This window comes from Haliotis rubra, unplaced genomic scaffold, assembly GCF_003918875.1.
Source record: "Haliotis rubra isolate DU_JTF1 unplaced genomic scaffold, ASM391887v1 Scf1615, whole genome shotgun sequence".
NCBI classification, from domain to species: domain Eukaryota; kingdom Metazoa; phylum Mollusca; class Gastropoda; order Lepetellida; family Haliotidae; genus Haliotis; species Haliotis rubra.
In genome coordinates, this window is record NW_025765576.1 from 2929 (window position 1) to 75017 (window position 72089).

The following is a 72089-nucleotide window of genomic DNA, read 5'->3' on the forward strand; positions in this document are numbered from 1 at the left end:
GTACGTTCGTCATGCACTGGGAAGGAGGAGCCTGTGGTGTATGAGGAGATAGACTTCACCATCACCCCGGGCCGCAGCTGCCGGACAAACTCTGGGGAGGTTGAGGAAGGGCGGAACTTCTGCGAATGAAGATCCACTCAGAGGCTTAAGAGCGGGTTTTGGTTTTCCGGGGTTAGGATGTGCACAGATGATATTTGCATTTGGCTTTGAAAAGAAGTAAGTTGAATGAAACAAGGCTAGGCGCGTAAAAGATGTTACATTTCAGACAGTGGAGGTCGGACGAGAGTTTTCCTGGCTGGAATGGCGTCAGGCTGGAGGCGGTTGTATCTAACGTTGTCATGTGTGGAAGACAAACAGGCACATGTGCGTCATCAAGCTGGTTCCCATGCGCGGCTAAGGTTGGAGTGAGGACCTGCTGGGTAAAGATTGGCAAGGCCACAAGGTTTAAGTAGTTCGGACTGCGAGATCATCTAGGACTCTGTACTGGTTTGGTATTGTCATTTTGGTTGGTACGTTTGTGTACTACGGGTACCACGGTTTGCAGGTGCTACTACAGGCATGGAGGATTCCAGGAAGTTTGTCTTTCTCTACTGCTGTGAGGGCGGTATTCACACGCATTATCGGGGGACAAGCTGTAAAATCTTCATCTGCCAGCGTTATGTGGAAAGGTATCCACAAATATTATCTCTAATATATATGATCATTTTATAAATGGAAATATATATATATATCAACTGCGCCTTCAGCTGGCACGATTGCCGTTGGTGCTTTCACTGTCATAGAGTACTACCAGTCAAAGAGCAGGGTCCCACAACACTGGGTTCCACTGTATTCAAAGAGTTGGCCATTCGTACTGCCCTATCTATACTACTTAGAAGAGCAAAGTTACATTTTATAATTTAAATGGCTGCTTATTCTCCAGCAGAAACACAATGTATTTTGACTCACAGCTGTTAGCGTTATGAATTCCGTCAAAAGTAAAATATAGTTGTAGAATAAAACATAAAACCAAGTGTTTTTAGTAGTGAAAGGACCCTTACTAAAAGATGTACACATGTAGTTTTATACGGGATTCAATCTCTGTCCATCCATGAAATCAAATTTAGGAGTGCCGGGGCTAAGAAGTCATTTTGAAGGTTTCTAAACGGATTATCATATGTTCAACCACATAAAAGCTTGATTCTTGTTGAATTGAACTGCAAAATAGTCGACGAACATCATTTGTCAATGCGACAAACTAGCATGTACAGCATCTACCGTAGACATCTATTTTGTGATTATGCTTTCTATTCCATGCATTGGTGATAAAATACACAAATTCTCCGGACTCCACCAAAAGATTCTTTAGAAACTATCATTAAAATTTTGACGGATTCACTATTTGTTACACACGAGGGAGGGTGCAGAGAAAGGGACAGCCAGGTGTGCGAGAAAGGATGGAGACGGCACAGCACAGGCTAATGAATCAATAACTTGGTGGGCACTTGTGCACGTGCTTCTCTAAAACCTGTCTGTCCCTTTCTCTGCACTCCTCCCTCTTTATAACAAATAGTGAACTGTGTCAAAATTTTAATGATAGTTTCTTAAAGAACTTTTTCGGTGGAGTCCGGAAAATTTTCAAATATAAAGAAGCTGTTGGGTATTAGTAAATGATAAACATGTACTATTTATATTTATGTGGCGATTTTGTACAATGATAAAATTTGCAATTCATCGGTCCGTTTCTGACACAAACGGACTGTACGTGTGATGAGCTACATGTAAACATGGTGAATTTGATCATGCTGATGCTAAATGCATCCAGATTTGATCATGCTAAATGCATCCACATTTGATGATGATAAATGCTACGTGGACTTTATTTTTTATGTTGGTGGAAATGCATTTACATTTTACAGATGATCATCTTGATGCTGTGTGACTTACATTCGATAATAGTTGGCTCTAAATGCACAATATATATCTCTTGGACGTTGAGGTCAAATGTATTAACGTGGTCGTATGCTTGTGTTGGAAATATATTTGCACTTCATTACAATCATAAAAATGTAATTACATTAATCATCATTCTAAATGCTATTAATTTCATCACATCGGGAAATGAATTAACATTTCATCAATGCTACCATATGCGTTTTGTAAAAATCCATCGGCATTCGATCATGTTCATGGTGAGATTCAGACGTTTTATCGTGTCTTTTCTTTGGTTAAGTTGACGTTGAATGCAAATCGATTCAATGATATTTGGTTTGCGTACGTATGTTTAGTTTTGTCATCGTATAGCACAGTGTTAAAGGCAATTCGTTTAGATCTGGGCTGGTGGCGGATGCGTCTCAATTTGATCATATTGGTCATTGGAAGCATTTACATTAAATCCAAGCTGAAGGAAATCTATACATATTTATCGATCATGTGACCCGGTAACCATATGTACATTTTGATCGTGTTGAGGTAACCATACATGTACATTTGATCGATGTTGAGGAGTAACCATATGAGACATTTGATCATGTTGACGAATAATCATATGAACATTTGATCGTGTTGATCGGAAACCATATGAACATTTGATCATGTTGAGGGTAACCATATGCACATTTTGATCGTGTTGAGGGTAACCATATGTACATTTGATCATGTAGAGGGTAACCATCCGCAGTACATTCGAGTAGTGTTGAGGGTAACTACATGTACATTTGATCGTCTTGAGGGGTAACCATGTGTATATTTGATCGTGTTCAGGGTAACCTTATGTACATTTGATCATGTTGAGGAGTAACCATATGTACATTTGATCGTGTTGAGGGTAACCATATGTACATTTGATTGTGTTGAGGTAACCATGTGAACATTTGATCGTGTTAGAGGGAAACCATATGAACATTTGATCGTGTTGAGGTATATAATCCATATGTACATTTACATCATGTTGAGGGGTAACCATATGTACATTTGATCGTGTTGAGGAGTAACCATATGTACATTTGATCGTGTTGAGGGTAACCATATGAACATTTGATCATGTTGAAGGGGTAACCATATGAACATTTGATCGTGTTGAGGGTAATCATATGTACATTTGATCATGTTGAGGGTAACCATATGTACGGTTTTGATCGTGTTGAGGTAATCATGAATATGTACATTTGATCGTGTTGACGAGGTAATCATATGTACATTTGATCGTATTTGAGAGGTAACCATATGTACATTTGATCGTGTTGAGGGTAATCATATGTACATTTTGATCGTGTTGAGGGTAACCATATGTACATTTTGATCGTGTTGGGGAATATAACCATATGAACATTTGATCGTGTTAGAAGGAAACCATATGTACATTTGATCGTGTTGAGGGGTAACCTTATGTACATTTGATCGTGTTGAAGGAAATCATATGTACATTTCATCGTGTTGAGGAATTATAACCATATTTACATTTGATCGTGTTGAGGGTAATCATATGTACATTTGATCATGTTGAGGGTAACCATATTTACATTTGATCGTGTTGAGGGAGTAACCATATGAACATTTGATCATGTTGTAGGAAACCGTCTGTACATTTGATCATGTTGTTGGGTAACCATATGCACAATTGATGCGTCTTGAGGGTAACCATATGTACATTTGATCGTGTTGAGGGGTAACCATATGTACATTTGATCATGTTGAGGGGTAACCATATGTACATTTGATGCGTGTTGAGGGGAAAACATATGTAATTTTCATGTGAGGGAAATCATATGTACATTCGATCGTGTTGAGATATAATCATATGTACATTTGATTTGTGTTGGGGGTAACCATATGTACATTTGATCATTATTGGTGCCTAGTGTATGTACATTTTGAGTCGGTTGATTCCCACATGGGGTAAGCCCATGGTGTACATTTGATCACGTTCGAATAAGCGATATGAACATTTGATCGTGATGAAGGAAACCATATGAACGTTTTGATCATGTTGAGGGTAACCATATGAACATTTGATCGTGTTGAGGGTAACCATATGAAACATTTGATCTTGTTGAGGGTAACCATATGTACATTTGATCGTGTTGAGGGTAACCATGTGTACATTTGATCATGTTGTCGGTGACCATATGAACATTTGATCGTGTTGAGGAGGAAACCATATGCTGACATTTGATCGTGTTGAGGGGTAACCATATGAACATTTGATCGTGTTGATGGGTAACCATATAAACATTTGATCGTGTTGAAGGGTAACCATATGTACATTTGATCATGTTGAGGGTAACCATATGTACATTCGATCGTGTTGAGGGTAACCATATGTACATTTGATCGTGTTGAGGGGTACCCATATGTACATTTGATCATGTTGAGGGTAACCATAAGTACATTTGATCGTGTTGAGGGGTAACCATGTGTACATTTGATCATGTTGAGGGTAACCATATGTACATTTGATCATATTGAGGGTAACCATATGAACATTTGATCATGTTGAGGAGTAACCATATATTGTACATTTTGATCGTGTTGAGGAGTAACCATATGTACATTTGATCGTGTTGAGGGTAACCATATCTACATTAGATCATGTTGAGGGTTGCCATGTTCATTATGAACATTTGATCATTTAAGATATAAAATGCATTCACATTTAATCATCTAGGACTGCTTTACACTACAATGTCATCCTAGCACTACGACCCCAGAAGTCCACGTCATGGGATGGGAGTTAATCCTAGAATGCTAAAGACGGCTTTGTGCAAAACAGACCCAGGACGTAAAATGCATTTACATTTGATCATTTTGATGCCAAATCCATCTATATTTCATTGTGTTGATGGTCAATGAATTTACATTTGATCATGCTGTTCCTGGTCCTAAATGACAGTAATTTTTTAATGTGGCTAAGTTAGTGATACTTGCATCTTATATGCATCTTTATATTATAAATACTTTCTTTAAAATACATCAACAAAGGAAGCGACGCTGAAACTCCTGACTATCCACACTAGAGTTATTGTGCTGTGTGATGATGTTATCCAGCATTCATCTACAGCCATTTTGTCCCCAACAGTTTAACTGGATTGTATATGTTGATTGTCAGGAATGTTCCAGTGGATTGTATATGTTGATAGGATTGTCAGGAAATGTTCCAGTGGATTGTATATGTTGATTGTCAGGAATGTTCCAGTGGATTGTATATGTTGATTGTCAGGAATGTTCAGTGGATTGTATATGTTGATTGTCAGAAATGTTCCAGTCCGATGTAGTGTCGTACTAATAGTTATTTGGCCAACTTCAGATATCATTTGTAATTTGAACCAGTGGAACAACCACCTCAAGAAAATATTCAAGCTGCACAATATCTCAATTAAATGCATTTTATCTTGTTTTGTATTTCATGCATTGGTTTTGAAGTGAATTTTATGTTTTACTTCATATTTGCTAATATGCAATTGTTTTCATACGAAATAAATGAAATGTTTGTGCTACATGTGCTCTATGTCTTTATGGCTGTTACACCTGACAAATGGGGTAACCACAATTGGTTTTAAAGCGTTTTGCTTGTCTACAGAAAACCCAGGTTCAATTCCCAACATGGGGACAATGTGTAAAACCCATATTCTGCCCACATAAGTCAACAGGCTGTGATGTAACTGGAGATATTGTTGAACGTGGTGTCATCACTCAAGCTTGCAATGAGCATGGGGCCGGTGCTGGTTGTACATAATCATCCGATGATCACTTCACGCTCATCATCCCTTGCAGAAATGGGAGATACAAGTACAGGTGAGCCTGAACATCATAAGCTGTGTACATTTGTAACCACAGGTTTTGTCACAGAGAACTTACTGAAGATGAGCTGGTTGTCATGACTGAGAACCTTTGGCCATGACTCATGAAGTGAGCTCATGATATTTTGGTCACTGTTCTTCTGTGTGTTCCAGGGTCTTGATTATTGGAAGAATTAGTGTATTTTCCATAATAAAGAGAAGCTTAGTTCCACCATCAATGACAAATCATGTAATATGGACTGTGATTTACATTTTCAGTCCTTGTACAAGAGGCGAGCTTATATAAATTACCAACAATTTGGTAAAAAGTTGGTCAGAGGATGTTTTATTCGAAAAATGAATGTTGTAGGGATGTACATAAAAATATTGCTGAATGCGACAATAAACAAAATTCACAGCTATCAAACACTTGACACCCAATTTGAGCACTACACAAGCAGTCAGACAGACAGACAGACAGACAGACAGTCAGACAGACAGACAGACACAGACAGACAGACAGACAGACAGACAGACCGGTTTATTCGTAATATGGGCCTTGTGGCCTATAATACAGTTGCAATGTGAATATATTAACAGTGGTCAATATCAGTATACAAACGTTGATCTAAGTTTGAGCGTGAGTTGGGTTTTACGCCCCTTTTAGCAATATTCAACAATATCATGGCAGGGACAACAGAAATGGGTTTCACACATTTTACCCATGTGGGAATCGAACCCAGGTCTTCAGTGTGACGAGCGAACGCTTTGACAACAAGGCTACCCACTGCCCCAATCTAAGTTAGAAGATATGGTGAAGAAATAAAGCCGTTATATGGATTACATGGAGGTTTATAGACCTAAAATAGCTGGAACGTCTGTTGCTGACTGGCTGAGTATGGTTTTACGCCGTTTTAGCAATATTCTAGCAATATCACGGCGGAGGACGCCAGAAACAGGCTTCACAAGTTGTAATACCCATGTGGGGAATCGAACCCGGGCCTTCGGCGTGACGAGCGAACGCTTTAACCCTAGGCTACCCACCGCCCAACAAGTCTGTTGTCTATTATTTATAAACATTGTAGCTGTGAGAAGTATTCATCTCGCATACCCTGGTATTTCTTTCAAGTGTCAGAAATACGCAAGCCGTGCTTCTGCATGACTCCTTCAACATTGTATACCATAGCTATGTGTTGACATGCTGAGCCGGCAGTAGATCGATAACAACCAGGCATGTACTGTGTAGTGTTGTCTCAATGTGTGTGTGCACGTACTCTAATGCCACACATTATTCCAGCTATATCATGACATAACGTCTGTAATCAAATTTTGACCAGACAATCCAGTGATTGAAACAATGTACAATATCATAATGTATTTTACAATTCTGGGGTAGGATGTTGAGGACTGCCATGAATATTGACACAAGTTCATGTTACTCAGTAAACCTGTGATATAACGGGGCAAATGAGTTGTATCAGAATATCTATTTCCTGTCCCAGGTCAGTGTGACCCAGGCTGCCAGCAGGAAATATTTCAACTATAACTTTATGACCTGTTGCTATCAAACACCTCCAAATTGAAACTGACCCTTTTGAATATTCTTTTGTTTAGATGAAACCTTTGACAGGATTTCTTCCTGATATAATGTCAATAAATCTTGTGTCTACCCTTCGCCAAGTACAACCTGTACTGGGTAGTCATGGCAACTGTCACATGACAAGAACATGTGTGGTGGCAGATACTTGGCTATGCAATGGCAGAAATATGATAATGTTGTACATTTTGGGTGTCCAAGGCATAAAAACAAGTGTGCCAAGCTGTCATTATATGTAACTTTTATAAAAGAATATTACAGATAATAAGAATTCTATAGATAAGGGTGTCACTGCACATACTCAGAAGCGTTATCCCTACTATAGATAAGGGTGTCACTGCACATACTTAGAAGTGTTATCCCTACTATAGATAAGGGTGTCACTGCACATACTCAGAAGCGTTATCCCTACTTTAGATAAGGGTGTCACTGCACATACTTAGAAGTGTTATCCCTACTATAGATAAGGGTGTCACTGCACATACTTAGAAGTATTATCCCTACTATAGATAAGGGTGTCACTGCACATACTTAGAAGCGTTATCCCTACTATAGATAAGGGTGTCACTGCACATACTTAGAAGTGTTATCCCTACTATAGGTAAGGGTGTCACTGCACATACTTAGAAGCGTTATCCCTACTATGGATAAGGGTGTCACTGCACATACTTAGAAGTGTTATCCCTACTATAGATAAGGGTGTCACTGCACATACTCAGAAGCGTTATCCCTACTATAGATAAGGGTGTCACTGCACATACTCAGAAGCGTTATCCCTACTTTAGATAAGGGTGTCACTGCACATACTTAGAAGCGTTATCCCTACTATAGATAAGGGTGTCACTGCACATACTCAGAAGCGTTATCCCTACTTTAGGGTTACAACCTTACAACATAACATGTATTGTACAAACTTCACCTTTCGACGTTTCCGTATAGATACTTATGCAGTAGTTTTCATGCTTGAAAACAGTATCTATAACGAAATGTCGCTATTGCACAACAAAGACGTTGCTCATCCTTAAAGACTTGTCATTCCTCCTACTAGTGTGTTTGTTGATGTTTAAGTCATTGTTTCAATCACTGATGTAACTTGGGACCCTGTGTGTGAAGTTGATCATCTATTAAGTTTTGTCATCAACTTCTAGAATGCCTCTTAAACAGTTCTACAAACACTTTTCTGGAAAAATAGCGTATGATATAACCCTCCTGTTTTCACATTGTAAAAGGCTTAAAACTAATAGAGTTCCATAACAAATTGATAACTCAGCTACTATTGCCATGCATCTGTTGGGAGGCCGTCTCATCTCAACTGGCTACTCAGCTACTATTGCCATGCATCTGTTGGGAGGGAGTCTCACTACAACTGATTACTCAGCTACTATTGCCATGCATCTGTTGGGAGGCCGTCTCACTACAACTGATTACTCAGCTACTATTGCCATGCATCTACTGGGAGAACTATCTCACTACAACTGATTACTCAGCTACTATTGCCATTCATGTGTTGGGAGGCCGTCTCAATACAACTGATTACACAACTACTATTGCCATGCGTCTACTGGGAGGACTGTCTCACTACAACTGATTACTCAGCTACTATTGCCATGCATCTACTGGGAGGCCTATCTCACTACAACTGATTACTCAGCCACTATTGCCATGCATCTACTGGGAGGTCTATCTCACTACAACTGATTACTCAGCTACTATTACCATACATCTGTTGGGAGGCCGTCCAACTACAACTGGTTACTCAGCTACTATTGCCATACATCTTCTGGGAGGCCTATCTCAATACAACTGATAACACAACTATTATTGCCATGCATCTACTGGGAGGTCTACCTCACTACAACTGATTACTCAGCCACTATTGCCATGCATCTATTGGGAGGCCTATCTCACTACAACTGATTACTCAGCTACTATTGCAATGCATCTGTTGGGAGGCCGTCTCAATACAACTGGTTACTCAGCTACTATTGCCATGCAACTGCTGGGAAGCCTGTCTCACTACAACTGATTACTCAGCTACTATCGCCATGCATCTGTTGGGAGGCCTGTCTCACTACAACTGATTACTCAGCTACTATTGCCATGCATCTGTTGGGAGGCCGTCTCAATACAACTGGTTACTCAGCTACTATTGCCATGCATCTGTTGGGAGGCCTGTCTCACTACAACTGATTACTCAGCTACTATTGCCATGCATCTGTTGGGAGGCCGTCTCAATACAACTGGTTACTCAGCTACTATTGCGATGCATCTGTTGGGAGGACTGTCTCACTACAACTGATTACTCAGCTACTATTCCCAGGCATCTGTTGGGAGGTCGACTCACTACAACTGATTACTCAGCTACTATTGTCATTCATGTGTTGGGAGGCCTGTCTCACTACAACTGATTACCCAGCTACTATTGCCATGCATCTGTTGGGAGGCCTGTCTCACTACAACTGATTACTCAGCTACTATTGCCATACATCTGTTGGGAGGCCTGTCTCACTAAAACTGATTACTCAGCTACTGTTGTCATGCATCTACTGGAAGGACTGTCTCACTACAACTGATTACTCAGCTACTATTGCCATGCATCTATTGGGAGGCCTGTCTCACTACAACTGATTACTCAGATAATATTGCCATGCATCCATTTGGAGGCCGTCTCACTACAACTGATTACTCAGCTAATATTGCCATTCATGTGTTGGGAGGCCTGTCTCACTACAACTGATTACTCAGCTACTATTGCCATGCATCTGTTTGGAGGGCGTCTCACTACAACTGATTACTGAGCTACTATTGCCATGCATCTGTTGGGAGGTCGTCTCACTACAACTGATTACTCAGCTACTATTGCCATGCATCTACTGGGAGGTCGTCTCACTACAACTGATTACTCAGCTACTATTGCCATGCATCTACTGGGAGGCTTGTCTCACTACAACTGATTACTCAGCTGCTATTGCCATACATCTGTTGGGAGGGCGTCTCACTACAACTGATTACTCAGCTACTATTCCCATGCATCTGTTGGGAGGCCTGTCTCACCACAACTGATTACTCAGCTACTATTGCCATGCATCTACTGGGGGCCTGTCTCACTACAACTGAATACTCAGCTACTATTGCCATGCATCTACTGGGAGGTCTGTCTCACTACAACTGAATACTCAGCTACTATTGCCATGCATCTACTGGGAGGCCGTCTCACTACAACTGATTACTCAGCTGCTATTGCCATGCATCTACTGGGAGGCCGTCTCACTACAACTGATTACTCAGCTGCTATTGCCATGCATCTACTGGGAGGCCTGTCTCACTACAACTGATTACTCAGCTACTATTGCCATGTATCTACTGGGAGGGCGTCTCACTACAACTGATTACTCAGCTACTATTGCCATGCATCTACTGGGAGGCCGTCTCACTACAACTGATTACTCAGCTGCTATTGCCATGCATCCATTCGGAGGCCGTCTAATTACAACTGGTTACTCAGCTACTATTGCCATTCATGTGTTGGGAGGCCTGTCTCACTACAACTGATTACTCAGCTACTATTGCCATGCATCTACTGGGAGGCCTGTCTCACTACAACTGAATACTCAGCTACTATTGCCATGCATCTACTGGGAGGGCGTCTCACTACAACTGATTACTCAGCTACTATTGCCATGCATCTACTGGGAGGCTTGTCTCACTACAACTGATTACTCAGCTGCTATTACCATACATCTGTTGGGAGGGCGTCTCACTACAACTGATTACTCAGCTACTATTCCCATGCATCTGTTGGGAGGCCTGTCTCACCACAACTGATTACTCAGCTACTATTGCCATGCATCTACTGGGGGCCTGTCTCACTACAACTGAATACTCAGCTACTATTGCCATGCATCTACTGGGAGGCCTGTCTCACTACAACTGAATACTCAGCTACTATTGCCATGCATCTACTGGGAGGCCGTCTCACTACAACTGATTACTCAGCTGCTATTGCCATGCATCTACTGGGAGGCCGTCTCACTACAACTGATTACTCAGCTGCTATTGCCATGCATCTACTGGGAGGCCTGTCTCACTACAACTGATTACTCAGCTACTATTGCCATGTATCTACTGGGAGGGCGTCTCACTACAACTGATTACTCAGCTACTATTGCCATGCATCTACTGGGAGGCCGTCTCACTACAACTGATTACTCAGCTGCTATTGCCATGCATCCATTCGGAGGCCGTCTAATTACAACTGGTTACTCAGCTACTATTGCCATTCATGTGTTGGGAGGCCTGTCTCACTACAACTGATTACTCAGCTACTATTGCCATGCATCTACTGGGAGGCCTGTCTCACTACAACTGAATACTCAGCTACTATTGCCATGCATCTACTGGGAGGGCGTCTCACTACAACTGATTACTCAGCTACTATTGCCATGCATCTACTGGGAGGCCGTCTCACTACAACTGATTACTCAGCTGCTATTGCCATGCATCCATTCGGAGGACGTCTCACTACAACTGATTACTCAGCTACTATTGCCATGCATCTGTTGGGAGGCCTGTCTCACTACAACTGATTACTCAGCTACTATTGCCATGCATCTACTGGGAGGACTGTCTCACTACAACTGATTACTCAGCCACTATTGCCATGCATCTGTTGGGAGGCCGTCTCACTACAACTGATTACCCAGCTACTGTTGCCATGCATCTGTTTGGAGGCCGTCTCACTACAACTGATTACTCAGCTACTATTGCCATACATCTGTTGGGAGGCCGTCTCACTACAACTGGTTACCCAGCTGCTATTGCCATACATCTGTTGGGAGGCCTGTCTCACTACAACTGATTACTCAGCTACTATTGCCATGTATCTGTTGGGAGGCCGTCTCACTACAACTGATTACCCAGCTACTGTTGCCATACATCTGTTGGGAGGCCGTCTCACTACAACTGGTTACTCAGCTACTATTGCCATACATCTGTTGGGAGGCCGTCTCAATAGAACTGATTACTCAGCTACTATTGCCATGCATCTACTGGGAGGCCGTCTCACTACAACTGATTACTCAGCTACTATTGCCATGCATCTGTTGGGAGGCCTGTCTCACTACAACTGATTACTCAGTTACTATTGCCATGCGTCTGTTGGGAGGCCGTCTCAATAGAACTGATTACTCAGCTACTATTGCCGTGCATCTGTTGGGAGGCCTGTCTCACTACAACTGATTACTCAGCTACTATTGCCATGCATCTGTTTGGAGGCCGTCTCACTACAACTGATTACTCAGTTACTATTGCCATGCGTCTGTTGGGAGGCCGTCTCAATAGAACTGATTACTCAGCTACTATTGCCGTGCATCTGTTGGGAGGCCTGTCTCACTACAACTGATTACTCCGCTACTATTGCCATGCATCTACTGGGAAGCCGTCTCACTACAACTGATTACTCAGCTACTATTGCCATGCGTCTGTTGGGAGGCCGTCTCACTACAACTGACAATGAGTCATAAGAAAATTGAACATTGACTTCAGAATCCATCAACAAAGCGCCTAATCCCCCTCACTATACTGCCACAACTCCAGTCTCCCTCAATATAACGCTACATTCATGCCACCAATAATGTAACAGATATGACTATATACACAAAGATCTGTACGTCTGTGTCACACCTCCATAACTTGCCCCGTCCTATACAGTATCACAGGTATATATCACATCAGCACTGGGAAACACGTTAACAATAAAGCAACATAACCCTTCCCAACTCATACAAAGCATACCATGTACTGTATATGAGTCTTACTTTCCCTTTAACAGTCAGTGACTAAACCAACTATTTATAGACAGCAGGCTGATGAGTCCAGGTGAAATGAGGTCTTACAGGACCTGACACAAACAGTCAGAGAAAGTCCTCGCTGTGACTGTATACTACCTGATACATAGCGTACCGTGGTAAGAGCGTACCGTTTCACCCCTATTAAGTTCTCTCACTCTTACATTCCCCACCTGCTACACCATGAGATAGTTAGATCCCCAGCTCAGACTACCTGGGGATATGGGATGGTTAGACCCCTAGCTCAGACTGTACCTGGGAATATGGGATGGTTAGACCCCTAGCTCAGACTGTACATGGGGACATGGGATGGTTAGATAAACAGTTCAGACTGTACATGGGGATATGGGATGGTTAGATCCCCAGCTCAGACTGTACCTGGGGATATGGGATGGTTAGATCCCCAGTTCAGGCTGCACATGGGGATATGGGATGGTTAGATCCCCAGCTCAGACTGTAAATGGGGATATGGGATGGTTAGATCCCCAGCTCAGACTGTACCTGGGGATATGGGATGGTTAGATCCCCAGTTCAGGCTGTACATGGGGATATGGGATGGTTAGATCCCCAGCTCAGACTGTACATGGGGATATGGGATGGTTAGATCCCCAGTTCAGGCTGTACATGGGGATATGGGATAGTTACATCCCCAGTTCAGGCTGTACCTGGGGATATTGGATGGTTAGATCCCCAGCTCAGACTGTACCTGGGGATTTGGGATGGTTAGATCCCCAGCTCAGACTGTTAATGGGGATATGGGATGGTTAGATCCCAAGTTCAGGCTGTACATGGGGATATGGGATGGTTAGATCCCCAGTTCAGACTGTACCTGGGGATATGGGATGGTTAGATCCCCAGCTCAGACTGTACCTGGGGATATGGGATGGTTAGATCCCCAGTTCAGGCTGTACATGGGGATATGGGATGGTTAGATCCCCAGTTCAGGCTGTACATGGGGATATGGGATAGTTACATCCCCAGTTCAGGCTGTACCTGAGGATATTGGATGGTTAGATCCCCAGCTCAGACTGTAAATGGGGATATGGGATGATTAGATCCCCAGCTAAAACTGTACCTGGGGATATGAGATGGTTACATCCCCAGCTTAGACTGTACCAGGGGAAATGGGATGGTTAGATCCCCAGCTCAGACTGTACATGGGGATATGGGATGGTTAGATCCCCAGTTCAGACTGTACCTGGGGATATGGGATGGTTAGATCCCCAGTTCAGACTGTAAATGGGGATATGGGATGATTAGATCCCCAGCTCAGACTGTACCTGGGGATATGGGATGGTTAGATCCCCAGCTCAGACTGTACATGGGGATATGAGATGGTTAGATCCCCAGTTCAGGCTGCACATGGGGATATGAGATGGTTAGATCCCCAGCTCAGACTGTACCTGGGGATATGGGATGGTTAGATCCCCAGCTCAGACTGTACCTGGGGATATGGGATGGTTAGATCCCCAGTTCAGACTGTACATGGGGATATGAGATGGTTAGATCCCCAGCTCAGACTGTACCTGTGGATATGGGGTGCCTAGGTCCCCAGTTCAGACTGTACATGGGGATATGGGATGGTTAGATCCCCAGCTCAGACTGTACCTGGGGATATGGGATGGTCAGATCCCCAGTTCAGACTGTACCTGGGGATATGGGATTGTTAGATCCCCAGCTCAGACTGTAAATGGGGATACGGGATGATTAGATCCCCAGCTCAGACTGTACCTGGGGATATGGGATGCCTAGGTCCCCAGTTCAGACTGCACATGGGGATATGGGATGGTCAGATCCCCAGTTCAGGCTGTACATGGGGAAATGGGATGGTTAGATCCCCAGCTCAGACTGTACCTGGGGGTATGGGATGGTTAGATCCCCAGCTCAGACTGTACATGGTGATATGGGATGGTTAGATCCCCAGTTCAGACTGTACATGGGGATATGGGATGGTTAGATCCCCAGTTCAGACTGCACATGGGGATATGGGATGGTTAGATCCCCAGCTCAGACTGTACCTGGGGATATGGGATGGTTAGATCCCCAACTCAGGCTGTACATGGGGATATGAGATGGTTAGATCCCCAGTTCAGGCTTCACATGGGGATATGGAATGGTTAGATCCCCAGCTCAGACTGTACCTGGGGATATGAGATGGTTAGATCCCCAGTTCAGACTGTACCTGGGGATATGGGATGGTTAGATCCCCAGTTCAGACTGTACCTGGGGATATGGGATGGTTAGATCCCCAGCTCAGACTGTACCTGGGGATATGGGATGGTTAGATCCCCAGCTCAGGCTGTACATGGGGATATGGGATGGTTAGATCCCCAGTTCAGGCTGCACATGGGGATATGGGATGGTTAGATCCCCAGCTCAGACTGTACCTGGGGATATGGGATGGTTAGATCACCAGTTCAGACTGTAGCTGGGGATATGGGATGATTAGATCCCAGCTCAGACTGTACATGGGGATATGGGATGGTTAGATCCCCAGTTCAGACTGTACCTGGGGATATGGGATGGTTAGATCCCCAGCTCAGATTGTACATGGGGATATGAGATGGTTAGATACCCAGCTCTCAGATCCCCAGCTCAGACTGTACATGGGGATATGGGATGGTTAGATCCCCAGTTCAGACTGTACCTGGGGATATGGGATGGTTAGATCCCCAGCTCAGACTGTACCTGGGGATATGGGATGGTTAGATCCCCAGCTCAGGCTGTACCTGGGGATATGGGATGGTTAGATCCCCAGTTCAGGCTGCACATGGGGATATGGGATGGTTAGATCCCCAGCTCAGACTGTACATGGGGATATGGGATGGTTAGATCACCAGTTCAGACTGTACCTGGGGATATGGGATGGTTAGATCACCAGCTCAGATTGTACATGGGGATATGGGATGGTTACATCCCCGGCTCAGACTGTACCTGGGGATATGGGATGGTTAGATCACCAGCTCAGACTGTACATGGGGATATGAGATGGTTAGATCCCCAGTTCAGACTGTACCTGGGGATATGGGATGGTTAGATCCCCAGCTCAGACTGTACATGGGTATATTGGATGGTTACATCCCCGGTTCAGACTGTACATGGGGATATGGGGTGCCTAGGTCCCCAGTTCAGACTGTACATGGGGATATGGGATGGTTAGATCCCCAGCTCAGACTGTACCTGGGGATATGGGGTGCCTAGGTCCCCAGTTCAGACTGTACATGGGGATATGGGATGGTTAGATCCCCAGCACAGACTGTACCTGGGGATATGGGATGGTCAGATCCCCAGTTCAGACTGTACCTGGGGATATGGGATTGTTAGATCCCCAGCTCAGACTGTAAATGGGGATATGGGATGATTAGATCCCCAGCTCAGACTGTACATGGGGATATGGGATGCCTAGGTCCCCAGTTCAGACTGCACATGGGGATATGGGAAGGTCAGATCCCCAGTTCAGGCTGTACATGGGGAAATGGGATGGTTAGATCCCCAGCTCAGACTGTACCTGGGGATATGGGATGGTTAGATCCCCAGCTCAGGCTGTACATGGTGATATGGGATGGTTAGATCCCCAGTTCAGACTGTACATGGGGATATGGGATGGTTAGATCCCCAGTTCAGACTGTACCTGGGGATATGGGATGGTTAGATCCCCAGCTCAGAGTGTACCTGGGGATATGGGATGGTTAGATCCCCAACTCAGGCTGTACATGGGGATATGGGATGGTTAGATCCCCAGTTCAGGCTTCACATGGGGATATGGAATGGTTAGATCCCCAGCTCAGACTGTACCTGGGGATATGGGATGGTTAGATCCCCAGTTCAGACTGTACCTGGGGATATGGGATGGTTAGATCCCCAGTTCAGACTGTACCTGGGGATATGGGATGGTTAGATCCCCAGCTCAGACTGTACCTGGGGATATGGGATGGTTAGATCCCCAGCTCAGACTGTACCTGGGGATATGGGATGGTTAGATCCCCAGTTCAGGCTGCACATGGGGATATGGGATGGTTAGATCCCCAGCTCAGACTGTACATGGGGATATGGGATGGTTAGATCACCAGTTCAGACTGTAGCTGGGGATATGGGATGATCAGATCCCAGCTCAGACTGTACATGGGGATATGGGATGGTTAGATCCCCAGTTCAGACTGTACCTGGGGATATGGGATGGTTAGATCCCCAGCTCAGATTGTACATGGGGATATGAGATGGTTAGATACCCAGCTCTCAGATCCCCAGCTCAGACTGTACATGGGGATATGGGATGGTTAGATCCCCAGTTCAGACTGTACCTGGGGATATGGGATGGTTAGATCCCCAGCTCAGACTGTACCTGGGGATATGGGATGGTTAGATCCCCAGCTCAGGCTGCACATGGGGATATGGGATGGTTAGATCCCCAGCTCAGACTGTACATGGGGATATGGGATGGTTAGATCACCAGTTCAGACTGTACCTGGGGATATGGGATGGTTAGATCACCAGCTCAGATTGTACATGGGGATATGGGATGGTTACATCCCCGGCTCAGACTGTACCTGGGGATATGGGATGGTTAGATCACCAGCTCAGACTGTACATGGGGATATGAGATGGTTAGATCCCCAGTTCAGACTGTACCTGGGGATATGGGATGGTTAGATCCCCAGCTCAGACTGTACATGGGTATATTGGATGGTTACATCCCCGGTTCAGACTGTACATGGGGATATGGGATGGTTAGATCACCAGCTCACACTGTACCTGGGGATATGAGATGGTTAGATCCCCAGTTCAGACTGTACATGGGGATATGGGATGATTAGATCCCAGTTCAGACTGTACCTGGGGATATTGGATGATTAGATCCCAGCTCAGACTGTACATGGGGATATGGGATGGTTAGATCCCCAGTTCAGACTGTACCTGGGGATATGGGATGGTTAGATCCCCAGCTCAGATTGTACATGGGGATATGAGATGGTTAGATACCCAGCTCTCAGATCCCCAGCTCAGACTGTACATGGGGATATGGGATGATTAGATCCCCAGGTCAGACTGTACCTGGGGATATGGGATGATTAGATCCCAGCTCAGACTGTACATGGGGATATGGGATGGTTAGATCCCCAGCTCAGACTGTACATGGGGATATGGGATGGTTAGATCCCCAGCTCTCAGATCCCCAGCTCAGACTGTACATGGGGATATGGGGGGAAAAAGTACAAAAATTTGTACTTTACTAAGAAAGTGTAATCCCAAATATAACATATGTTACATTTGATCACTTTCTAAATGGCATTGTGTAATCATAGCTTTCGGCCGTGGGAGCCGTGCCAATTAACACTTACCAGAGGGGTACACAAAACCCGCAAACTAGACTACCAGTTGTCCAACTTCCATTTTTGTGGAAGTCGCGGTAGCTGAGTGGGTTAGGCGGCTGACTTTGTGTGCTGGCGATTAGGTGCCTGACTCTTAGGGTGTGAGTTCGAATCCCGGATGGGGCTCAACTAAAAAAGTACTAGAGTTTGTACTTTAATAAGAGTGTGTACTCCCAAATATAACATATGTTATAAGATACAGATTGTTTCTAAACGCCATAGATTCCCTGATATGCTCACCCGGGCTTGTAGGCTTGTAGGTTACCATCCTGGATCTCGAACCAAGATATCCCCACGTTCATGGAGATAAGACCAACACTGGTCACAAGGGACTAAGTCTACGCCAAAGCTTAGTACTTCTAAACTCTTCAAGTCAGCATTACATACTGAGCCGTATGTACAACGTCCACGTTACTCAAGAATCATACTAGCATCCTTAAGATGTGGTTCCTTGAAGCTTGAGGTAGAAACGGGCCGCTATAGTAACACACCAATCCCATCAAATCAACCATTTTGTATATTCTGTTTGAACTGCCTTGAAGATGAAACCAATCCGGGTTCGAACCAACACCCTCAGAGTCAGGCACCTAATAACCAGCACACAAAGTCAGCTGTCTCACCACTCAGGCATGTACCACTTTCTATATGGCATTGTGTATTCATGGTTTTCATGTAGCCAAATATAATCGTGGTCAGTAGCATGTTAAAGTAGTGAGTCAACAATCAGTTTTTACTTTTCTCCTGGTATTACATTTTTGACATTTAAATGGTGAAGGACGAAGTGATGAAAGAAAAAACGTTAGTGCTTCACAGGAACTCATGAAGAAAACTGTGTTCTCCAGTGATACAGAACCAAACCTTATACTTGATCAAAGTATGTCTTCTGGAGACCCATGCATCCATGTATATACAGTGTATTAAATATGCCAAAAGCACAGCCAGATATCAAGGCTGGTCACTTCAAAATATATGCTGAATTTACTCAGATGTATGGAACATCTAAAACGTTTTACCAGACCATCAGGCTGGCTAGCTGTAAATTTAGTCAGTCTGTCGGAAATCTAGACCGTCTCGGGGCTGTCGGACGGGCCTTATTTCATACGTTGATATATACAGTGCTGATAGTCTTGGTTTGGCTATAACTGGATGCGATGAAATAGGACTGCACGGTATTACCCGTATACCAGTATCGCAATACGCTTTTCAAACAATACGCATTGCAATATATTTTCTGAGAACCGGTATATTGGGTAAAGAACATACATGTATATGAAGTTTTATGATTATCGTCATGGTATAAATCAAAATCTACACATACTTTCATTAACAATAAATGTTCTCCTTCGTTATTCAATGACAAAACGGCATACTGTGATACTATAAATTGTATAAAAATGGAAATAGAATCCATGAATATGCCACCCAGTTTTGAGATTTTCAGAACGATAGCATATATGTTAAGGGGCTTATAATGTAGTAAATATGATTGACATGCACACTTAGTGTCACCCACTGTCAAACACTTAAGCTCCCAATATACCGCAATAAATATCGCAATATGGGTACCTGAATCGCAATATATTGCAATATATTATTTACCCAATACACAGCCCGACCATGCAATGATGATAATGATGATGATGATGATGATGATGATGATGATGATGATGATGATGATGATGATGATGATGATGAAGATGACGATGAAGATGATGATGACAAACTGAATGTAATTGTTTCGGGTAATTTTTCAGTTCATGCTGAGTTGTAAGTAATACAAAAAGTAACAGACTTAATGTAAATACAGTGAGACCCCGGGTGCCCGGACCCCAGATATCCGGATGTGTCCGGGCATCCCCATGTACATGTCAAGATACAGTTACCACTGAGTAACACACTTCACAAGCCCCACTGTCAGAAATAAGGGACATTAGCAAACTCCAATAGGAACCTTTTATCTAATGGACTTCAAAGTAGGTGTCAATGTGCCAAACTTTATGAAAACCAGTTTTGAAAGCTTATGGAAAATACTGATTTTTTAAAACAAAAATATGATATCTGATAACTCAGATTGCCACAAACAGGCTCAACAGACAGGTCTGGCCACTAGTGCAGCACTGGGAACAGCTCTAATGCCTGGCCAAAATACAGGTAAACAGGGGTATCTCAACCTTTCCATGGAACAAAATGTTTTCACAGTGGCATTATAGGGTGCATGCCATCTCTGTCTCCTGTCAAGTTGGTCTGAGGTGTCTGGAGATGTCGGACATGGACCGTAGTTCACAATAGCCCACCCACTGTAGAGCTACAATACTGACGTTGATCAAATTTGCAAACTAGCATTATGTTTCTATGCGTTATCATATCTTCTTCACGAGATTAAAATATATCAAAAAGTTAATACACTGATATGATACAATTTGTCACCACTCAACAGAACATAGCTTGTAAAACACTCCTACCACAACACTCGCCGGCCGCCCCCTGTCTGTGTCAGGTAAACAGGAGATAGTGACAGTCAAGTCAGGTGACGCTACCTGAGCAGGTAAGCTGACAGGTAACAAAGAGCAAATCACTGTGGCCCATATGCAACAATCACTACAACCTGTGTGGGTACACGCTAGATTTTGTCACATTTCTTGTCCATTTTGATTCTTGTGTAGCTCATCAACAAATTTTCAAAGCCAGCAATTCAACCTTATACATTTTGTGGGTTAATGATTTGATATTTTTATCAATTTTCATAACCATTTGGGTCCTGACTGTGGTCAATCTGAGCTTGACCAGTATGGTCAGTTGCCATAGTAACTTTAATAAAACATTGAAAAGGTCAAAACACAAGGAAAAATGTTTCCAGGTGCACTCTTCTTAATTCAATGACAATGAACACAAGACCTGTGTTCAACTTTTTATTTCAATATCATTAGCTTCTGACGACAATAATGAGACGAGCAGTGTTCACGAATAGCGTCTGACCCTCTGACAAATCTGGCAGATTCGAAAAAGGTACATCAAGACTGGGACATAGTAACGTTCAGATCTACATCAGCACAGGGACATAGTAACGTTCAGATCTACATCAATACAGGGACATAGTAACGTTCAGATCTACATCAGCACAGGCACATAGTAACGTTCAGCTCTACATCATGACAGGCACATAGTAACGTTCAGATCTACTTCAAGACAGGGACATAGTAATGTTCAGATCTACATCAGCACAGGGACATAGTACCGTTCAGACCTACATCAAGACAGGGACATAGTAAAGTTCGGATCTACATCAAGACAGGGACATAGAAGCGTTCAGACCTACATCAAGACAGGGACATGGTAACGTTCAGATCTACACCAAGACAGGGACATAGTAACGTTCAGATCTAAATAAAACAAAGGGACATAGTAACGATCAGATCTACATCAAGACAGGGGCATAGTAAAGTTCAGACCTACATCAAGACAGGGACATAGTAAAGTTCAGATCTACATCAAGACAGGGACATAGTAACGTTCAGATCCACATCAAGACAGGGACATAGTCACGTCAGACCTACATCAAGACAGGGACAAAGTAACGATCAGATCTACATCAAGACAGGGACATAGTCACGTCAGACCTACATCAAGACAGGGACAAAGTAACGTTCAGGCCTTCATCAAGACAGGGACATAGTAACGTTCAGATCTACATCAGCACAGGGACATATTAACGTTCAGCTCTACATCATGACAGGGACATAGTAACGTTCAGATCTACATCAAGACAGGGACATAGTAACGTTCAGATCTACATCAGTACAGGGACATAGTAACGTTCAGGCCTACATCAAGACAGGGACATAGTAACGTTCAGACCTACATCAATACAGGGACATAGTAACGTTCAGACCTACATCAAGACAAAGACATAGTAACGTTCAGACCTACATCAAGACAGGGACATAGTAACGTTCAGACCTACATCAATACAGGGACATAGTAACGTTCAGACCTACATCAAGACAGGGACATAGTAACGTTCAGACCTACATCAAGACAGGGACATAGTAACGTTCAGACCTACATCAAGACAGGGACATAGTAACGTTCTGGTCTACATCAAGACAGGGACATAGTAACGTTCACATCTACATCAAGACAGGGACATAGTAACAAAATCTGTTGAGTTGAGTCGTGCTAGAGTTTCTGGAACGTGTTCCTTCTCTGGATGTTTCACATAGGACATGCCCTGTGAGAGTTGAGGATACAGTGATGAGGAGGTGTTATCCCGGCTTGTGGTGATCCTCCCGCTGTGTCAGTCTTCCTTCTCCCACCACCCCACCTGCTGCCTAGCTTTGAGGCGCAGAGCCGTGTAGATGTGGACGTGTTCTTCCTGCCCGAGAGCCACGTAGTCAGCTGCAGAATCAGACCTGTTGCTTGGCACCGGCAAGATGGCACCCTCGTCATTAGCTGTAGCATCAGACCTGTGGCCTGGCACCGGCCATCTGGCACCCTCGTCATGAGCTGTAGCGTAGTGCTGCTCGCTTGTAGCAGAAGATTCTCTGTTGATGTGACCATATTTGTTTTTGTTTCAGCCAAGAAGCCAACGCTTATGGGCACATGAGTTACAAACGGTTAATACTGGAGCAATTACAGACCCACTTTCTCGAAATGGCATAACACTAAGATAAATATAAACTATATGTCTATCATAAATTTGAAACCACAGAAGATAATAAATAAAAACTATTTAAAAAATCATTAAAGTATTTATATTGTAATTATTGCTAGTTTTCGCTAACTAAAGTGAGAAACGTTTCCCTGAAAGATTTGTAAGTGATTATTATGTCATATTGTCCTTCATAGATTATGTTATTGAGCCCAGTCCTAAATGAAGAAATCAGACATTTTTCATATATTTGTACCATGCATTAATTGTATTTCTGTGGTAGATATAGGTCATGGGTACCTCATGTTTGAGTAGGACACCCTGGCACCCTCGACGTGGACTGTAGCGTTGGGGGACTCGCTGCTGGCTCTGTTGTTCAGTGCAGTCAGGTGGGCAGCATACCTGGAGACGACATACATGCACTGATAGAAATATATGTATGTTTATTCTGACAAAACAATATTTTGATACAATGTAACACACCCAAACATTTAGGTAGTTAAACGTTCAAATATATATTATTTTTATGTGAGTGTATATGTGCGAAAGCAGTGTGTGTGATTTTGTGTGTGAAAGCAGTGGTCATATGAGAACGCAGTGTACATAAGTGTGTGTATCTCTGTGAAATATTATGTGTTTGTGTGTGTGAAAGGAATAAACAGGTGAACACTTTATCAAACCGTTTTTATTCGACAACATGCACATTTGACTGTGCAGAAAACTTCAAGCATTTTGTACGATTAGTATGATAGACTAATTATGTAGAACTTTTATATGCATGTTACATGAAGTTTACAGGTTGATCCTTTAGAAAGGTGCATTTGTTCCAGTCAGTTATCCAATATGTTACTTACCTTAATTTCCGTTTTGCTGAAAAGTAGAGAAGGAAGAGTTTTATTACACGAAATTACAGAGTAGTAGGCAATTCAGTCTGTGCATTCATCGACAGTCAGCGTTTATCCTTGTCTCTGTTAGTACTTCCTCGCCTAACGACCACTGTCCTTTCGGTCCTGAGTTCAACCTTCCTGCTAGTGTGGTGATCTGCCATCAGTTGCTGGTGATCTACAGCCCGTATTTTAATGGTAGTTAATTTAACCTTTGTGTAAAATAGAATATTGCATTTTTTTAAATGGTTAGTTTTCAGACATAAATTGTGATAATCTTGCTAATTTATTATTGTTTTTTTTGTGACAGATATTAAAAATACTTATCATAACTCGCGTAGTCATTATGTTGCTGAAATATTGCTGAGGTGATCTTAACTCACTCACTCACAACATCCTCCTTCCTACCTCTCAGACTCCTGCATCGACGTATTCCATAGACCAGCACCACCACCAACAACAACCACAGCACCGCCACAGCAGGTACCAGAAGGGACAACATGGGTGTGTCTGGAGACAGCGATAGATGCATTACGTCAGAAACATGTGCTGCAATTTCACTATCTGTAGGGCAGCTGCATTATCAGTAAGTTTATTATCTCCCGCTTGATATTGCTGAAATATTGCTAAATGTGACATTAACGTAAACTCACTGTAAGTAAGGTAATATGAATAAATTTCAAAGTTTGCACTGTTCATCATCAAAGACATTTGTTACATTTAAGCTAACAAAAATCCACCTCTACGCCATTACAATATGACACAAGTTATCTTATCTCGAAGGAAATTTGGGTTACATCAGCACAAGGTCTCAAATATTAATCTTGTTAACACAATAAAAAAATTAGTAATACGTAATTAACATTAAAATTGACACCAGCGATTGAACGCTCAGCAAGTCTTCATAACAACTCGTGTAAACCCGGTACTACTTAGTTCGAATTTCCGACCCTGTTTGTTCGGGCAATGGACACATGACACTCTGAATGTAATATTACATTTGATATCCAGACAGACGCTAATGATTCCCAAACAGTAAGCTTACGCTAAGAGTACAATTCCTAAAACAAATTTAACATCTGGATTTAAACATGAAATACAAGATATGAGGTGAGTTGGAATGGGTGAAAGATTAGTGCTCTTATATCGAGACGTGCACGCCGAACGGCCAGCAGGGAAAAAGACATGATATGATATGATATGGTATGATATGATATGTTACTTGGTTTATCAAGCTTCAGATTCCTCCACGCGTTCCCATGTGTGTTGTAGACATGACACATGTACTGTCCCGATCTGTCAACAGCTGGCGTAGACAACACAGCCTCCCTGTGTCCTGTAACCAGCCTGTGTCTGGATGTGTTCCACCAGGTTACAGTGCAGGCAGGGTTACAGTCAGCGGAACATCTCACTGTGAGAGGGGCACCTGCTGCAGCAGTCACTGTACTGGTTGTTCCATTGAACAGGATCTGCTCTGGTCCATCTGAACAATACGAACGTTTAACCAATATTTTGACAATCCGATAAGTGAGCTTGCTGTCGATATTCTAATTCAAACCGTTATTACATCTTGAAGATAACAGCCTCTCATATTTTACAAATATCGATGATACCTGGTGAAATAGGAATTGGATGATGCTATAAATAAATAGAGAGATAAATAAATAAATAAATAAATAAATAAATAAATAAATAAATAAATAAATAAATAAATAAATAAATAAATAAATAAATAAATAAATAAATAAATAAATAAATAAATAAATAAATAAATAAATAAATAAATAAATAAATAAATAAATAAATAAATAAATGAATGAATAAACAAATAACAAACAAACAAATAAATAAATACTGCATTCGGTCGTGTCAGCACCAAGATAGTAAGTACGTCAATATGGAACAGTGTTTAAAGGCACAGTCTTGACCTATTCTGCTGAAGGTGGACAACACAGATCACGGATTCACTCACACTGAACATCCAGGTCGTGTCCGTGACTCCAGTCAGACTCCAGCCCCTCCTCCACAGCCTGACAGCTGTAGTTGCCGCCCCCCTTCTTGCTGATGTGTCTCATAGTGAGGTTCGGCCCGGCTACATGAACGTCTTCCTCTCCTTGAATCTTCTCACTGTTCCTCCTCCAGATGTAGGTCATGGTCAGAGGGTGGTCCGGGGGGAGACTCCGGGAGGAGGAGGAGCATGTCAGGGTGACACGCCCACCTGAGACAGCTGATGTAGCACCAGTGATGTTCGTTGTTGAAGGTTTCTCTGTAATGACAGAAAACATCGGCATTTACCCTGGGTAGATGATCCAGATGTGGGAGTGTTCTCGAGTAAATGATACAGTGTGACAGGTCCAGTCAGGACAACTAACTCTATTCTCCTTTTAGAAAAAAAAAGAAAACATAAAATCCAATAACAATAAAAGGTTTCAAGCAGTGGCACACCGTGACGTGTCTCTCGGCAAAGTTGTCGTTAAATCATATTTAACTGGATATAATGTAATGTTTCCAGTACAAGTGAGGCAGGTCCTGTAAGTGTAGGTGTATTGTTTCTCAAACAGTATTGTTAGTTTTACATGTTAAACCACAGTACTCGGACAACAACACGAGTGCTCATAAATAATGTTTTACAATGACTTTTCGAATCGCCCTGACACTGTAGTAGTCCAAACTGCTTATCATCAATGACCTAGCTAATAACCAGTATAATAGTTGTGAGACATGTGGTTAATTACAACACAGGTGTTACAACACTACACGGGCGATGGACGCTGCCCATCTGGAGAACATGGTGTTTTGTAGAGTAGAGTACACATAGTGGGAGTTAATGGACCTTACTACTTTCACAAAGGCGACTTGCTCCACATTTCCATGTTGATCACGTGACAGTCAGTTGTATAACGATACCTCATCATCACTGTCTATGTGTCTTCAACGTGACACGGGTCAGACACGTGTAGTTTTAAAAACTGATTTACATCAAACGCATTTCATATGAGTTGATTAATACTTCCTTATGTTGTGAACACATATTTTTCGCAAAAGTAGCCTGATGTCATGACGTTTACTAAACAAAATTGAGCTATTTGTCTTCCAAATTCATAACGTTTGATATTTGGTCAAGATTTATCACTAGCTACATAAGCTCTGTGCCGTTTATAGAATGTGGCGGTATTTCTACGTGGAAACGCATGCTAATGTTGAAACAGACACTTTATTGTTCTGTGGCTAATAATTCCCCAATACATGCATATGACTCCCATTTAAAGCACACTATTTCCCTTCTCGTTATTCGTATCCACATTCCACATGTATGGCTTACAGATAACGGTTATTCATGCTATTTGAAAACTCTATCTAAGTGTGATAAACAATTGGGCAAGTGGTCTGATGTGGCGCTATGCACTGTTCAGGGTGTGCTTTGGTCACGTTAGAGTCCTCGGGGTCGCTCCAATAACGTATATACGTTTGTCAAACATATAGCGTTTGGGCTTCACCAATGAGGTAACGTCTGAGACATACATCACAATGGGCTGTCTCTACATCAAGCTGGGCCCATTAATAGGCTTTAAGTGATTCCTGAAGGTGGAATTTACATTTTATACAGATACCGTATCCGATTCTCACTCACGTGCAACAACGAGAAGCTGGTCACAGCCAGGTATCCCCTTGTTTGAGTCAAACGGCCAACATACGTAGAGGCCTGCGTCCTCTGTAGTGACATTATACAGTGTAAACCTGAACTCTGATGGGGTGATGCTCACTGGGATGTCTCTGTCTCTGTACCATGTACGGCTGTTGTTCACAATGTCATGCTCAGTGTCAGTTTTTATAAAGAGAAATTCTGTAAAATTAACTAACACGCCGACTTTATACTCTTGTCGAGCCTGGGACGTGTTGAGGGAGATGGTCACGTTATGACCAACACGTGCAACGATGTAATCAGATCCTGTCGTGGCAGACACGAGACATGTAAATAAAACATTATTGTTAATATACGTCCACACAATACTGCACGCACAAAACATTTGACGTGTACAATATATTCCACACTCAATAACATCTGACACAACACCGTTAAAGTTCAGCAAATATATAGTTGTTAATGATGTGTTATGTAATATTTTGTGTTAATATTTCAATGAACAATTACATACCACCAATGCTAGTTAGTGACCGACCAGGCCTTTAAGTCTTTATTATTGTGGGTGTGTCACGTACACGAGTGTCACATCATAATAAATAGATAGCTCAGGTCACAAATCAGTTGAATTTAATCAACGTTGGTCGCGGACAGTTTCTAAGGCTTCAGTCCTCCCCCACAACGAAACACACGTGACACATGTGGTCTCACCCTAGGTAAGAGTGAATGTGTTCATGAATTGCCTCTGTTAACCAAGCAGTAAGTGGGTACCCAGTGGGATAGCTCATATGACTATTAACCTTCTAGGGCCTCACAGGCAGCTTGGGCTATGCGGGAAAATAATGTGCTAGCGCCTTGAGCATGCACACGTGCGTGGAAACAAGCGCAACATAAATAGCCATTATTACGTTATTTCGCTTTTCCTGATATTGTCTTGTACGAGAGGTTATATAAATACATATCTCACTCAGCGCAGTCGTCTTTGTCATTATAACGAACCTGTATGGGAGTTTTGCAGAAACTGTGTCCACTAATTTGTCAGTTCAACATGGATGCAATTGGTGTGCCGTATTCTCAAGAGTGACGCACTACCAGGGCTCAGCTTCCCGGTGAATCCAACATGTTTTTCAAGCGTGTGTATGTGAAGGAAGTATTATTAACCATGTGACGGTCATACAGTTGATGAGATGCAGCGTCTTCTCTTGTAGAGGTCGGGTACCCGTGTAGTTTTGTCTCACCAAGAACCCCACATTGGTGTCATGCGTCAGGTACATCTCTGTATACCCCTACAGCGATCTACACGTTTGATTACACGATGTATAAATATGTATGTATAAATACAACACATTATACTATAGACATTGTACTACATTACGTACACACACACACACACACACGACACGTGGAAACAACCAAAGACAGATACCTACCAAACAAGTACAATCCTGCAGCCACATTGTAGAACATAGTCACCAGCTTGCTGAGTTAACACTGAGAGCGCTCAGCTCTTGTAGTGATTTGCCGTGAATACGTCCGTAAATTTGGTTTCACTTGCTGATATTCTCCTTTCAAATGAATATCTCTATGTGTGTACTGAAACCAGAACTGACTGACCCCGTGTAGGATACTGGGAGCAATATTTGATACTTTTGAATGTATAGTACAGTATAGTACAGCGCAGTATAGTACAGTGTAGTACAGCGCAATATAGTACAGTATGGTAGAGTATAGTATACAATGTAGCATAGTGCAGTGTAGTATAGTACAAAATAGTACAGTGTAGTATAGCGCAATATAGTACAATATGGTACAGTATAGTATACAATGTAGCATAGTGGAGTGTAGTATAGTACAGTACAATTATAGTATAGTATAGAACAGTATAGTACAGTATAGTATAGTACAGTACAAAACAGTATAGTATAGTGTACTATATAGTATAGTTTAATAAAGTATAGTGTAGTGTAGTGTAGTAAAGTATAGTATAGTATAGTATGGTACAGTAAAGTACAGTATAGTATAGTATAGCATAGTGTACAATATAGTATAGTCAGTAATGTCTAGTATAGTATAGTACAACACAATATAGTATAGTATAGTGTACAATATAGTATAGTCAGTAAAGTCTAGTATAGTATAATAGAAAACAGTATAGTATAGTGTACAATATGGTATAGTCAGTAAAGTCTAGTATAGTATAGTACAAAACAGTATAGTATAGTGTACAATATAGTATAGTCAGTAATGTCTAGTATAGTATAGTACAAAACAGTATAGTATAGTGTACAATATAGTATAGTTAGTAAAGACTAGTATAGTATAGTACAAAACAGTATAGTATAGTGTAAAATATAGTAAAGTCAGTAAAGTCTAGTATAGTATAGTACAACACAGTACAGTATAGTATAATGTACAATATAGTATAGTCAGTAATGTCTAGTATAGTATAGTACAACACAGTACAGTATAGTATAGTGTACAATATAGTATAGTCAGTAAACACTAGTATAGTATAGTACAAAACAGTATAGTATAGTGTACAATATAGTATAGTCAGTAAAGTCTAGTATAGTATAGTACAATACAGTACAGTATAGTATAGTGTACAATATAGTATAGTCAGTAATGTCTAGTATAGTATAGTATAGTACAACACAGTCTAGTATAGTATAGTGTACAATATAGTATAGTCAGTAAAGACTAGTATAGTATAGTGGTCTTCCACAACTTGAGAGGGTACGACACTCACTTAATCATGCAGGCCATCGCGAAAGTCGACGGCAACCTGACGTGCATCCCCAACAACATGGAGAGAAACATCTCCTTTAGCTTGAATGGTCTGAGGTTCATCGACTCGGTTCAGTTCCTCATGTCACCACTCGACAGTCTGGTCAAGACCAACGATACCTTCCCCATTACCGACCGATACACCGACGCCGAGACTCGACCCCCGATGATGAGGAAGGGCGTGTACCCCTAAGAGTACATGGATGGTTGGGCCAAGTTCGCCGAGACCCGACTGCCTCCTATCAACCGATTTTACAGCAAGCTGACCGACTCGACAATATCCCAAGACGATTACTCGCTCGCGATTAACGTATGGAATAAACTGGCCTGCAAGAATCTGGGTGACTACCACGACATGTACTTGAGGACAGATGTACTCCTGCTAGCCGACGTGTTTGAGACGTTTAGGAGGACGTGTTTTAAGCAGTATCAACTGGACCCCGCATGGTATTACACCAGCCCAGGTCTGTCGTGGGATGCCTTGCTTAAAAAGACCGGAGTTAAGTTGGAATTGCTTACAGATTATGACAAGCACCTATTCATTGAGAAAGGCTTGCGAGGCGGGATCTCCATGGCAACCAAGCGATACGCGAAAGCAAATAATCAATACGTGAAAGGCTACGACCCGAGCAAGCCAACCAATCATATTCTCTACCTCGACGCCAACAACCTGTACGGCTGGGCCATGAGCCAGTATCTACCCACAGGTGGATTCGAATGGGCATCACCCGAGATCGATGTTATGAGCATCGCGCCTGATTCGAACAAAGGCTATATCCTCGAGGTGGACTTGGAATACCCCAAGGCATTACACACATCACACAACAGCTACCCCCCTGGCCCCAGAACATATGAAGGTTTACCCAGACTGGATGTCTGAGTACCAACATAACTTGTTAGGTGGGCGGGTGGCAGACGTTGAAAAACTAGTGCCCAACTGAATGAATAAGACCAAGTACATCGTTCACTATCGCAACCTACAGCTGTACCTGTCGTTGGGTATGAGACTGACCAAAATACACAGCTGTAGGTTGCGATAGTGAACGATGTACTTGGTCTTATTCATTAAGTTCATAACATCGATCTCGGGTGATGCCCATTCGAATCCACCTGTGGGTAGATACTGGCTCATGGCCCAGCCGTACAGGTTGTTGGCGTCGAGGTAGAGAATATGATTGGTTGGCTTGCTCGGGTCGTAGCCCTTCACGTATTGATTATTGGCTTTTGCATATCGTTTGGTAGCCATGGAAATCCCACCTCGCAAGCCTTTCTCAATGAATAGGTGCATGTCGTAATCGGTGAGCAAATCCAACTTAACTCCGGTCTTTTTCAGCAATGCATCCCACGACAAACCTGGGCTGGTGTAGTACCATGCGGGATCCAGTTGATACTGCTTAAAACACGTCCTCCTAAACGTCTCAAACACGTCGGCTAGCAGGAGAACATCTGTCCTCAAGTACATGTCGTGGTAGTCACCCAGATTCTTGCAGGCCAGTTTATTCCATACATTAATCGCGAGCGAGTAATCGTCTTGGGATATTGTCGAGTCGGTCAGCTTGCTGTAAAATCGGTTGATAGGAGGCAGTCGGGTCTCGGCGAACTTGGCCCAACCATCCATGTACTCTTAGGGGTACACGCCCTTCCTCATCATCAGGGGTCGAGTCTCGGCGTCGGTGTATCGGTCGGTAATGAGGAAGGTATCTTTGGTCTTGACCAGACTGTCGAGTGATGACAGGAGAAACTGAACCGAGTCGATGAACCTCAGACTATTCAAGCTAAAGGAGATGTTTCTCTCCATGTTGTTGGGGATGCACGTCAGGTTGCCGTCGACTTTCGCGATGGCCTGCATGATTAAGTGAGAGTGGTACCCTCTCAAGTTGTGGAAGACCACTATACTATACTAGTCTTTACTGACTATGCTATATTGTACACTATACTATACGATACTATACTGTGTTGTACTATACTATACTATACTAGACATTACTGACTATACTATATTGTACACTATACTATACTATACTGTGTTGTACTTTACTATACTAGACATTACTGACTATACTATATTGTACACTATACTATACTGTACTGTGTTGTACTATACTATACTAGACTTTACTGACTAAACTATATTGTACACTATACCATATTGTTTTGTACTATACTATACTAGACATTACTGACTATACTATATTGTACACTATACTATACTGTTTTCTATTATACTATACTAGACTTTACTGACTATACTATATTGTACACTATACTATACTGTTTTGTACTATACTATACTAGACATTACTGACTATACTATATTGTACACTATACTATACTATACTATGCTATACTGTACTTTACTGTACCATGCTATACTATACTATTCTATACTTTACTACACTACACTACACTATACTTTATTGAACTATACTATATAGTACACTATACTATACTGTTTTGTACTATACTATACTGTACCATGCTGTACTATACTATACTATAATTTTACTGTACTATACTGCACTCCACTATGCTACATTGTATACTATACTATACCATATTGTACTATATTGCGCTATACTACACTGTACTATACTACACTGCACTATGCTACATTGTATACTATACTCTACCATACTGTACTATATTGCGCTGTACTACACTGTACTATACTGTGCTGTACTATACTGTACTATACATTCAAAAGTATCAAATATTGCTCCCAGTATCCTACACGGAGTCAGTCAGTACTGGTTTCAGTACACACATAGAGATATTCATTTGAAAGGAGAATATCAGCAAGTGAAACCAAATTTACGGACGTATTCACGGCAAATCACTACAAGAGCTGAGCGCTCTCAGTGTTAACTCACTAAGCTGGTGACTATGTTCTACAATGTGGCTGCAGGATTGTACTTGTTTGGTAGGTATCTGTCTTTGGTTGTTTCCACGTGTCGTGTGTGTGTATGTGTGTGTGTGTGTGTGTACGTAATGTAGTGCAATGTCTAAAATACAATGTGTTGTGTTTATACATACATATTTATACATCGTGTAATCAAACGTGTAGATCGCTGTAGGGGTATACAGAGATGTACCTGACGCATGACACCAATGTGGGGTTCTTGGCGAGACAAGACTACAGGGTACCCGACCTCTACAAGAGAAGACGCTGCATCTCATCAACTGTATGACCGTCACATGGTTAATAATACTTCCTTCACATACACACGCTTGAAAAACATGTTGGACTCACCGGGAAGCTGGGCCCTTGTAGTGCGTCACTCTTGAGAATACGGCACACCAATTGCATCCATGTTGAACTGACAAATTAGTGGACACAGTTTCTGCAAAACTCCCATACAGGTTCGTTATAATGACAAAGACGACTGCGCTGAGTGAGATATGTATTTATATAACCTCTCGTACAAGACAATATCAGGAAAAGCGAAATAACATAATAATGGCTATATATTTTGCGCTTGTTTCCACGCACGTGTGCATGCTCAAGGCGCTAGCACATTATTTTCCCGCATAACCCAAGCTGCCTGTGAGGCCCTAGAAGGTTAATAGTCATATGACCTATCCCACTGGGTACCCACTTACTGCTTGGTTAACAGAGGCAATTCATGAACACATTCACTCTTACCTAGGGTGAGACCACATGTGTCACGTGTGTTTCGTTGTGGGGGAGGACTGAAGCCTTAGAAACTGTCCGCGACCAACGTTGATTAAATTCAACTGATTTGTGACCTGAGCTATTTGCATAGGACCACACGCCACCATATCTATTAAGACCAATATACATGTACCTAGCTTTAACGTTTAGATTAATCAGCGCATGGTCACCGACGTCTTATATATACGCATCAGTATCCGAGGCCATGTTAGGTACAGAGGCACATCTTACTGCACAGATGGCACGTGTCACAAATAAACGCAAAGGCACGTGAATTGTTCACCTAAACAAAACATACGACGCAAGTAAAACTACAAATATTTTGTTGTGGCCATCATTGTTCACGTGACAACTAATTGGTCACCAATAATGACCTTATACACCGTTTATGTAATATCATGAATATATCTAGTTATTATGATGTGAAACTCGTGTAGGTGACACAACCACAATAATAAAGACTTAAGGTCTGGTCGCTCACTAACCAGCAGTGGTGGTATGTAATTGTTCATTCAAATATTAACACAAAATATTACATAACACCTCATTAACAACTATATATTAGTAGTATATACAATGGGGGGTTTTGGACCAGGTCCAACAAAAGCCTCTGCAAAGCCTTATTTGGGAAATAAGGCTTTGGTCGGACCCTTAGCTCTTGCTACCATTACTCCTACTATAAAAAAGTTTGAGACGCTAGCGGGATACGAACTGCACATGTATACCTCACAACCTCGCCTCTTAACCGACTGAGCTACCAGGGGCATGGTTGAAGTATGTGGGTTTAACGGGTCTATCCTGGGATTGCATCATCCAATAATGGGCTGCGTCTAACATTCCGCTATGACACTATTGTGCCGCTATGCCATGTTTACCTCGATGAAACAGTTTAATGTGAATCACCTATAATCTCTTTGGTGTTTGTAATAAAGGCTTGCTGGGCTTTTTGTACTCCCTGTTCTATGTACTTTTTTTTCTCATCCTCACTGATAGCAGATTTACGAGACTTGGATCGAATCTCTTGTTTCATTTTGTTATATTTTGTGAGTTCAGATAGAATTGAACGAAACTCCTCCTCGGAGATCTTACTGTCAGTGAGTGCCGTGGAAATACGCTCACTTACTGTGTTCAGCTTTGCTTCGGCCAGAACCCTGATCTCATCGTGTTTCAATGCCTTACGATGCAGTCTGCGGGATGCAAACTTAAGCGCCAACCCTAACACCCCTGCCACCCCAGCTGTTATTTCAATATCTAGCACTACGGGGGTAGCCACGATGGTAGCTAACAACCCAACACCTGCCGCCCCTAGTCCCATGCTGGTTGTTATAAGGGCAGTATCAGCCCCGTCCACGATATTGAAAGCTCTATGGTACTTCTTACATAGTGCTTTACGCGTGTCGCGGTCTTGTTCTAGTTGGCGTTTTACATCACATAACTGTCTCAAGCGGAACCCGTCTACGGTTTCCAGGGTCTTCGCTACTTCCTCTACGACTGGGTATAGCCCAATCTGTGTGCCTATAATATACTTTATAACATATCTTTTAATTGTGTGCTATTTAATTCTTGCGCAGTGTACTTGAGGCTTATAAGTGATAGAAAAGAGTACAGGTAAATATACGAGAGTCTAATAGGTGGCTTTATTTCCACACGAACCCCCCGTGGGCTTACTAAGGTGCTTATAGCACCCGTTACGGGGTCCAGTTGTATGATGATACGACAACGTTGGTTATTGTGTATGGGGTCCCAACTTATTCCCACCCCAATTACAATGGGTATACGGCTCGCTTCAGGATCTACTAGCTTGAGATAGGCTTCTATGAAGAGTGTGAAACCTGGTTTCATAGTACTAAGATCCAATTGGGAATCGGGTACATCAAAATCACACCCATTTCTTACTGAATATAACATGTTACCCGTGTGATCCGTTAATAGCTGGACTTTATTTGACTTAAGCTTCGGAATGAAACTCGCAAGTAAGATACCGTTGTTCCTAATTTCAGAGACATAGCCATCTTTGTCTAGTGAGATATAAGGTGCGGTGAGGGTCATATTGATTAACCATTTGGGTTCTTTATAGTCTGCTAGGGGCACCCGCCTATACACGTTGTCTTTGAAGTGTAGGATGTATAAGGTGTCTTCCTCACCAGGCTGATCGAATCCCTCCGTGTCCCCTAGGTCGTTAAGCATAGTGTTGGGACGATGACTGGTCATTGCTATAATACTACTACGATATAGTTTCCAACTGGTTTTCTGATAATAGTTCAGGGGTGAACTTCACCCCCATGAAGTGTATGTTGTCAGGTAGGAAGATCTTGGTTAGTGATATTGTGTTTTCCACGATCACGGTGACACCCTGCAGACTGGTGTTGGAGCCGACACCCACCCGCACGTAAACTGTGCAAACGTGATACTGGTGTCGTTTCGCCCACCCGAGTTTGATCCCCTTCACAATCTCGACATCACCCTGTGATGGTTCCCCTAGGTAGACTTGGATGATCAGTGTTGAGTTCGCCGTTAGACTCTCCAGGATGGTGACCACGCCTTCGAATTCAGACACCAACTGCAATGTCACGTTTTGCATTCCCAGTTTACTCGATAGCATATGGGCTGCCAGACTGGCCATTGGGCTGATGACTACGCTACGTCTCTGAGTCGGGACGTAAGCCACGAGCAGGGTTCCGTTGTTCACGACTTTGTTTAGGTGGTTGTCTTTGTTATCCGTGAACACTTAGGGGGAGCCGAGCCTAATATTGAGAAACCAGTCGTCTTTATCGGGTAACAACACCCACTTGTCATCTTCGGTGAAGACGAGTGTATATGGCTTGTTTCGGGCGACGGTAGTGCTCTCAACATCGTCTAAGTCGAACAGTTTGCCCCCGAACGATGGGTATATTATCCATTTATCATCCCCGGTGGTGACTAGGGTGTACCGAGTGTTGACTGTCGCTCTTGTGGTATCTACTATATCACCTAGGGCTCCACCGGAGGGGACTTCAACGCGTTCGTAAATGTTGTTTTTCAGTTGCAAGGCGTACAATTTACCATCTACTCCGGGAGCGTTGAAACCGCGTGTGTCCCCGAGGTCGGAGATCCCCACATTGATGCATTTTTTCACCCCGGGCCCTTGTGCGCTGGTCATTTTATGTGCAGCGTTACGCTGAGGTATCCTATATTATGATTTATATCTAACACCGATATTATCAGATCAGGGATGTTGCCCTGGGTTAACTTCTTATACTGCCGCGGTGAAAACGACTCGGTTCTACCGTCGTTGTATTTCTCCGTTTTCACCGGTACGGCTCTCAGTATAGTGGAAGGGTGACCCCCTTGAATGTTGTACGTTGTGCTCACCTGGTTGAGATGAATGCACAGCTCTCGGTACAGTACTAGGTCGGCGGGTAACTCCGTGCCTGTGGCGGTAGTCGTTGGTTTTATCTCGTCCGGCGGCATACTGAGTGTCCTCGCCAATGGCCGGCTGAGCCTCAAGGGGTTTCTTCCGTTGTTGATTAACACCACTGTGCCGTTTGAGTCGTTAATCTTGAGCTCGGCTCCCAGGGGCTTGAAGACCTCATCGCTTAGCGAACACATGCTGTAGTAGCCGTCAGTTATCTGGCTGCGAGCTCCACTGACGATCAGCCTGTTGTTGCTGGCATTGATGTTAGTCCATTGCGGTAGGTAGGTGATATCGCAGAGTGCGACTTCGAGTTGACCCGACGTATTATCGATCGTGTGCGTCAGCTGAATGGCCTCACCGCTCGTTATTCCTGGAAGTGTTATGTACATGTTAGAGTATATATACTCATTATATAATAGTTTTAAAATGTATTCCCCTGGAGTGTTTTACCCTAAACTGGACGTAGATTTCTCACCCATGAAGATCGTGGTCGCTGAAACGGGTATAGTGGCGCCACCCCCGGGAGCCTAGGGTTCAACCAACACACCCACAGCCCCAGCCTGCAGCGTCCAATCAGCAGCACATCGATCGTAAAACAGCCCTGGTGGTTGGTGGGGTAGCTTTGGGGCTTATTTGGTTAAAAATTCCTTAGCCGCTACGTACACCAAACCCGCCACGGCGACGATGGCTGCCCACAGGTTTTGACTGAGCCACGTGGCAGTTTTAGCCAGAGCGCCCAGCAACCACGAGACAACGCTACCCAGGATGCCGGGTAGGGCTTCGGCGGCCTTACCAGCCAGTTTAGCCAGGGCCTCCCCGAGTTTTTTTACCAAGGATTTGACGCCCCCACCACTTGGTGCAGACGTGGGGGTACCCCCACCACCACCGCCGCCGGCAGGCGTGGGGGCACCCCCACTCAATGACACCACCAGGGTTGATATGATGAATCCCAATGCAGTCAGAATGCTGGCGATGGTGATCCCTTGCTCCCGGAACAGTATCCGAATCCTGTCAGCTAGCGTGGTGTCCTGGTAGAGGACTCGATCAAGAGTTTCCCGCGCACGGCTGACCTGGGATCGAAGCTGGTCTCGGAAGGAGGATGCCGTTTCCAGCCGGGTCTTCCTTTCCTCTTCCAAATTACGTATTCGTTCCTCGATGGTGGCTTTCAGAGAACCGAGTTTGACCTTTTCATGGGCGATGTGGTCGTCTATCGCGTCCAGTTTGCCCGTGTTGTTCACGAGATGTCCGCGAATGGTTTGCATGGCCTTGTCCAGCCCCCGCAGTTCCCGAACGGTAAATTCGAACCCGGGTAAGGGTTTGTTATGGTATGTGGCCAACAGCTTTTCAATGTTATCAGTCATGTCTTGATCCGATGTGGCGCCCCTGACGTCTTGCAGATCTTGAATGGCCTCCTTGGGAAGGGCTTTAGGCCGTGCGACCCCGTAATCTATGAAGCCTAGTTCATCGCGGATAAAGTCACTCCCATGGCGACTGCCGAGTGTTGATAAGGCAAGCGGTTCTCTCGTGCGCTTATTCATGAGATCGATCTCCGGGCAACCCCTCAGTCGCAGCGTGCCATTGTCATCAACAAAAAACTTGGAATAGTCTCGCCCCCACGGCTCTACGTAATTTTTATCCCCTTTTAAACCATCGTAAAACCCATTGACGGCCTGCTTCACGAGTTCGTTGCCTTGCGAGAATGAGGCTTCATCATCCTCGAATGCCTATATACAGTGAAGCCCCGTTAGTCCGGACTCCGATAATCCGGATGTCTCGCCTCCCGGATGATTTCAGCTTGTTACCAATCTATGCCTATATAATTTGCCCCGATAATCCGGAAATTCGGTTTCCGGAACCGGACGGTAAGTAGCTGTCACCAATCAGTAAAATAAACAGTAAATTGCTTCACGGTCCGGACGCTGTAAGTCGTGTTCACGAACCGTAACAACACCTCCCGGCGATGTTTACTTAATTAACTGGCCAACTGGGTTGTTGTTTTAATTAGACATTAAAAGCTCCCGACTGAAGATGCTGTACATTTACACTTTGATTGACACCACAATACAAAGGCGTGGATGACAAGTGAGCTGTTTTGTGATTGGTTAATGTACTTTGACAGACAGATGCGGTCACGTGGACTTAAAGTGATTTTGCTTTACGACAATGCTGCAAGTCACAAGTATTAGCCAGCTAACTTTGCGAAATGTGACCAAATACCACGTCTCATATACAACCAATGGATGCAGGAATAATCAAGACATTTGTTAGGCATACTACAATAGAGGAAGGACTTGTTAGACATTCGGATCTCACGGATGTGCTGAGGAAGGGCTTTACATTAAATCTTAGACACGTCCGGATCAACATTGCGCGGATGTCACTTGGGTCTTGATTCAGTAAAATTATTGATGTGATGAAATTAAGCTTTACATTAAATGCTTATTTCATTTTATCAGATTACGGTGTCGTTTTTGTAAAGATCAAGGGAAGCAACTTGGGTCTTGCGCCAGTAGTGACCGGACTATCCCAGCAAGATAGACCAGAATCAATCGCTGGAGATTTACAAACCTTACGCAACCGACCGGATTAACGAGGGCTTCACTGGCGTTGCGACGTGTTTCACTGCTACGGAGACCTCTGGAAAAGCGAGGAGAACGTGTCAATGACGTGTACCATGGTATCAGCAAATCGACCGGTTGCGATTGGGTATAGCTTCACACAAGACCAGCTAGACAAGCTATCGGGCGGTGAAAGGCCATCGCCAAAGCCGCATCGGAACCGGTTCTGCGTGCGCCGACTTCGAAGTTGCTCACGGACACGCACCGTTTTACCAGGCCGCTGGGTGATAGGCTTGAATACGAGCTAACGTTTAACCACTACAGCAAAGTAGTGCGTACGCCGAACGGTGATGAGGCCAGTTACGCCATAGACAACATCTCTCTGGAGTTCGACATGGTCACTAGCCCGGAGCTGGCCAGGCAGGTTCGAAGCCAGTACTCTGGGAAGATGGCCATCCTATACGATCACATACTGAGGCATAGATCAGTCGTGCGAGATAAGAGCGACACTGTGTGGAATATCAACCTGAACGTGCCGGCGCGATCGATGAAAGGCATCCTGGTCATCCCAGTGGAGGATTACCAGCCGTTCCGGAGGGACAGCGAGAAGTTTTTCAACCCCGAGATTGAAAAGGTGGAAGTGACCATCGAGGGCGTACCCAACCAGCTATTCAGTCATGGTATGAGGGCATACCAGCAGTGGGATGAGATAAAAAAGCTACCGGCCATCAAACAACACCCATACATAACCAAAGACCTGGACCTATCCTCCGTGCAGATCGGGGAATACCTGACCACCAAGTACGCCCTATGGTTGGACATGCGATCCACGGATGACGATAAACTGCACGGTAGCGGTCGCCGCATAGATAACGGCAGCGAGGGGATAACAATCCAGATTACCAAGAAGGCTCAACCTGCTGGCAAGTTGAAATTATATCTGTACGTTATTATGGACGCGCAACTTAATATAGACAATGGGGGATTCGTGCAGGCCATCTATTGATTTACCCCGCGACCCACACTGCGCCATAGTGAGTGGGCAGACTGGCTGTGGGAAGACCGTTTTCGTGCTGGATATGTTGGAGGGTTACTACAAGGATGTGTTTGATAACATCGTTATCATGTGACCTACTCTGAGCATGAATAAAACGTACACGGAAATACCTTGGGTGATGACGGACCCGGACGTACACAGAGTCGACCCGGGGGAACACGCCTGCAGGACTGGTTGAAAGCTCTTCACGAGAAATTTAAAGGGGAGTCTACACTGTTCATACTGGATGACTGCAGCGCTAATCGCGAGATAACAAAAAAGAGAGACATGCTATCGTACCTGACCTTCTCTGGCCGGCATGCAAATGACAGCGTCTGGGTGCTAACGCAGAAGTTCAACTCAGTGGAGCAGACGCGATGGGTGGCCTTATTTCACTGCAAGGACAGGGATTCGTTCGAGGAGTGTTTGAGAGAGAGAACGATGTGATGAGCAAACATGATAGGGAACGTGTGAAGAAACAGCTCGCTGAAACTAAACACGCTAAGCTTGTGCTCAAGTCCGACCAACCCGTGGCTTATAGGGTGTTTTAGCTTAGCAATGCTTAGCAATGCTTAGCAAAGCTTAGTAAATGCTTAGCAAAGCTAAGTAAAGCTCAGCAATGCTTAGTATAAATACTTAGCATTTAGTTATAGCTATGGTATTTGAAGTGTTTGTCGTGTGTAACTTAGCCTTCATTTCTCTGTGTTTCACCTATATCGTATATAATATAGTTAAAACTAAAACTTACTTATCACATTATAAGATGGAGTGTGAGGAATTGCTAGAGCAACTGTTGGTGCCAGTGGACGATGATAAGCGAGAGAAACTGGTGGCGTTGGCTGTTGGTGGCAAAGCCAAACATTTCTTTGGAGACTACACTCCCGATAAAATTCACAAAATGTCAGCCGAAGAAATCGATCAACTGTACGCTAGATACGAGTCCCGTCTCGGAGCAGAGATGACAAAGACAATAGGATCGGCTATGACCCAGATATACACTGGTATTGCGTCATACTTCCTTCCCATTCCCCAGGAACGCCGACTTCACTTGTGGGAAGACCTCGAGAAAGACCCTTTTATCGAACACGCCTTGAGCTCTATTAGCTGCGAGCTGTACCACAAATATGGTATGTTGTTAGCCCCGGTGACAGCGGCGATTATCACGGCAAAGCATTGCCAATTTCAGAGGAAAAATAATAATAATAGTATAGATGGATGCTGCACAGGAGGAGACATCAAAGTTGGGGGAACCCCAACTGGGGGAACCCTCCAGGGGGGAGACACCACCCCAGGCCCCTTCAGAGGTGATCCCACAACTTGGGGAAACCCCCAGGGAGGTGACAGTCACCAGGCAGAAGAATCCTAAGAGAGTAGCTGCCGGTAAAAAACGGTGGTGTAACCAACATAAAATGATTAGGGTGACTCACCCGTCTCGACTATTGTTGGTTGTATGCACAACTGCTGCCGTGGCTATCTCATGGTTATATACACGACACAGTGAGGGAAACCCTCCCCCAGAGAAACCCCCACAATAAGAGGTCAACCCGCATATCATGTTATAATTTAATATTTTTATATCATATACATAATGTCTGAGGGGAAAACGTTCGTCAACGACGCATACCACGCCACCGTGGTCGCCAGTCTAGCTGTAGGATACGCTCGGTTGACCAAAATGGTGCTTAAACAACCGACTATCAAGCTAGATTTCAACCTGCAGGATATGGGTATGCTCATAATGAACCTTGGCATGGCGATGGCTACAAAAGACATCCTAGTTAAACAAGGGATACTACCTGAAAATATTATGAAGTAAATATAGGATGGCTACGATTGCCATGATGGTCGGTGGTGCGTTAGTAAATGCCCTGGCATTTTCCCGGGAGCAATTTCCTCTTCTCGAAACTACGAGAGTCACACGCGGCTGAAATACAGGAAGAAAGAAAGCGCCATAATCTCGCTATTGAGAAATTACAGGCCGCCCAATCCGAGTACGCTAAAAAACGCCTCCAGAGGATCGATTACATTAACGAACAACTCAGGCGTGAAAACCATGCCGTTCAAACATTCCAGCGCGAGAGAATACTTCTTATTAACAGGTAAACGGCTGCAACCTCTCAATAAACCCACACTCGCTCAGTACTACACACCATCCAAGGGGCAAATGGACCGTGAACTGGTATTCATAGTGCTGGGTATAGCAGCGACTGCGTTGGTTGCGAAACAATTAGACTAAATACTCATACAAGTATGCTAAACATGAGACCTGCTCCATACCGATGCCAATACATACTTATGGGGAAGACCGAGACCTGTGGTAGGAAATGCAGGACTAGGGGGTACTGTTGTTTCCACATGGGAAGCCCTAACTACGCGTGTTCTGTGTGTGGTATAGGGGTTAAAGGGCACTACTGCCTATGTAAAGCTCACGGGGCGAACGTAGTCAGACATCATCTCATCTACGAGAATAAACAGGCCTACATAAAAGAACGTAGGCGACTTCTCAGGATAGCAGTGTAGTGTCCCAATTAGACATTGTGCACACCTAGGTAAAACTATGTTTGTGGAAATTGACCCTAGGGAAAGTATACCCGGCATCGAATCTCTGGTCAAAAACATACTCAAAGATGAGGTGAACTTATGGGGACGCTTCAGATTTCAGGTCATATTGGAAGTGGTATGGATTAAGGAGGGTGTTAAGTATACTCGCCCCTTCACATGTGGGCGGGACATCACGACTCAATACCAGATAAATTGTTTTACAAGTATACAGGAATACCTGCACAACTTCAAGGAATACTATATCCAACAGTGTAAGTACTGGATTGAAACGGCCCATGTAGTGATTTTATGAGCGCCTCACTATATTTTTTAGGAGTTACCTCCCTTTACTGTGGCCCAATTAGACATTGATTCTCTTAGGTGTGTACACAACTATGACTACTATACGCGAGCTCAAACAAATCGCCAGAAGCCGTTGTGTGATCGGGTATTCTCGAATGCGGAAGCCAGCCTTGTTGAGATTACTAGGTTTAGAAGCCCCTCCCACGGTAAAACAATTAAAAGCTCAAGCAAAACAGCTTCGGCTCAAGGGTTATTCAAACCTGGGGAGAGCCGGGTTAATCGCATTGTTATCACATGCCCCCGTAGCGCAGCCTCCCACTGTAAAACAACTGAAAGTTCAGGCACGTGATTTGGGGTTAGGGGGATATTCCCGTATTTTTTAGGAAACCACAGCTTGTAGAACTATTACGGCAGAATAGAGCTATTGACCTACAGTTCGTGCGCACTGAGCGCGCTGTAGGCAACTATTTGAGAGGTTGGCGTATGCATGTTGATAGGAACATAGACATTATAGATATCAAGCCTCTGATAGCTGATAAAATAAACCAGGAACTAAACAGTCTAGGAAGTATCAAAAGTTGTATATACAATGGGGGTTTTGGACCAGTTCCAACAAAAGTCTCTGCAAAGCCTTATTTCACAGATAAGGCTTTGGTCGGACCCTTAGCTCTTGCTACCATTACCCCTACTATAAAAAAGTTTGGGGCGCTAGCGGGATACGAACGCCCAATGTTATACCTCACAATTGCGCCTCTTAACCGACTGAGCTACCGGGGACATGGTTGAAGTGTGTTGGTTTGACGGGTCTATCCTGGGATTGCATCATCCAATAATGGGCTGCGTCTAACGTGCCGCTATGCCGCTATGCCATGTTTACCTCGATGAAACAGTTTAACGTGAATCGCCTATAATCTCTTTGGTGTTTGTAATAAAGGCTTGCTGGGCTTTTTTCACCCCTTGTTCTATGTACTTTTTTTCTCATCCTCACTGATAGCAGATTTACGAGACTTGGATCGAATCTCTTGTTTCATTTTGTTATATTTTGTGAGTTCAGAGAGGATTGAACTAAACTCCTCCTCGGAGATCTTACTGTCAGTGAGTGCCGTGGAAATACGTTCACTTACTGTGTTCAGCTTTGTTTCGGCCAGAACCCTGATCTCATCGTGTTTCAACGCTTTACGATGCAGTCTGCGGGATGCAAACTTAAGAGCCAACCCTAACACCCCTGCCACCCCAGCTGTTATTTCGATGCCTAGCACTATAGGTGCGGCCACGATGGTAGCTAACAACCCAACACCTGCCGCCCCCAGCCTCATGCTGGTTGCCATAAGGGCAGTATCAGCCCCGTCCACGATATTGAAAGCTCTATGGTACTTTTTACATAGTGCTTTACGGGTGTCGCGGTCTAGTTCTAGTTGGTGTTTTACATCACATAACTGCCTCAAGCGGAACCCGTCTACGGTTTCCAGGGTTTTCGCTACTTCCTCTACGACTGGGTACAGACCCATCCTATAATATATAGGATTATTATACACTTTAGAAACCTTTCAGCCGCGTCAGGACCCCTATACACTACGGGAGCTTTCGTTTCCCCGTCACACCTGACGACAACGTATCCAAACCCACAGGCCTCATGCTCCTGTGTTTTGTGTGTGAAGCTCTCACCTGTGGGTAGAGCATTGGGAGTACACCCAACAGCCCCGCCGGCGGCAGCCTCAACAGGTTTGACCAAGGCTTCAAAGTCGGCGTATATGATATAAGGCACAGACATTTGGTTCTTGTGGTTACCGAATTTTAGGATATTGTCACCTTCCTTAGGCATGTGTGCCGATTGGTCATACAACAGCCTGCTAAAGTGTTTTATCCATGTGTAGTGGTACTTGTCACCTCGCTGGATTATGAATATGTATACCTCACAACCTCGCCGCTTAACCGACTGAGCTACCGGGGACATGGTTGAAGTATGTTGGTTTAACGGGTCTATCCTGGGATTGCATCATCGTGCCGCTATGCCGTGTTGACTGGAGGTAACACTGTGCCGTACTGTACGATCAATAATTCCGCTCTTACAAACCCCCTACCTGGCCCATCCCTCAAGTAGTACAAGTTAGGCTCGTCTGCTTTGATGTCCACTTTATCTATGTTGTAAGTTTTGACTGACCATATAGGATCGGTGGCTCCCATACGGCTATCACCCTCGTGTTCCCCAGGCTGGTATAGATACCTCACTAGGGCTCTATCTGGTATCTGTTTCTCCTTCCCACGCAATGGAGCAGCCGACTCTGCAACTATTGATTTTAGTTTGATAGCGTCTGCCGGTTTCTTGCCGGTGAGACGGGTGGCTTCATGGTTAATTGCCGACACCACCTTGGGTAACCCCACGACCCATTCAGTCGATCTTTTCCCCGGGTTGGCCATCTCTCTCGCATACTGATGCCCGAATAAGCGCTCAGCCAAAGTCCTATTGAATCTCTCAACTATGGCTTGGCTGCGATGGGCTCCAGCTGTGCCACGCCTGACCTTTGTATCGTGTTTGTCTAACAGGTGTGACATGGCACCCATGAACTCCCGCCCGGGGTCAACTTGCAGCTCTGTTGGCCACGTCAGCGGACTGCGTTTGTATATGCGTTTGAATCCTCTGGCTACCTGGGGAGAATCTTTCGCGGTCAAGGGTTCGGCTTCCTTGTAGCAACTGGCAACGTCCCCTATGGTTAAGGCATACTTGTACCTCTTGTCGTGGGGTAGGAACAGTAGGTCTGCCTAGTGAACGCTATTAGGTATGTTAATACCAAACTTCCTTCTAGGCACGTAGCGTGCAGGTGCCGGTAAATAGATCTGCCACAGGGCTTGTTTTTCAAGCCACGCTTTGGCCTCCTCCGGGGGTACTCGCGCCATTTTAGCCAGCTTATCTACAGCGCTAGCTCCTTTCCAGTACCCACGCGGGCTGTAGTAAATAGCCTCAAACTTTTTCTGGTTCCGTGACATGTCTTGGTTCAATTTTCTCATGCCCGTACGTGTACGTGTTTATCCCATCAATAGCTATCCAACGTTTAGTGTCCATCGGCGACAGGGACGTGTTGTTTATTGTCAGTCCGTATATCCTATGGCCATCACTTCTAAGTGTGTTCATTTTATGTCTAAAGGTACGGGTCTTGAACAGGGCTTCCTTGAATCTGGCGTGTTTGATGTGTTGTTTCACCACGTACTTCTTAACACCCTTAGCCTTCCGGATCTCACTATTGTCGGCCTTCAGGATGGAGTACATCTTAGGTCTCAAACCTATGTACTCAGCTATGGACGTGCCAGCACACTCGTCCTTCATCTTACCTAGGACCTTTTTATTTACCGTGCTGTGTATGGCATGGTCCTTGGGGTAGCCGCTGGTGTCGTACAAATCGAGGAGTTTTTTCATGTCCTCATACATGTCCTCGGTTCGAATCTCCATCAGCAGGGAATCCGTGTCAGTGTACAGCACTTCACACCTGTCGTCGTACTGTTTCTTAAGCTCGTTGTAGTAAAAGTCGTACATCAGGTGTTTGGATAAATCGAGGATGCTCATCCCCACGTAAACAGGCCGGTTGAATTTTATGTGGCTTTTCTTCATGTGTAGGGCAACTAGGTCATCGGTGAATATTTTGCTACGGTTAAATGCCGGACTGGCTATCAGTCTCCTGAGCTTGTCTTCCTCATTCGACCGAACCAGCTTCACGGTCACGCATTTCCTAAGGTTCTCCATAGTCTTACCAAACACCGAGTTGTTCATGAGCTTGTAGAGATTTTTCTCAAAGTCACTGGTGGCAAGCTTTTGGAGGTCTGTGTTCATTCTGATGTAAAGCTCCATCCATGGGCTCTGGTTGAACATGAGCACCCTGTGTATTTTGGCCAGCCTCATACCCAACGACATGTACAGCTGTAGGTTGCGATAGTGAACGATGTACTTGGTCTTATTCATTAAGTTAGGCACGAGTTTTTCAACGTCTGCCACCCGCCCACCTAACAAGTTATGTTGGTACTCAGACATCCAGACTGGGTTAACCCTCATACGTTCGGGGGCCAGGGGGTAGCTGTTCTGTGATGTGTGTAATGCCTTGGGGTACTCCAAGTCAACCTCGAGGATATAACCTTTGTTCGAATCTGGTGCGATGCTCATAACATCAATGGGTGACGCCCATTCGAATCCCCCTGTGGGTAGATACTGGCTCATGGCCCAGCCGTACAGGTTGTTTGCGTCGAGGTAGAGAATGTGATTGGTTGGCTTGCTCGGGTCGTAGCCCTTCACTTATTGATTATTTGCCTTCGCCAGATCGCTTGGTTGCCATGGAGATCCCGGCCATAAGCCTTTCTCAATGAATAGGTGCATGTCATAATCTGTAAGCAATTCCAACTTAACTCCGGTCTTTTAAGCAAGGCATCCCATGACAGACCTGGGCTGGTGTAATACCATGCGGGTCGAGTTTATACTGCTTGAAACATGTCCGCCTAAACGTCTCAAACATCGCCGGCTAACAGCAGTACATCTGTCCTCAAGTACAGGTCGTGATAGTCACCCAGATTCTCACAACCCAGTTTATTCCATACATTAATAGCGCAGTAATCGTCTTGGGATATTTCGAGTCTGTCAGATTGCTGTAAAATTCTCTGATGGGGGTAGTCTGGTCTCGGCGAACTTGGCCCAACTATCCATGTACTCATAGGGGTACACACCCTTCCTCATCAGCAGGGGTCTAGTCTCGGCGTCTGTGTATCGATCGGTAATAGGGAAGGTATCGTTGGCCTTGACCAGACTGTCTAGTGATGACAGGAGAAATTGAACTGAGTCAATGAACCTAAGGCCGTTTAAGCTAAAGGAGATGTATCTCTCCATGTTGTTGGGGATACACGTTATATTGCCATCGATTTTCGCGATGGCCTGCATGATTAAGTGAGAGTCGTACCCTCTCAAGTTGTGAAAGACCACGGGGATGTTTATTGTCTTAGGGATGATTCTAAGCTTGAGGTTACACGCGCTGTGAGCGGCGCCTCTATACCTCTATATTGATAACGCGAGGAGGGTTCCCCCCCTGTCCCCCCAACCCCAACACTGGGCTGACCCTGTGTACTATTGTTGTGTTACCTTCGTGCCCAAAGACATTTATAGCTAGATTATTCTGTTTTTCTATTTTAGTTATCTGGGATATGGGGGTGGGTTCATCTATACCATCCCAGTTGAGCCCATCGTTTTGGGAATAGCTAGAAAGCCTGTCTGAATGAGTGTCAGCTGGAAACAAGGCTGACCTGATAGCTAACCTCAGGCAATCGTCTCCTCTATTCTTGACATTGACCATGGCATGTTTTTTCCTATAGTAGTGGGGCAAGTCTAGGTATGACCCGCCTCTGAACGGCACGTAGTTAGCTATGTCTAGATAGACATTATCGATTTTATCTACAGTCCACCTGGACCCCAAGTGTGTGTAGCGTTCTAGGTATTCTCGTATCTGCTGAAAACTGGTATCGATTGATGTGTCTATGGTCTCTATATGAGTCACGACCTCTTGCCTACCTCGGAAGTAAGGCTGAACGTACTCAGTGACCCCAGTGGGGGTTCCCCCCACCTGCTTATCGAGCGATATTTTCACTGTGATTTGAAATTTGATACTTCCTAGACTGTTTAGTTCCTGGTTTATTTTATCAGCTATCAGAGGCTTGATATCTATAATGTCTATGTTCCTATCAACATGCATGCGCCAGCCTCTCAAATAGTTACCTACAGCGTGCTCAGTGCGTAAGAACTGTAGGTCAATAGCTCTATTCTGCCGTAATAGTTATACAAGCTGTGGTTTCCTCATACGGGAATATCCCCCTAACCCCAAATCACGTGCCTGAACTTTCAGTTGTTTTACAGTGGGAGGTTGCGCTACGGGGGCATGTGATAACAATGCGGCTAACCCGGCTCTCCCCAGGTTTGAATAACCCGTGAATCCAAGCTGTTTTGCTTGAGCTTTTAATTGTTTTACCGTGGGAGGGGCTTCTAAACCTAGTAATCTCAACAAGGCTGGCTTCCGGATTCGAGAATACCCGATCACACCATGGCTTCTGGCGACCAGCTTAAGTTCACCAACAGTAGTCATAGTTGCGTACACACCTAAGAAGATCAATCTCTAATTGGACCACCGTAAAGGTAAAAAATCTAGATACACCTTATCGATTATTCCCTCGACCCACCTGGAACATGAGCAGTATAGTAGGGTGTTTTGTATAACTTGCAACGAGTCGTCAACAAGTATATCTATCTACCCATGCACATCTACTCGACCCCCATCAAAGTAATTCCAAGTGTGCCCAGCCCTTGGCACATCAAACCCTACTTTTACCATGATTAAAACCTGGTCCAAAACCCCCATTGTATATACTACTATCAAATTTCAGATCACAGTTAAAATGTCGCTCGATAAGCAGGTGGGAGTGGGGGTTCAGCCTTACTTTCGGGGTAAACAAGAGGTCGTGACCCATATAGAGACCATAGACGCATCAATCGATACCAGTTTTCAGCAGATACGAGAATACCTAGAACGCTACACACACTTGGGGTCCGGGTGGGCTGTAGATAAAATCGATAATGTCTATCTAGACATAGCTAACTACGTGCCGTTCAGAGGCGGGTCATACCTAGACTTGCCTCCCTACTATAGGAAAAAACATGCCATGGTCAACGTCAAGAATAGAGGAGACGATTGCCTGAGGTTAGCTATCAGGTAAGCCTTGATTCCAGCTGACACTCATTCAGACAGGCTTTCTAGCTATCCCCAAGACGATGGGCTCAACTGGGATGGTATAGATGAACCAACCCCCATATCCCAGATAACTAAAATAGAAAAACAGAATAATCTAGCTATAAATGTTTTTGGGCACGAAGGTAACACAACAATAGTACACAGGGTCAGTCCGTTGGGGGGACAGGGGGGGAACCCCCCTCGCGTTATCAATATATTCATGATCCAGCGAGGTGACAAGTACCACTTCACATGGATAAAACACTTTAGTAGGCTGTTGTATGACCAATCGGCACACAGAGAAAAGACCCACTTCTGCGAACGGTGCCTACATGGCTTCACATGAGCTGATTTATTAGAATCCCACCGGGAGGATTGCCAAGGTGTGGGGCAGACAGCTATACGAGTCGACATGCCTAAGGAAGGTGACAATATCCTAAAATTCGGTAACCACAAGAACCAAATGTCTGTGCCTTATATCATATACGCCGACTTTTGAGGCTGCCGCCGGCGGGGCTGTTGGGGATACCCCCACAGGTGGGGTTGTTGGGGGTACCCCCAATGCTCTACCCACAGGTGAGAGCTTCACACACAAAACACAGGAGCATGAAACCTGTGGGTTTGGATACGTGGTCGTCAGGTGTGATGGGGAAACGAAAGCTCCGGTAGTGTATAAGGGCCCTGACACGGCTGAAAGGTTTCTGAAGTGTTTGCAGGAGGAAGAAAAAATTATTAGGAATGCACTGTATAGAGTGGCTCCCATGCGTATGACCCAATTCGACAGGCTAGCTCACGCCTGTAGCACTAACTGCCACGTGTGTGACTCACCACTTAACGGTTATTCGGTGAGAGATCACTGCCACGTAACCGGTAAGTATAGAGGTGCCGCTCACAGCGCGTGTAACCTCAAGCTTAGAATCATCCCTAAGACAATAAACATCCCCGTGGTCTTTCACAACTTGAGAGGGTACGACTCTCACTTAATCATGCAGGCCATCGCAAAAATCGATGGCAATATAACGTGTATCCCCAACAACATGGAGAGATACATCTCCTTCAGCTTAAACGGCCTTAGGTTCATTGACTCATTTCAGTTTCTCCTGTCGTCACTAGACAGTCTGGTCAAGGCCAACGATACCTTCCCTATTACCGATCGATACACAGACGCCGAGACTAGACCCCTGCTGATGAGGAAGGGTGTGTACCCCTATGAGTACATGGATAGTTGGGTCAAGTTCGCCGAGACCAGACTACCCCCCATCAGAGAATTTTACAGCAATCTGACAGACTCGGAAATATCCCAAGACGATTACTCGCACGCTATTAATGTATGGGAAAAACTTGGTTGTGAGAATCTGGGTGACTATCACGACCTGTACTTGAGGACAGATGTACTGCTGTTAGCCGACGTGTTTGAGACGTTTAGGCGAACATGTTTCAAGCAGTATAAACTCGACCCCGCATGGTATTACACCAGCCCAGGTCTGTCATGGGATGCCTTGCTTAAAAAGACCGGAGTTAAGTTGGAATTGCTTACAGATTATGACATGCACCTATTCATTGAGAAAGGCTTGCGAGACGGGATCTCCATGGCAACCAAGCGATACGCGAAAGCAAATAATCAATACGTGAAAGGCTACGACCCGAGCAAGCCAACCAATCATATTCTCTACCTCGACGCAAACAACCTGTACGGCTGGGCTATGAGCCAGTATCTACCCACAGGGGGATTCGAATGCGTATCGTCCGAGGTCGATGTTATGAGCATCGCACCAGATTCGAACAAAGGTTATATCCTCGAGGTTGACTTGGAATACCCCAAGGCATTACACACATCACAGAACAGCTACCCCCTGGCCCCCGAACGTATGAGGGTTAACCCAGTCTGGATGTCTGAGTACCAACATAACTTGTTAGGTGGGCGGGTGGCAGACGTTGAAAAACTCGTGCCTAACTTAATGAATAAGACCAAGTACATCGTTCACTATCGCAACCTACAGCTGTACATGTCGTTGGGTATGAGGCTGGCCAAAATACACAGGGTGCTCGTGTTCAACCAGAGCCCATGGATGGAGCTTTACATCAGAATGAACACAGACCTCCAAAAGCTTGCCACCAGTGACTTTGAGAAAAATCTCTACAAGCTCATGAACAACTCGGTGTTTGGTAAGACTATGGAGAACCTGAGGAAACGCGTGACCGTGAAGCTGGTTCGGTCGAATGAGGAAGACAAGCTCAGGAGACTGATAGCCAGTCCGGCATTTAACCGTAGCAAAATATATTCACCGATGACCTAGTTGCCCTACACATGAAGAAAAGCCACATAAAATTCAACCGGCCTGTTTACGTGGGGATGAGCATCCTCTATTTATCCAAACACCTGATGTACGACTTTTACTACAACGAGCTTAAGAAACAGTACGACAACAGGTGTGAAGTGCTGTACACTGACACGGATTCCCTGCTGATGGAGATTCGAACCGAGGACGTGTACGAGGACATAAAAAAAACCCTCGATTTGTACGACACCAGCGACTACCCCAAGGACCATGCCATACACAGCACGGTAAATAAAAAAGGTCCTAGGTAAGATGAAGGACGAGTGTGCTGGCACACCCATAGCTGAGTACATAGGTTTGAGACCTAAGATGTACTCCATCCTTCACAATAGTGAGATCCGGAAGGCTAAGGGTGTTAAGAAGTACGTGGTGAAACAACACATCAAACATGCCAGATTCAAGGAAGCCCTGTTCAAGACCCGTACCTTTAGACATAAAATGAACACACTTAGAAGTGATAGCCATAGGATATACGGACTGACAATAAACAACACGTCCCTGTCGCCTATGGACACTAAACGTTGGATAGCTATTGATGGGATAAACACGTACACGTACGGGCATGAGAAAATTGAACCAAGACATGTCACGGAACCAGAAAAAGTTTGAGGCTATTTACTACAGCCCGCGTGGGTACTGGAAAGGAGCTAGCGCTGTAGATAAGCTGGCTAAAATGGCGCGAGTACCCCCGGAGGAGGCCAAAGCGTGGCTTGAAAAACAAGCCCTGTGGCAGATCTATTTACCGGTACCACGCTACGTGCCTAGAAGGAGGTTCGGTATTAACATACCTAATAGCGTTCACCAGGCCGACCTCCTATTCCTACCTCGCGACAAGAGGTACAAGTATGACTTAACCGTCGTGGATGTGGCCAGTCGCTACAAGGAAGCCGAATCCTTGACCGCAAAAGATTCTGCCCAGGTAGCCAGAGGGTTCGAACGCATATACAAACGCAGTGCGCTGACGTGGCCAACAGAGCTGCAAGTTGACCCCGTGTCACACCTGTTAGACAAACACGATACAAAGGTCAGGCGTGGCGCTGCCGGGGCTCATCGCAGCCAAGCCATAGTTGAGAGATTTAATAGGACTTTGGCTGAGCGCTTATTCGGGCATCAGTATGCGAGAGAGATGGCCAACCCGGGGAAAAGATCGACTGAATGGGTCGTGAGGTTACCCAAGGTGGTGTCGGCAATCAACCATGAAGCCACCCGTCTCACCGGCAAGAAACCGGCAGACGCTATCAAACTAAAATCAATAGTTGCAGAGTCGGCTGCTCCATTGCGTGGGAAGGAGAAACAGATACCAGATAGGGCCCTAGTGAGGTATCTATACCAACCGGGGGAACACGAGCCACCGATCCTATATGGTCAGTCAAAACTTACAACATAGATAAAGTGGACATCAAAGCAGACGAGCCTTACTTGTACCACTTGAGGGATGGGCCAGGTAGGGGGTTTGTAAGAGCGGAATTATTGATCGTACAGTACGGCACAGTGTTACCTCCAGTCAACACGGCATAGCGGCACGATGATACAATCCCAGGATAGACCTGTTAAACAGACATACTTCAACCATGCCCCTGGTAGCTCAGTCGGTTAAGAGGCGAGGTTGTGAGGTATACATGTGCAGTCCGTATCCCGCTAGCGTCTCAAACTTTTTTATAGTAGGGGTAATGGTAGCAAGAGCTAAGGGTCCGACCAAAGCCTTATTTCCCAAATAAGGCTTTGCAGAGGCTTTTGTTGGACCTGGTCCAAAACCCCCATTGTATATACTACTATATTTGCTGAACTTTTACGGAGTTATGTCAGATGTTATTGAGTGTGCAATATTGTACATGTCAAATGTTTTGTGCGTGCAGTATTGTGTGGACGTTATTAACAATAATGTTTTATTTGCATGTCTCGTGTCTGCCACGACAGGATCTGATTACATCGTTGCACGTGTTGGTCATAACGTGACCATCTCCCTCAACACGTCCCAGGCTCGACAAGAGTATAAAGTCGGCGTGTTAGTTAATTTTACAGAATTTCTCTTTATAAAAACTGACACTGAGCATGACATTGTGAACAACAGCCGTACATGGTACAGAGACAGAGACATCCAATGAACATCACCCCATCAGAGTTCAGGTTTACACTGTATAATGTCACTACTGAGGACGCAGGGCTCTACGTATGTTTGCCGTTTGACTCAAACAAGGGGATACCTGGCTGTGACCAGCTTCTCTTTGTTGCACATGAGTGAGAATCGGATACGGTATCTGTATAATGTGTAAATGCCACCTTCAGGAATCACTTAAAGCCTATTAATGGGCCCAGCTTGATGTAGAGACAGCCCATTGTGATGTATGTCTCAGACGTTACCTCATTGGTAAAGCCCACATGCTATATGTTTGACAAACGTATATACGTTATTGGAGCGACCCCGAGGACTCTAACGTGACCAAAGCACACCCTGAACAGTGCATAGCGCCACATCAGACCACTTGCCCAATTGTTTATCACACTTAGATAGAGTTTTCAAATAGCATGAATAACCGTTTTCTGTAAGCCATACATGTGGAATGTGGATACGAATAACGAGAAGGGAAATAGTGTGCTTTAAACGGGAGTCATATGCATGTATTGGGGAATTATTAGCCACAGAACAATAAAGTGTCTGTTTCAACATTAGCATGCGTTTCCACGTAGAAATACCGCCACATTCTATAAACGGCACAGAGCTTATGTAGCTAGTGATAAATCTTGACCAAATATCAAAAAACGTAATGAATTTAGACGACAAATAGTTCAATTTTGTTTAGTAAACGTCAATCAGTTATCGTAAATGACATCAGGCTACTTTTGCGAAAAATATGTGTTCACAACATAAGTATTAATCAACTCATATGAAATGCGTTTGATGTAAATCAGTTTTTAAAACTACACGTGTCTGACCTGTGTCACGTTGAAGACACATAGACAGTGATGATGAGGTATCGTTATACAACTGACTGTCACGTGATCAACATGGAAATGTGGAGCAAGGCGCTTTTGTGAAAGTCCATTAACTCCCACCATGTGTACTCTACTCTACAAAACACCATGTTCTCCAGATGGGCAGATTCCATCGCGCGTGTAGTGTTGTAACACCTGTGTTGTAATTAACCACATGTCTCACAACTATTATACTGGTTATTAGCTAGGTCATTGATGATAAGCAGTTTGGACTACTACAGTGTCAGGGCGATTCGAAAAGTCATTGTAAAACATTATTTATGAGCACTCGTGTTGTTGTCCGAGTACTGTGGTTTAACATGTAAAACTAACAATACTGTTTGAGAAACAAAACACCTACACTTACAGGACCTGCCTCACTTGTACTGGAAACATTACATTATATCCAGTTAAATATGATTTAACGACAACTTTGCCGAGAGACACGTCACGGTGTGCCACTGCTTGAAACCTTTTATTGTTATTGGATTTTATGTTTTCTTTTTTTTTCTAAAAGGAGAATAGAGTTAGTTGTCCTGACTGGACCTGTCACACTGTATCATTTACTCGAGAACACTCCCACATCTGGATCATCTACCCAGGGTAAATGCCGATGTTATCTGTCATTACAGAGAAACCTTCACAGCCGAGCATCACTGGTGCTACATCAGCTGACTCAGGTGGGCTTGTCACCCTGACATGCTCCTCCTCTTCTCAGAGTCTCCCCCCGGACCACCCTCTGACCATGACCTACATCTGGAGGAGGAACAGTGAGAAGATTCAAGGAGAGGAAGACGTTCATGTAGCCGGGCCGAACCTCATTATGAGACACATCAGCAAGGAGGGGGGCGGCAACTACAGCTGTCAGGCTGTGGAGGAGGGGCTGGAGTCTGACTGGAGTCACGGACACGACCTGGATGTTCAGTGTGAGTGAATCCGTGATCTGTGCTGTCCACCATCAGCAGAATAGGTCAAGACTGTGCCTTTAAACACTGTTCCATATTGACGTACTTACGATCGTGTAGCCTACACGGCCGAATGCAGTATTTATTTATATATTTATTTATTTATTTATTTATTTATTTATTTATTTATTTATTTATTTATTTATTTTTTTATTTATTTATTTATTTATTTATTTATTGATTGATTGATTGATTGATTCATTCATTCATTCATTCATTCATTCATTCATTCATTCATTCATTCATTCATTCATTCATTCATTCATTTATTTATTTATTTATTTATTTATTTATTTATTTATTTATTTATTTATTTATTTATTTATTTATTTATTTATTTGTTTGTTTATTTATTTATAGCATCATCCAATTCCTATTTCACCAGGTATCATCGATATTTGTAAATATGAGAGGCTGTTGTTTACTAAAGATTGGTTGTAGATTCTTATGGCAGTGTGACTAACTCAGTTTCGGGTTCTATCTTCAAGATGTAATAACATTTTGAATGAGAATATCGACAGCAAGCTCACTTATCGGATTGTCAAAATATTGGTTAAATGTTCGTATTGTTCAGATGGACCAGAGCAGATCCTGTTCAATGGAACAACCAGCACAGTGACTGCTGCAGCAGGTGCCCCTCTCACAGTGAGATGTTCCGCTGACTGTAACCCTGCCTGCACTGTAACCTGGTGGAACACATCCAGACACAGGCTGGTTACAGGACACAGGGAGGCTGTGTTGTCTACGCCAGCTGTTGACAGATCGGGACAGTACATGTGTCATGTCTACAACACACATGGGAACGCGTGGAGGAATCTGAAGCTTGATAAACCAAGTAACATATCATATCATACCATATCATATCATATCATGTCTTTTTCCCTGCTGGCCGTTCGGCGTGCACTAATTTTTTTATTGTGTTAACAAGATTAATATTTGAGACCTTGTGCTGATGTAACCCAAATTTCCTTCGAGATAAGATAACTTGTGTCATATTGTAATGGCGTAGAGGTGGATTTTTGTTAGCTTAAATGTAACAAATGTCTTTGATGATGAACAGTGCAAACTTTGAAATTTATTCATATTACCTTACTTACAGTGAGTTTACGTTAATGTCACATTTAGCAATATTTCAGCAATATCAAGCGGGAGATAATAAACTTACTGATAATGCAGCTGCCCTACAGATAGTGAAATTGCAGCACATGTTTCTGACGTAATGCATCTATCGCTGTCTCCAGACACACCCATGTTGTCCCTTCTGGTACCTGCTGTGGCGGTGCTGTGGTTGTTGGTGGTGGTGGTGCTGGTCTATGGAATACGTCGATGCAGGAGGATGTTGTGAGTGAGTGAGTTAAGATCACCTCAGCAACATTTCAGCAACATAATGACTACGCGAGTTATGATAAATATTTTTAATATCTGTCACAAAAAAAACAATAATAAATTAGCAAGATTATCACAATTTATGTCTGAAAACTAACCATTTAAAAAAATGCAATATTCTATTTTACACAAAGGTAAAATTTACTACCATTAAAATACGGGCTGTAGATCACCAGCAACTGATGGCAGATCACCACACTAGCAGGAAGGTTGAACTCAGGACCGAAAGGACAGTGGTCGTTAGGCGAGGAAGTACTAACAGAGACAAGGATAAACGCTAACTGTCGATGAATGCACAGACTGAATTGCCTACTACTTTGTAATTTCGTGTAATAAAACTCTTCCTTCTCTACTTTTCAGCAAAACGGAAATTAAGGTAAGTAACATATGGGATAACTGACTGGAACAAATGCACCTTTCTGAAGGATCAACCTCTACACTTCATGTAACATGCATATAAAAGTTCTACATAATTAGTCTATCATACTAATCGTTTTCGTTTTCTGCACAGTCAAATGTGCATGTTGTCGAATAAAAACGGTTTGATATAGTGTTCACCTGTTTATTCCTTTCACACACAAACACATAATATTTCACAGAGATACACACACATATGTACACTGCGTTCTCATATGACCACTGCTTTCACACACAAAATCACACACACTGCTTTCGCACATATACACTCACATAAAAATAATATATATTTGAACGTTTAACTACCTAAATGTTTGGGTGTGTTACATTGTATCAAAATATTGTTTTGTCAGAATAAACATACATATATTTCTATCAGTGCATGTATGTCGTCTCCAGGTATGCTGCCCACCTGACTGCACTGAACAACAGAGCCAGCAGCGAGTCCCCCAACGCTACAGTCCACGTCGAGGGTGCCAGGGTGTCCTACTCAAACATGAGGTACCCATGACCTATATCTACCACAGAAATACAATTAATGCATGGTACAAATATATGAAAAATGTCTGATTTCTTCATTTAGGACTGGGCTCAATAACATAATCTATGAAGGACAATATGACATAATAATCACTTACAAATCTTTCAGGGAAACGTTTCTCACTTTAGTTAGCGAAAACTAGCAATAATTACAATATAAATACTTTAATGACTTTTTAAATAGTTTTTATTTATTATCTTCTGTGGTTTCAAATTTATGATAGACATATAGTTTATATTTATCTTAGTGTTATGCCATTTCGAGAAAGTGGGTCTGTAATTGCTCCAGTATTAACCGTTTGTAACTCAAGTGCCCATAAGCGTTGGCTTCTTGGCTGAAACAAAAACAAATATGGTCACATCAACAGAGAATCTTCTGCTACAAGCGAGCAGCACTACGCTACAGCTCATGACGAGGGTGCCAGATGGCCGGTGCCAGGCCACAGGTCTGATGCTACAGCTAATGACGAGGGTGCCATCTTGCCGGTGCCAAGCAACAGGTCTGATTCTGCAGCTGACTACGTGGCTCTCGGGCAGGAAGAACACGTCCACATCTACACGGCTCTGCGCCCCAAATGTGAGGGGATGATGTGAGGGGAAGGAAGGCCGACACAGCGGGAGGATCACCACAAGCCGGGATAACGCCTCCTCATCACTGTATCCTCCACTCTCACAGGGCATGTCCTATGTGAAACATCCAGAGAAGGAACACGTTCCAGAAACTCTAGCACGACTCAACTCAACAGATTTTGTTACTATGTCCCTGTCTTGATGTAGATGTGAACGTTACTATGTCCCTGTCTTGATTTAGATCCGAACGTTACTATGTCCCAGTCTTGATGTAGATCTGAACGTTACTATGTCCCGGTCTTGATGTAGGTCTGAACGTTACTATGTCCCTATCTTGATGTAGGTCTGAACGTTACTATGTCCCTGTCTTGATGTAGGTCTGAACGTTACTATGTCCCAGTCTTGATGTAGATCTGAACGTTACTATGTCCCAGTCTTGATGTAGGTCTGAACGTTACTATGTCCCTGTCTTGATTTAGATCAGAACGTTACTATGTCCCTGTCTTGATGTAGATCTGAACGTTACTATGTCCCTGTCTTGATGTAGGTCTGAACGTTACTATGTCCCTGTCTTGATGTAGGTCTGAACGTTACTATGTCCCTATCTTGATGTAGGTCTGAACGTTACTATGTCCCAGTCTTGATGTAGATCTGAACGTTACTATGTCCCGGTCTTGATGTAGGTCTGAACGTTACTATGTCCCTGTCTTGATGTAGGTCTGAACGTTACTATGTCCCTGTCTTGATGTAGGTCTGAACGTTACTATGTCCCAGTCTTGATGTAGGTCTGAACGTTACTATGTCCCAGTCTTGATGTAGGTCTGAACGTTACTATGTCCCTGTCTTGATTTAGATCTGAATGTTACTATGTCCCTGTCTTGATGTAGATCTGAACGTTACTATGTCCCTGTCTTGATGTAGGTCTGAACGTTACTATGTCCCTGTCTTGATGTACATCTGAACGTTACTATGTCTTTGTCTTGATGTAGGTCTGAACGTTACTATGTCCCTGTCTTGATGTAGGTCTGAACGTTACTATGTCTTTGTCTTGATGTAGGTCTGAACGTTACTATGTCCCAGTCTTGATGTAGGTCTGAACGTTACTATGTCCCTGTCTTGATGTAGATCTGAACGATACTCTGTCCCTGTCTTGATGTAGATCTGAACGTTACTATGTCCCTGTCTTGATGTAGATCTGAACGTTACTATGTCAATGTCTTGATGTAGGTCTCAACGTTACTATGTCCCTGTCTTGATGTAGATCTGAATGTTACTATGTCCCTGTCTTGATGTAGATCTGAACGTTACTATGTCCCTGTCATGATGTAGGTCTGAATGTTACTATGTCCCTGTCTTGATGTAGGTCTGAACGTCCACTATGTCCCTGTCTTGATGTAGGTCTGAACGTTACTATGCCCCTGTCTTGATGTAGATCTGAACGTTACTATGTCCCTGTCTTGATTTAGATCAGAACGTAACTATGTCCCTGTCTTGATGTACATCTGAACGTTACTATGTCTTGTCTTGATGTAGGTCTGAACGCTACTCTGTCCCTCTCTTGATGTAGATCTGAACGTTACTATGTCCCTGTCCTGATGTAGGTCTGAACGTTACCATATCCCTATCTTGACGTAGATCTGAACGTTACTATGTCCCTGTCATGATGTAGATCTGAACGTTACTATGTCCCTGTGCTAATGTAGATCTGAACGTTACTGTGTCCCTGACTTGATGTAGATCTGAACGTTACTCTGTCCATGTGCTGATGTAGATCTGAACGTTACTTTGTCCCTGTCTTGATGTAGGTCTGACGTAACTATGTCCCTGTCTTTATGTAGGTCTGAACGTTACTATGCCCCTGTCTTGATGTAAATCTGAACGTTACTATGTCCCTGTGCTGATGTAGATCTGAACGTTACTATGTCCCGGTCTTGATGTAGATCTGAACGTTACTTTGTCCCTGTGCTGATGTAGATCTGAACGTTACTATGTCCCTGTGCTGATGTAGATCCGAACGTTACTATGTCCCTGTCTTGATGTAGATCTGAACGTTACTATGTCCCTGTGCCGACCAATGTACTATTAGCGCTGCTAGCTTGTAAAAACTACTTAGATGTAGGATGTCTACGTCTTTGCTTACTTCAAGCCTTAGTCCTGTAGAATGGTGTTCATTGTCTTCGGTTAATAAATCCTTTAACTTGGGTTGTCAACTTTGTCAGTGTGGTTTTAAGCAATAATTATGACTTCACTTGACTTCACGCGTGTGAGTGTGTGTGAGAGAGAGAGAGAGAGAGAGAGATAATTACCATTACTTCTCTATGGGACAGGCGCTACTCTAACCCAGGAAGAGTAATCGTTGCCAGTAATCACCACCAAGCACATCAACCGTACCGTTTGACGAACTTGGTTCATTCTTCCCAGGAGAGTTATAATCGCTTTAACACTCACACACACATAATCATATTTCGTGTGTTGTGTTGTAAATACCTACCTGTTGAGTGGCAGGTGCTATAGCTACCTAGCGCGGGGCCCTTTTCGCGAACACCTGGTGTCTTCCCAGGATTACTAGTTGTACATTCCATGATTTCTACAGCTATATTCCTCCTGACATCAAATGGAATAAGTTTCTAATGATAGTTAAGACTGCTGGTATTCCTATGTGCTGAAGATGTGTATTAGTTAAACACTTCACTAGCGTCATTCCGTTGTTCGTCCTCGTGATAGTACTGCACAATAACAAATATTGATCAATTTCATTGGCTTTGATGTAAACCATCGGCTTGGTGGGTATCTGAAATCAATGTTGACTTATTTTCAATCATATCATTTTAATGTCACTGCTTTCCTTAATTTTTATTAAGCTCATGCATAAGACATACAATTGTGAAACCATGTTTAAATTCGAAAGATATGAGGTTGAATTATGAAGTTCATTATGGTGTTATTATTACATACTATTATCTGTATATATTTCTGTTACCTGAGGGTGTCTGGGTGTTGTACCCTTCTCCCTAGGCAGTCTGTCTATCTACTCTTGTTCCGGGGATGATGTATCTGAGATGGATAGTCAAAGATAAGTCTAGTATGGTGTTCAAGTCCTGTTTATTTTTGAATGAATTCTTGCACAAAGGTCCTCAGAAATTAATTAGTTCGGAAATACACACAACATTGGTTCACAAACTTTCTGGAAGAACTTATTGGTTTCTTGTAGAATTCTTAATACTATCAGTTCATCTGAGCTATTCTCTGAATTTACAGAGAGAGCCTTTCAAGTCAACGGTGGGGCCCAGAATCGCGCTCTGCTCCCTCGACTTGTGACAAAACAGAACGTCTGACATTTTTGGCTCCTCCCCCCGAAATAATGGCCTACGTCATACGAATATGACTCATATCCCATCTTAATAATTAGTTACTTTCATTAGTCCCTTTCCGAGACTTTATTTGGTACCATCAAATTCTTCCAGTAATAAAATGACATTGCTAGTTAGCTTTAAGCCATTCACCAACCAAACATTGACATCTTTAACAAATATCTAACTAATATTTCACACTGGTGGGCACCAGAAGATACTTAATCAAATCATTTTAGATCCTCTGTGTGCCCATTTATCAACAAACTGACCATCTAGATTCCCGAATGTCCATCCACCTAATTGTGTAGAGTCACACGATCTAACCTTTCCTCCACATTTATGTCAATTCAGAGAAATTGTTATTCCAAAGAAAAGTGAATCAATAAGAAGTTGGTTAGCTTGGTCAAAGCACTTTCTCAGACCCCTAACCCAATCAGTTACCGCGACTTCCACAAAAATGGAAGTCGGACAACTGGTAGTCTAGACTGCCGGCTGACTTTGTGTGCTGGCGATTAGGTGCCTGACTGAGGGTGTGAGTTCGAATCCCGGATGGGGCTCAACTCAAAAAGTACTAGAATTTGTACTTTACTAAGAAAGTGTAATCCCAAATATAACATATGTTACATTACAAATTTAATCAAATATTGAAAGTTTGGATTCTTGAACATTTTCTTCCTTTCTTTCTTCACAAATCACAATATAACACCATATTATACATCCAAAATTTAAATGTACAAAGCATGCAACATCAGAATACAATATGGAATACAAAATTTTCCCTAAATCTTTATGAAATGTATATAATGTTTTTAGTTCTAAATATCCTGGTTATATTTCTATCAACTGCTTACACGTTCGCCGCATGTAGAATATAGCGTCACAGAAGAAAAGTGATATTTTGCCCTTGAGCATCGTACGAAAAATATGAGCCCCGATATTTTCGCCCTCGTGGGGTTCTTCATGTCGGTTGGTTTTGTATTTCTCCTTTTGTCAACCAATACTTAATATATCTTAACAATACGTCTTATATATAAACAATTATTTATGCAAACACAAAAGCCTGACGTTTGAATACATCCACCATCACACATCACATGGATGATCATCAGGAAACTGTAAGTGGCATTGTGTATTTAAAGCGATGTGCTCGGTCCTTGTGCTGGCGTGGTACTGGCTCGAAGCCCAGCTTATGGGACACGTGAATACAGGACACGTGGATACAGGACAGGTGGTTTCGGGACACGTGGATACAGGTCATATGGCTACAGGACACGTGGAAACAGAACACGTGACAACAGGACACTCTGGGAAATGCAGAAGCCTGCAGTGTTGGGAAGCCTTCATATTCTCCGGTGGGTTCGACTAGGCAGTGTTTCCTGGGAGAAGTCGCATTTGCTGTCTGGGCTGCGTGTAGAGGGGGACAAGGGCCCTGAGCTGATGATGAGCCTTACCAGCCTGACTGTGCCAGGATCTCCAAAACCCTCTCTGCTGCATACTATTTTTAATCTGTAAAACATAATAATAACAGCTCCAGAATGCCCTGATTCAAGACAAACATCGGGCCGAGTACAAATTTCGCTTAAAGAAAATCTTGAGGTCAGAGCTAAATGCTCGAAACAAGGTCAAAGCCACCAATACATTTGCTGTGCCAGTCCTTTCCTATTCTTTTGGAGTAGTTAATTGGACAAAACAAGACATCCAGAGTCTTGACCGCCTGACCAGAAGGATCATGTCTGATAACAGAGCCGACAACCCTCGTTCCTCTCTTAACCGTTTATATATGCCAATCAATTCTGGAGGTCGGGGTTTGATTAATGTGGAGGCTCTTCATGATAGAATTTGATTGTGTACTTTTGCACATATTCATTTATCGGATGATCCTCTTGCATCCTGGTGATACATGCCCGGACTCATGGTAAAAGAAACACAGCTATTTTATGTGTGCCAAGGTTGTTGGACAAAATCTGAAATTTGAGGCTCGTTTTGTTGATGGCGATATACTGCTGAACGGTACAGCGATAGGAGTAAACCAGGTGAAGTCCTTCACCAAGTCTGCCCCAGAGTCGGTCTTTTGTGGAGAAGCTTTCCGAGAAGCCACTGCATCGTGTGTACATGCAGTGTGTGGAACAAAATAGCAGTCCCACCGACTCCTTCGCCTGTATGAAGTCGGCTGGTCTCAGATGTGAAACTGAGGGCTTCCTTTTTGCTGCTCAGGACCAGTCACTTCCCACTCGTAATCGCCAAAATTTATATCAATTTCGGAGTGGATGAGTATATCCCAAATCCACTGTGATATTATAACTGTCAGAGGTTTGGACACTGTTCTAAATCCTGTCGTAGCGCTCAACGTTGTTGTGAAGATCATCAAGCTTCCGCCTGTTATAAATGATCCTAAATGTGCAAACTGAGGTGGTGATCATCGTCCACATCTTGCCCTGATGGTTTAGTTGTATCGTACATCGTCAACGTGTGTATGGATTAAGCAGCATAGATCTCGTTCGTGTAGTTATATTTGGTTCATTCAGGTCACTTTATGTATTGGTTTTCCTATAATTGTACTTACCTGACAACAGCTTATGTGAGTAAAGTAAACAAACTAGGCAATACATACATAAGGCTTCTTGTTGCTATAATCAACATATTTAAAGTGGTAGCTAAGGATGAACCTGCAACCAGCTTTATATCGAGGTAAACGGACCCGGGGAAATGAAGAAAAGGAACCAGATTGCAGCAGGCTTTACAATAAAATTTCATCTTAATGTTTTAATATTGTTCGTGTGAAGGGAAGTGAATAAAGTGTTATGAATTTAGGTTTTAAATTTCTAATTAACCCTCAATAAGACACACACACATACGCACACATACACTCACATACACACACACACACACAAGAGTTTATGATGAGTACTAGTCAATATGAGTTTATATGATATATTACTGAATGCCCCTTCCACAAAATGAACGGCAATAGTTTTTGTAACTAGTATTACGCATGCACACTTCCTGTATGTTAGGAGACGCACGTGTGTGTTCCTGTCATTTATGAAGATGGAAGTTTGAATGTTGTCAGTAACGGCTAACGCCATGGCAACGTACTGGCAGTACAACATTTCGACAACGACGATGGGGATGCAGCGAGAGCTTAACGGAGAGTTTGAACTTGTGGTAACTCGCATAGAACTTTAATGTTGTTAAGCACACTGTTTGCACACAGTATTGGCACATGTGTTCAAAATGAACATTTGTTTTTGCCACAAAGTGTGTTTTCAATGACTGATGAATATCATTTTGAAAATTGACATAGCTTGAAAGAACTGATAATTACGGGACACAGTGGAGATGCATTCCATTGCCCGCTTGGAGCGCTGTGGTAGTTGCAGTCCAACAGTAGCCAATAGCTGTACAGATGCTACAATGTACGCCTGTTCATGTCTAAACTTAAATCAAAATAAAAATGATTGTTTTCTCTGTAATTCTTGCATCAGTAATTACAGAAACTGGAAGTTGCCCAGACTGAAAATTGTGCTCAAAGTACGAAGAACTGGAATTTCTGGCCCCACACTGATGCCAATAGAAATGGGAGCCGTGCAAAGTCTGGTTACCGATCAGTCTGTCCAATAGTCACATCCTTATTTTCGCAAGTAGTATTTGGGCAAATAAATTTGATTCGCAATAAGAGACATAAAGTTTGAATACAAACTTTCACAGGTATTCCATTACAAACTAAACGCTCATCTTCCTCACAAATCACACCTATTTATGAGTTGGCAAGAGAAGCAACACGGTAATTTTACAGATGAATCAATTATCAGAAATGTGAACGTGCGAGCCTTGTGCCACGTCTTTAGAATGGCATTCATTTGTCTTTTTGCGGTGTCAATGGCTTGCATTGTGCTCCTCTCACCTCACCGAAATATTTCCGGCTGAGTAGTGGCACATGGGTGAAGTGAGATGGAGTCCTGATATCTATGTTGTGGGTTCATTAGTCATGTAAGTATTCTGTGATAACACAACGGGGTGGCATTATTTCAAGAAAATTTGACAACAACCTTAATAATATTTTCCTCGCAATTAACATAGCACTATCAGCATCCAACGTAATTAGATAATACATAGTAAAAGTGCTAGAACTAGGTTGAATCGCCTCTGATAAAGTTTGTTGCGGGGAGACAACTCTTTCACGACTAACTCATCTGGGCTCATATTGGTCTTTCCGTGCCCCACATCGCCTTTGAACATTACATACACTCCATTGATTTCATTTGAGACCGATGAATTGCTCACGAACACAAAATCTAATAAATGATACAAAACCATATTTTGCACAGTAACATGGAGTCGACAGACCAATTGTCTCATAATTCTGGACACCTAAATAAATAACTCGTTTAGCAAACCGAACATTATTTTGCGGCAACATTCGCTTTTTTGCAGGGATGTGTGTGGGGATATACCGCTTTTGTGCATTCAGACATGTGACAATCAAAGTGGTAGGTAGAGAGGGACAGCAAATTCGAGGACATTCAACCAGTATTGGACGGAGGAAAGGTCATGGTCACCGTCTGCGACATAGTCACCTGAAAGTGTCCCAAGCGAAACGAACTGACATAGACAAGAATAACTAATTAGTTAGGTTTTTACTAATGTTATTGATTTTCATCAATCTCATGTATTTGTTGGAAGATTTTCTGATATCTTGAAACAGTCATGGCGCTGCTCTATAAATGATTCTACAAAATGCTACAGTAAACCATAGCTAAAATAGAAATAGCTGTTGAAACTGCTTGACATGGCATGGTGGAGTTTTACCAACACCTTTATACACATGTATGTTTCATATCTTATGCCAGTACAGGTTTAGGATGTTAAACATCATATGCATGTTTTGTTTGCGTCTATATAAGACACTACCTTATTTTTACATCAGGTAGACAACTAGAGACTTAGGAACCGTTCATTATGTAAACTAGGCCCTAGAAACCAAATGCATACTTTGGCTGGAGGCTTCGTATTGAATGAAATATGTCCATGCTTCTCCATTTGCAATTGTTTGCACTTTCATCCTCAACTATTTGTGAACATGTGTCATGACTTGTATCATGCCTTGTTACCTGCCAACTTCTAAATAGCCAGTCAACCAGATGTGTCATGACTGATTTACAATTGTCCATAGATATATAGGATTTATACTTGATGGAATCTGTTCTAGCAGAATCTCAGTACCAATTATACTCATATGTGGATGGTTGATTTAAGAGGAAAAACCTGGTTTTACGATTGTGGCTTCAGCACATACTTTATAGTCTTCTGTTCGTGATCAAGTGACAACGACATTAGAATCTGTGCCGAAACGTCGCCTTTTATTCACAGAATACAAAAGTTGTATATTCATAAAACTATCAACATTCTTCATCACCTCAGCTTCTACAATGCCTATCAAAGTCGGAAAAAAAGATTCATTCCTGGTAATAATCTGAGAAGATACTTTGAGCAAAATGCAATAAAAAGTCTGAAAGAAATGATCCAACCCTGCTGTTAATCAACTTATTTTGTATACTTTGCACTTTTTGACGGCGATGTTAAACTATGGGTTGCAGCAGGTAGGTACGAAGATTCTACAGAGAATCTCAGGTTGAGACTTTATCAGGGTTTTACAAAATAATGCACACAGATACATAAACTGTATGTGTAGAACATAGCGTGACCAGGGACATACAAGCACTCTAAAGTTCCTGTAATTAAATTGATCATTAAATTTTACAGAACTGTACGCTACACAAATTCATTACTTCACAGGGCCTCATATTTCATGTAAGGACCCTTGAAATTAGCAAGCTAGGCTCCTATGGACTCCCTTGCTGGTGCAGTCAAAACCCTTAACTGGGAGGCACGTTGGGAGAAATATTTATTCAGAATTGAATCAGAATACTTTCTAATTTGTATATATTCGGAAGCACTATATCAAGGTATGAAGATTTTTAGACTTGGAAATATGTTTGTTTATGTCAGGAATTTGCTACAGACTGATAATTGTCCTCAGAGTGGATCTAGATATATCCTGGGATGAACACAATCTTTGGTGGGTACCCCATGGGCCCTAGTGTGGTGTTCAACCTACAGACTGATAATTGTCCTCAGAGTAGATCTAGATATATCCTGGGATGAACACAATCTTTGGTGGGTACCCCATGGTCCCTAGTGTGGTGATCAACCTACAGACTGATAATTGTCCTCAGAGTAGATCTAGATATATCCTTGGATGAACACAATCTTTGGGGGGTACCCCATGGTCCCTAGTGTGGTGTTCAACCTACAGACTGATAATTGTCCTCAGAGTAGATCTAGATATATCCTGGGATGAACACAATCTTTGGTGGGTACCCCATGGTCCCTAGTGTGGTGATCAACCTACAGACTGATAATTGTCCTCAGAGTAGATCTAGATATATCCTTGGATGAACACAATCTTTGGGGGGTACCCCATGGTCCCTAGTGTGGTGTTCAACCTACAGACTGATAATTGTCCTCAGAGTAGATCTAGATATATCCTTGGATGAACACAATCTTTGGTGGGTACCCCATGGTCCCTAGTGTGGTGATCAACCTTCAGTTACTGGTGATCTATAGCCCATTTCTATTTTGTGTTGTTCTCTATAATAGTATCGTTTTATGATTACCTGCTAGTTTAACCTTCTCTGTGATACATGTACCTTCAGTTGTTGGTGATCTCCAGTCCGTTTAAATATTGTATTCTGTGTACTATTTTTCTAAATTAAAATGTACCTTGCTAGTTTTAATTGGCTGTGGTAATCTAGTTATTCTACTATCCTTTGTCGACAGGTGTTCTGTTTTGTTTGGTTGCTTCATAATTTAATTGCGTTCATTGTTAATTTATAACTTTGTAATGTATATGGCTGAAATATTGCCGATGTCACTATAAGTCTTAACTCGCTTACTCATTTTTCTCAGCTGTCCATATCATAAAGTCACTGATGGACGCCTGTAGAGTAGTCACCAATAGTCCAAGGTGGGAACCTCACCAAGTGTGAAGTAACACATGTACACGTTCAGTACTTTAGATATCAACCGTGGTCACACTGACGTACAGCAAGGTACAGTTATTACACCAGAGCTGCACCAAACACACTATGGGGCAAATATAGATACATAACACATACTGGGTAACCAACCAATTGACAAGTCAGCAGTTGATGATGTATTCATTATATTCAGTGAAGCAATAATAAAATAAATTCTTGGATATGTTTGGATCATGTTGCTTTCACACTACATTGACCAGTGAAAAGATAATTGTCCCTGAAATACATGAGCATGTTGATTACGAGCGTGAATGGTGTGGATGATGTATTCCGTTTGGCATTTGTCGCTTTGTTTAGTAACACCAAATATAACACTTCTTTATTGAATTCATGAATGGATGAGTGAGTGAATGTAAGTTGTAAACTACTACACACAGAAGGGTATATATATCCAGGTGTATCCAATACTATCATCATGTGTGTATGTTGTTACGAGTGAAGGAGTAATAAAGGGGTATATGACACCAATTAACTCGTAACAATGAAAATGGATCACACAACAATTTGACTAATTTCAGGAAGATTTATTTATACTATCCTAACAGAAGACTGATACAGGATACCAATTTACAAATGTGGAAAGTGAAGAGGGAATTGTCTTAGATATATTATGGGCAAAGCAATATGGCATAGTCACCTCATTTTTAAATCCTTCCTGTACACCATGATTTCCTAGTTTCCATATTTGACAAAGTCCCGACGTGGGTGCAAGTTTGTGAATCCACATTATGGGTACAACCACAACTGGCAAAATTCGCGTCCTCAAGAAACATCCCAGCTAGATCAGAATCACCGAGCTTCTCCCTATAAACTGGCTGGCCACATTAAAAAAAACTGACCAAAGCTGAATTCATCAAACCCCAAGCTGTACCACTAGTTACATAACAATTTCTCGCGAAAGCGAAGGCCCCTCACCCCAAACTAAAACTAATTACACCAAGTATACTCATCACTATCTAAAACTGTACATTATATTTGCAAAATACGTTTCATCACCCATAACAATGTGTACCTGCAGCACTATATCCACGTGTATCCAATACTGTCATTGTGTGTGTATCTGTACCTGTAGCACTATATCCAGGTGTATCCAATTCTGTCATCATGTGTGTGTACCTGTAGCACTATATCAAAGTGTATCCAATACTGTCATCATGTCATCATGTGTGTACCTGTAGCACTATATCCAGGTGTATCCAATACTGTCATCATGTGTGTGTACCTGTAGCACTATATCAAAGTGTATCCAATACTGTCATAATGTGTGTGTACCTGTAGCACTATATCCACGTGTATCCAATACTGTCATCATGTGTGTATGTGTACCTGTAGCACTATATCCAGGTGTATCCAATACTGTCATCATGCGTGTGTACCTATAGCACTATATCCAGGTGTATCCAATACTGTCATCATGTGTGTATGTGTACCTGTAGCACTATATCAAAGAGTATCCAATACTGTCATCATGTGTGTATGTGTACCTGTAGCACTATATCCAGGTGTATCCAAAACTGTCATAATGTGTGTGTACCTGTGGCACTATATCCACGTGTATCCAATACTGTCATCATGTGTGTATGTGTACCTGTAGCACTATATCCAGGTGTATCCAATACTGTCATCATGTGTGTATGTGTACCTCTAGCACTATATCCAGGG

General features: G+C 43.2%; 4 protein-coding genes and 2 long non-coding RNA genes across 7 annotated transcripts in view; 2 read left to right on the forward strand and 4 right to left on the reverse strand.

Moving 5' to 3' along the window:
* Nucleotides 1-21463: 21463 nt before the first annotated feature.
* On the reverse strand, nt 21464-22166 carry LOC124271591. Of its 2 annotated transcripts, none has more exons than XR_006897086.1 (2): nt 22119-22166; nt 21464-21744 (listed from the first exon to the last, which is right to left on the reverse strand). It is a non-coding gene; the product is annotated as an uncharacterized LOC124271591 (long non-coding RNA). The 2 variants fall into 2 exon arrangements; XR_006897085.1 differs by lacking the exon at nt 22119-22166 and adding an exon at nt 22018-22098.
* A 443-nt stretch (nt 22167-22609) lies between these two features.
* On the reverse strand, nt 22610-24632 carry LOC124271595. The gene is made up of 4 exons (XM_046706744.1): nt 24509-24632; nt 24071-24086; nt 23517-23618; nt 22610-23109 (listed from the first exon to the last, which is right to left on the reverse strand). Exons 1-4 carry the CDS (start codon nt 24630-24632, stop codon nt 22863-22865), a joined length of 489 nt encoding a protein of 162 aa, XP_046562700.1. The 3' UTR covers nt 22610-22862.
* Nucleotides 24633-25185: 553 nt separating this feature from the next.
* LOC124271596 (hemicentin-2-like) lies at nt 25186-28064 on the reverse strand. Its single transcript, XM_046706745.1, has 3 exons — nt 27732-28064; nt 26073-26366; nt 25186-25583 (listed from the first exon to the last, which is right to left on the reverse strand). The coding sequence occupies exons 2-3, from the start codon at nt 26251-26253 to the stop codon at nt 25186-25188; spliced, it is 579 nt and encodes a 192-aa protein (XP_046562701.1). The 5' UTR covers nt 26254-26366; nt 27732-28064.
* Nucleotides 28065-56666: 28602 nt separating this feature from the next.
* LOC124271597 (B-cell receptor CD22-like) lies at nt 56667-58728 on the forward strand. Its single transcript, XM_046706746.1, has 3 exons — nt 56667-57022; nt 57636-57896; nt 58616-58728. The coding sequence occupies exons 1-3, from the start codon at nt 56704-56706 to the stop codon at nt 58726-58728; spliced, it is 693 nt and encodes a 230-aa protein (XP_046562702.1). The 5' UTR covers nt 56667-56703.
* Nucleotides 58729-63896: 5168 nt separating this feature from the next.
* LOC124271592 lies at nt 63897-66038 on the forward strand. Its single transcript, XR_006897087.1, has 2 exons — nt 63897-64280; nt 65834-66038. It is a non-coding gene; the product is annotated as an uncharacterized LOC124271592 (long non-coding RNA).
* Nucleotides 66039-72042: 6004 nt separating this feature from the next.
* LOC124271599 overlaps nt 72043-72089 on the reverse strand; it is a 25593-nt gene continuing 25546 nt past the window's right edge. The window contains exon 12 of the transcript XR_006897089.1: nt 72043-72069. The gene's annotated coding sequence lies outside the window, so the exon portion shown is untranslated. The remainder of the gene's footprint in view (nt 72070-72089) is intronic.

What these genes read in the sequence shown, in the direction of transcription:
- LOC124271595 (XM_046706744.1), bottom strand. Translation starts at nt 24,632, where the DNA reads ATGCATCTATCGCTGTCTCCAGACACACCCATGTTGTCCCTTCTGGTA. An exon ending in GTGTCCTACTCAAACATGAG is followed by an intron (nt 23,110 to 23,516) that starts GTACCCATGACC and finishes TCACATCAACAG; the next exon opens with AGAATCTTCTGCTACAAGCG.
- LOC124271596 (XM_046706745.1), bottom strand. Translation starts at nt 26,253, where the DNA reads ATGACCTACATCTGGAGGAGGAACAGTGAGAAGATTCAAGGAGAGGAA. An exon ending in ACACGACCTGGATGTTCAGT is followed by an intron (nt 25,584 to 26,072) that starts GTGAGTGAATCC and finishes CGTATTGTTCAG; the next exon opens with ATGGACCAGAGCAGATCCTG.
- LOC124271597 (XM_046706746.1), top strand. Translation starts at nt 56,704, where the DNA reads ATGCCGATGTTATCTGTCATTACAGAGAAACCTTCACAGCCGAGCATC. An exon ending in ACACGACCTGGATGTTCAGT is followed by an intron (nt 57,023 to 57,635) that starts GTGAGTGAATCC and finishes CGTATTGTTCAG; the next exon opens with ATGGACCAGAGCAGATCCTG. An exon ending in TCTGAAGCTTGATAAACCAA is followed by an intron (nt 57,897 to 58,615) that starts GTAACATATCAT and finishes TACGGGCTGTAG; the next exon opens with ATCACCAGCAACTGATGGCA.